Genomic DNA, 72,089 nt, shown 5'->3' on the forward strand with positions numbered 1-72,089 from the left:
CAGCGGTTAGGCCAGCGGATTGATGCAGAGCGGCGGCGGGTGGAGGAGGCACGGCTCTCTATGGTCAGGGCAGAGAACTCCATGCTCAGGGCATTGAGGCGGGCTGAGTGCCTCGAGGCAACTCGCAGGGAGTTGGAACAGGCCATGACTGCATCCCTGCGAGACCTTGAGGACAGGGAAGAGGCCCGTCTCCGGGTCATCGACGTGGAGTTCGATGTTGCACTGGCCCGGAACATCATAGAGTGAGCCGTAGGACTTGCCTGCCGTCATTGTATATAGTTCATTAGTCTTAGGTTTCCTTTGTTTTTCTTTTATTTTGGAGTCAATGGACATTGCTCCACTTCGTGTATATAGTTTTTTCTTCATAGGACTTTTTTGTAGGTTTCCTTTGGTTTGTGGATCATGGACCATTTGGACTTCCATTGTATATAGTTGCAGACTTGTACATACTTTCTTTTTCTATATTCCCATGGATCAATGTTTTTTTTTTTTAATTTGGATTATGTTTTTATTATGGACATTGGCAATGGACCACTTTTTTATTGTACATGATTTTGCTTTTTTTTACTTAATTGGATTTACAATTTATTTTTCCTAAATCGGTCATTGTACATTGATTTTCATTTTACAATTCCTCCAAGTCAGTTCATTATGTATTTAATACATTTTTTCTAACTTCTAAATTGGTGTTGTGTTCTGTCATTGGTTTTGTGCATGTCTCATTGAATATTTCCTCAGTCATGTGTTGCCACTGTGTGGCTTCGTTGTGCATTCCTGCATGGGCATGGTGGTTCATTTAGACTATCTTGGCATGAGTAATTTGGGAGTGGGTTCTGTGGATGGTTGCATGCTTGGACTGGGGGGCAAGGGCGATTAGGGTTGGCTTTAGGGACATGAGTCTGATTTGTTAGGACATGTTGTTTGTTGGGACATGTGTCGGGGCCTGCTGGCATGTGCCTGTCACTGCTTGGAGGGTGAAGGTGCAGGTGGACATGAGTTTGGGCCTGCTGGCAGGTGCCCGTCACTGCTGGGTGCGTGGGGGTGTCGGGGCCTGCTGGCAGGTGGCCATCAATGGTGGGTGGACATGTGTTGGGGCTTACAAGTTCATGGTGCCATGTGGGCTTCCTGTGGGGCATGTCCAGGGTGATGGGCTGCCTACAGGGCATGGCCAGGGGTGTAGGGAAGTCCCCTGTGGTGTGGGCTGCCTGCAGGGCCTGGAGAGGGGTGAGGGGGCACACCCGGGAGGACCCACAATGCCAAATCGCGTGTAATACTCCAAGCACACCAATTGGCAATTGGCAATTGCAGGAGAGTTTAGGAGTGTATTGGACAGCATGATTATAGTGACATTGTTGCTGTTCCTTCATCCCGTCTTGATCCACATTTGTGTTTTTTAGTATGTTTGTTTGTTTTTTGTTATCTCGCTAATCTTCCATTTTTACCCTCTTAATTATTCAAAAACAAAAAGGTATCTCTTGGACATTACCCTCTTCCTTTTGAATTACCCAAAAATTAAAAAAAAAATCCCAAATTGCTTTCTAATACCTTTCCTTTCTTGTTTTAGAACCATTCAATCATGTGATTCATGTGATAATCCCTTCCTTTGTCACCTTGTTTAGTGTTTTGCACATTGGCCCATTAGGCAGCATGTCAATTTATTTAGAGAATGCTAGAGAAAGAAGACAAGGATCTGTACTGCTCATCAACCTTTATGTCAGAGACTGTGTTAGCCAGCACAGAGAGACATAGCCCAAGAAGGAGGGCTAAAAAGAGGATGAGAAGAAATGTGAACCGGTGCACATAGTGGTAGAGGGAAACTATGCTGGTTGAAGAGGGGAGACTGTGGCTGGTGGTTAAGGAGGGAGAGATGGAGCATGAGGAGGATGAGGATGTTGCTACCAATCTGGAGAAATGTGTAGTAGAGGCAAAGTCACTTGGAGGAGTACCTGCAAAACATGGGCAAGGAAATGTATGTTGGAGGTGCCAGGAAGGAGTACAGGTGGGGGGCTGGTACTGCAGGAGGCCAAATTCCACTAGGCTGAAGAGCCAAACGAGATTCGCAGCAGGTGTCTCATGAGCAGGACAATTACTCTATAACTGTCCTGCAGGACAATTTGCCTGCATATACTTGGTTTAACTATTTCTCAAGTCACTATAGTGGCCAGAGGATGACCCTGCATTGGACCTTGATATATCCAAACCATTGCATCGTTTAGCTGATGGTTTGGACCTAGATGAAGTTAAGGAACATATAAGAGGCCTGTCCCCACTTAAGCACTCTGGTCCTGATGGCATCTGTTGATCTTTGAAAATCAAATGCAATTCCTTGTGCCCCTTTGTTGATGAATGTCCTTAGGGCTGTATTGAAACTATGGTAATCCCTCCATCCTGGTTATTCTCTTCAATTGTTCCCATTTTCAAAAAGAGTGACTGTTAAAATCCAGTTTATCACCCCAATTTTTTAGGTGATATTGTTCTCAAATACTTGGGCACTGTGTAGGGCGAAAGTAGAAACTAGAAATCTCATTTCACACTTCACACTCATTTTGCGTTTGACGGTAGGTCACTGGTAGCAACGGCTGCCTACCGACAACCTTGGTTTACTGTTTCCGCCGTCCAATATCCTGGCAATACAGGGATATTGCGTGCAGTGGATTGATTGATTGATTGTTTATAATGTGCTTATACACAGGTGTTTCAAAGCACAACCATGCATGGGAGGGGAAGACATAGGGAAGACAAGACAAACGATCTTACTAGGCATGGTACATTCAGATTATGCAAGCAAACAGAAAGGAAGTGCGTGGGGGGCAGGCAATAGGGACAAGTGTGCCCAGTCCCGTCAGAACATGGGTTAAGTGCAGAGAGATACCACTCTCATGGGTCGTAAGTGAAGTGCAGGAGTGCTGCGGAAAGTGCAAGGCCCAGTGGCAAGTGCAGGAGACTGGCGAGAAGGCTGGGACCTATGAAGCTCTGAGGGTACACCAGGCAGCCAGTCAGCGAAACTGAGCAGAAGTAGAGGAGAGAGAGCAAGGGAGCAGAAAGAGGTGGTTAGCCGGGCAGGGGGAGAGAAAAGGAGGAGGCGAAGAGGAAAGTCTTAAGGAGTTTCCGGAATTTAAGGAATCCAGCTCAAGACAGAAAGAGGCAGGGAGGCTGTTCCAGAGCGAGGCACCTGCAGAGGATAAAGATCTACCCCCAAGTCTCTGCTTGGATAAACGACTAACCACAGAGAATTGGAGGAAGACAAGCAGAGGGCGGGTATTTGGGAAGAGAGTGTATTTGGGAAGAGAGTGTTGCAGGTAAAGTGGGCCCAGGCCCCAGAAAGCCATTTGGACAATGCAGAGGGTCTTGAACTTAATCTTTGCAGCCACTGGGAGCCAGTGAAGGGATTTCAGCGCCGGAGAGATGCGGTCCCTGGGTTTGAGGCCAAGGATAAGTCTTGTGGTTCTGTTCTGGATGATTTGAAGAGGACAGAGGGTATAAGAGGGCAGGTTGAGAAAGAGGCTTTTGCAGTAGTCCACCCTAGAGAGGATGACGCTCTGTTCGGGAATGGGAACACTGAAGCATCAACACTATTAGTAACAGTAACAGTGCTTCAGTGATTTCTCTGCCGGTGGGGACCTGAACGACCAGGTCAGGTAGTTCACAATAGTTCACAGCCCCTTCCAGCAGACTTAGAGTGATGTGGTTTGGAAAACATGCCAGTAACCATTGTTGTTGTAGTGAGGGTGATTGTCTGCATCGTTTCCTAACTGTGCACGATTAAATCCAGAGAAGACATCTTTACCTGGGTTTCATAGACTTCTCCTCAGTTTTTAATAAGAAGGTCGCTTTTATGGACTGCTCTGTTTATCAAGTGCATTGATGAAGATATTCTTAGTATACTGGCATTGAGGCCTATATCAGCTATGGAAACCTCGTTGATACAACTAGGATATTCCTTATGGTCAGGATGTCAAGCAAGGCTGTGTGATTCTACCTCTACTTTGTAATCTTTATTTCAATGGTCTTGGCCAATAGATATCGTGATGTTCTGTTGGGTTCTATCCCGGATACCCTACAATCTTTGCTGCAGGGATACAGAAAGTTAATGAACTAACGGAAAAAGAGAGTAAATATCAGATAATCAAACATAATGGTTTATCAGAAAACAATCCAAAATAATGTAGGTTCCCTATCTCTAACCAATTCCTTGATAGACTGTATTTTTTCACTACTTACAGATGAGATTTCAAAGCTCTAATAATTGGTCAGCTCACATACAAAAGACAGATTTATGCAACAAACAACCTTGATGAAGTATTATTGTTTTGTGAAGAAATATGGTGTCAGGGCTGTGCTTCCAGCTATTGTAGCCTATGAGGCAATATGTTTTATTTGATTATTTATTCTGGTGGAGTTTGGTTGCTAAGCTCAATTTCGTCATTAGATTTGTTTGAGCATCATTTTTTAAGGTCCACTCTGTGTGAGTGCATCAGTCGTTATTGAAACTTCTATATTTAAGAAACACAGATAATTCCATTATCACAGAGGCTATATCTGACCCCAGCATTCTTATGCCTGAGCATATGGCTAAATGAAAGAACCATTGAGAAACGTTTCATATTCTAAATGGCTCTTTGTTGTAAAAAAAATTAGACTGTGCTTCTTAGGTTTTGTAAGTATTTATATTGATCATAGTGCAATCTCCTTTAACTCCAAAGACCACCTTATAGCACAGGCCCCTTATAGGGTCCTCTCCTGGTAAAATGGATGTTGTGCAAATCTTGTCAATACAAACAAAAGTAACCATCAAAAGTTGGTTTGCGTTTTTCTATGTAAAGTATGAATCATCTACATATTTAAAATTGGTGTCAAAGCCTTTAGCTAAAAGGGATATCACCAAATTTAATTTTAATTAACTACCGTTATCTTCCATCATAGCAAAGTGGTACCCAAATCATAATAATTGCCACTGTAACTGTCAAAGTAATCAGACAGTCATGTGATTTTCAGTGATGATAAAAAAAGCAGGTTTATTAGTTTGCTTGCAAGGCAAACAGAAAGCATCCCACCTGTTAACCTCTTCCCTCCTGACTAATTGGGCCCGCACTGCAGACCAGCAGTTTCTATAGGGAATTGACAATATGACTATCAAAGCGTCAAGAAGGTTTGGAATAGGCCTTCTGACATGCTATACCTGCCTCCTGCCTTAAACAAAAGAAGCATTCATGGGGTTAATAGTCCTTCACCGCTGTCAATGGTAGAAAATCACATAGCAAAACTGTCCTTCCAGTTCATCATAGCAGTTACAAAGCACTCCCGGTGCGCCCCTTCAGATGAGAGCCGTAAGCCGGGTAGACGAAAAGGCTTGTAGACAGTAGTTCTGGAGTACACATACAGTCCAGTTCATATAGTACAGTACTTGCCCACCACTAACGGGGAAAGGGTAGTCTCCTAACCAAAGTACCTTAAAAGAGAAGAAATATAAAGCATGCTATACGGACTGGACACAGACTGATATCATAGGGAAAAGAGAGCAGTATAGTCCATAGGAAATATACCTGAAACAAACAGAAAACACATCTACTCAAGCTGCCTCATTGTTCTCGTTTAATTTGTGTAGCCTGGGGACTGCACACCACCACATACCTCAGGCATTGTGGGAGATGTACTTTATTTATTTGTAATACCTAGGCAGGTCCAAGGAAGAGATTTCTTGTCCCCTGCCATAAACAAAAATGGTTCTCAATGTAGGACGCTCTCTTTTAATTACTTCAAGCAAAGGAGTTTGATGGCTGTTGGTCCTGGGAGAATTATTTGGTACCTGCAATGAGGATAAGAAGGAGAATTCCAAATGTATATGGCTTTATTCTGCGCTCAATATTATTTTTCAATTCTGTATTATTCTTTATATTCGTCTTTTGTTTGGTTGCATGTATTTAATGACCAGTTTTACATTTGTTTATGTTATTTGTTTATTTTGCTTAATAAACATGTTAAAATAAAGCATTTTGACTGACATGTGACTTCAATGGGCCTCATTACGACCTTGGCGGTAGCCATGCCGCTATTGGCGGCATGGCTGCCGCCAAAATCGTGTCCGGGTTCCAAGAATGGGGAATTACCGGGCCATTCTGAGTTTGGGGGGCCCGGTAATTCCTCCCTCCAGGAACCCGGGCCCGGACCTTCCCCATTCCCATTCAGACTCCATAGGGCTATGGTACAACCTTTGGTACAACCTTTAATTATTTTGTTGTATTTATTTTAAATAAAACTGATTATTCAGATTACAAGTCGTAGAATGAGGAGCTGGGATTGTCATGAGGTGCAGGGGTGTTAGATCAGGGAACACTTCTTGGAAAGCAAATCCTCAAAACGAAGACATAACCTACAGAGTGAGAGAGGGTCAGGAACCTGACCCTGTCAAGAGGGAATGGGGACCCCTTTCAACCTGGGACAGGAGGCCTACAAGGATGATTGCCAGAGCCATTCCAGGCCCAGAGGCAGGGTGAGGTGGGTGGGAGGGCTCCAGTATCTGCCCCACCCTCTATGTGCCTGGTTACAGTTGGGGTGTACCACTGTCTCTCACTCAATGTTTATAAAAAATAGTCAAATTTGCCCCTCTGTGAGAACGAACATGGCTAAATGACCTGTTCTTTGGGAAGGTACCCACTCGAGAGTCCGCAGTCACACTTTAGCTCACTGTACCTTTCACAGAAGGGAAATATCCATTTCCTTATCAGTCTTTTTTCCACCCACAGGGGCAGTCCAGCACCAAAATGCTATGGCAATTCTCTTCTGAACAAGAGTACCAACAGCAACCCCAGACACATGTTTCACCCTTGTTGGGCCTCATCAGTGAGGTGGAGCTGTGCCTCTCTGAGCACAGTGAGCAAAAGGTCCACGTTGGAATGACCCTGGGAAACCTAGGGTGACTGAGACCTAAGTCCCTTAAACAATCAAAAAATGGTCATAGACGCCCCTCTGCAAGAATGAACATGGCTAAATGACCTGTTCTTTGGGAAGGTACCCACTCAAGAGTCTGCAGCCACACTTTAGCTCACTGTACCTTTCACAGAACAGAAGCCAAATAATCATTTGCATATCAGTCTTTGCCCCGCCCACGAGGGCAGTCCAGCACTGCAATTCTCTTCTGAACCTAAAAAGTACCAACAGCAACCCCAGACACATGTTTCAGCCTTGTTGTGCATCATCATCAGTGAGGTGGAGCTGTGCCTCTCTGAGGAAAGTGAGCAAGGGGTCCACGTCTGGATGACCCTAGGAAAAGGTGAGAAAGGCTAAATGACCGGCCACACTTAACCTAATTTTCTTATCAGTCTTTGTCCCGCCCACAAGGGCCATCCAGCCATTGAAGGGTAGACCATCAGGAACAGTAATGAAAGAATCCATTACCAGGAAGGACGGGTAAGGTGGGATGAGGGGCATGTTCTACTGCTAGAGGGTACAGCTTTGCCTTGGAGCTAGGGCTTGCAATGCAATCCAGTTCAATCCACTTGCAAATATGTGTTTTGCATGTCCATGATTTGTGACCTCCCAGAATGATCTAATTGTGTCTAATACTGATATGGGCATGCACTGACACACTGTAAATGAACAAAGGCAGTGCACTCCAGATCCTGGACATGGTGGTGCACTGCTTCTCACTCTGTTCTCTGCTCCTCTGGTTTTGGCCGTGCATATGATGTGACTGCTAGTGTGGAACCTAACCTACCTTTCCGTATGCCCTGCTCTGGCTCAGAGTGCTCACCCACTTTAGATAGGTGCACTGTGATCCATATCAACACTACATCCCAAACTCGTCAGGGTTTGCAGGTGGTTCTTGTAGTGTCAAGAGTTTCTGTGCTGGCTTGCAGTGGGGATCTGTGGAAATGTGGGAGAGAGCAAAATCCAGAAGATATCCAAAGATTACTGCATGCAAAGTGCTTAAAAGAAAATTGGAGGCAAAGCGGTAGATACAATCCCTTTATACACTGGAAGGGGTGGGAAAAAAAGGAAATGCTAACACATTGCTGTGATGAAGGTGAATCATTGTCATTATTTTAAGGACTCCCTGAGAAGAAGGGAGGTGGTTTCAATTATATGCACCTATTCTGTGATGTGAAACATTAAATGGAACGTTACATCATGTGCTGAGCTGAGACCGAAAATCTGCATTTGAACTTGCCTTTTCTCACTCAAAGTGTGTTCACAGTTACACATTACATTTCTTCAGAATTTTGTATTGTAAAAATAGATAGACAGATAGATAGATAGATAGATAGATAGATAGATAGATAGATAGATAGATAGAGGGCCTCGCTAATTGCGGGACCATTATTAGCTCCAAGGTCCCTTAACGGGTCCCATAAAGAACGTGTGGTCAGACCACACGTCCTTTACGGTTCCCGCTAAGGGACCTTGGAATTGGGCGGTAAGGGATTACCGGCACCGGTCTCGTTAACGGTGCCCGGTATCCCTTACCACCCACCTCGTAATGAGGCCCATACTAAATACCAGAACTGTTCTGCCTGAAATGTGAAAGTAGAATATGCCATTTCATCAAAGTTACACATGTCATAGTGCCACCTGCTATCCATCACTGGGAGCTCATCTCCAGTTCAGAGCTACATGAGCAATGCACTATGGGTATGGAAATCAGATCAAATGCAAGTCTTTCTGCTCCAGAAATGTGTCTTTGTGTTTTAGGGCAGTGATATTTTATATCTAGCGTTTTCAGTCCAAGACAGACAGCATCCAATGATTCAGACACACACTTGAATGTTTCACCCTTATTAAAGAACATCATTGAAGCATAGTCTGACAACCTTGTGGTTGGAGCGTTAGTGGATGTATAGTAAACCCCAGCAAAATGATGGTTGCATAAATCAGATATACTTAATCGAGGGTTTAATAAAAGCCTTCCACCTGAAAGGTAGACGTAGAATGAGCCATTTCAGCTAAGTAGCACATGCCGTCCATCTTGGTCAGTGCTTGTGGGCAGGGCAATGGGTTGCCAAACTTTAAGGGTTTTCACTGAATTTCAAGGGCTTTGTTGTGTTGTACTGTTTTAACCAAACTCGCTCTAAGTAAAGTATTTTTCATTGAGTCTGAAGGGTTTTGTTATGCTATATCTTACTCTACCGGTAGTACTATTTATTTTATTTTCACATCATCACCTATGTTATAATCAATATTAGTACCCGGCGTGCGCTGTACACTGGAAATACTATGTGTGGATTGGCTCTTTTCCGAGCCGTACCACACGGTATTCCTGTGAACGTTAGTGCGTCCCGCGCATGCCGGGTACTCTGTTACCGGCGAGGAGCGTGGCAGCCCCTTAGCCAATGAGGAGGCTTGAAAAAGGGCAATCCCCACTCTGAGCCTCCCCATGGCTGGAGGCTGCCTTCTTCCCGCCGGGGACTCAGGTATGTTTTTTTTTCTTCCACACCCCTCCCCCACAAACTATCCCCTTCCCACCCACTTACCTTCTTTATTCTTCTTTTCTTGGAAGTGAATGCACTGGAAACACTTCTGTTCCCAGCGCGTCCGCTCCTGATGGCCACCATGGAAAGGGAAAACAGACTATGTTTTCCCTTTCCCGGCGGCCATTTTTTTCACTTTTTTTGTTTTGTTTTTTTTCTGTATCAAACCCAGCAGAGTTTTGAAACAGAAAAAAATGCTATTATACCCCGGTCTAATAGGCTGGAGTACTAATGGCTATAAGACCCTCGGCGGCGGGCCAATACCGCCCATGGTAATGCCCCTGGGGCTTCGTTAAGGCATTACCTGGGGTGGTATTGGCCCGCCGCCTCGGGTCTCATTGCCACAGTATAGGTATGTTTCTAAGCTACTCACTGTTAGATTGGATGTATTCCGATTCTGAATTCCAAAGGCTTGGAGAGACAGAGGGACATAAGCATTGGGTGAGTTCATAGGTGAAGGTGGAGAATGACCAAGAGACCAGCAGAATTAGGGAGGATTGACTAAAGAGTGGTTCTTCTGTGTGACCGTGTGGCAAGTGTGGTTAGAAATATTAGTGTAATTAATGACTTTGAGGTGGATGGTTGTGGATGAAAGGTGGGTGTTTCAGTAGTCGAAGGGGAGGAGTAGTAGTAGTAGCAGTGTGGAGGAGCAAATAGTAGTAGTGTGATGGAGGAATTAATAATGAGGAGCTGTGAGTAGAGGTAGTGTTGATGAGTGAGTAGTAATGTGTGGAGGTGGGAATTGTAGTCATGTGGAGGAGGATGTACCAGTCGGGTGCAGGGGGGAGCAGTAGTAAGACAGAGGGAGGAGTAACATGTCAGACCCTGAACTTCTCTGTGGCTCTTGGAAACTGTGAATTCAGTACACCACCAACTCTGAAAGAGTGAAGGGCTCCTGTCACGTATTCTCCCAGGTTACCCACTTTCTCCACTGACATGGGGAATTACTTTGTGTCCCAGAGTCGGGATATCTTGCCAGATGGTTCATATGGCATTCTTGGGAGGCTTTATAGGATAGTACAAAGGTTGGATTAACCAGGGCATGATCTCCTTTCCCCCCAGATTCAGAAAAGTATTAAATAGCCATTACATCATAAACTTAGCGAAAATATTAACCAAAGTCTTGGTAGAACAAAGCTAAGTACCTGAACTAAATGCCTACCTGGAAAATCCTGAACAAAGATAGTAACAGCATTCTTGTCTTCTTTAGTTGTTGCGAGATGCTGAGGTTTCTCGTGGTGAGTTTTGATGCCACAGGTATGACATTGTCATGATGCCTACCTCCGGGCATCTGGACCAAGCACATCAGCCCCGGAAGCAGGCATCCAGACATTTATTAAAACCTCAGCAGCCCCAGCTAGGGGCTATCTGGGTTCAGCCCTGGCGCCTTAGGTGACAGGCTCATAATAGAAATCAGTCCTGGCGCCTAAGGCGCCAGGCTCATAGTCATTACTTACCTCAGGCAGACCATGCTGCAAATGAATCCAAGTCAATGTGAAGCCTGGAGGGGACTATTTTACTACAGGGACTATTTTTTTACTCGGGTGTGGTTCTAGGGACTTCTTACCTGGGACTACTTTTGAGGCTATTTAAACCACGCCCGACCAGCAACACACGCTTTGCGTTATTCTGCATTCTGCAGCGTAACGCTCACTGTGCCTGCAAGCCAGCATCCAGTCTTCTGCCACGCCCGCCTCGAATCCGGAGCTCCTAGAAAAAGGGGAAAGAAGGAGCAAAGGTTAGATCATGGACATTATTTTAATTCCTTACCTGATTCTGGATCTAGCATGACTCTGAGCCTGAAAGGACATTACTTCAGCACGCGTCGCATCGCCAGCTGAAGCGCCGCGCCATACTCACCAGTCTACAGCATATTTCGACTCGGCGCTGCCTCCATCATTTTCTTCGGCGAACTCCAATACCTGGGGGAAAACAAAAGGAATAACAAGGTGAGCCTAGAGAGCCAACAAGTACAATCACTTTTACCAGCAGGCTTACCTGATTTACGACCGGAGGCATTACCGTTCAATACGCCACATCTTCTTATGCCACATCTATAAAGGGAGAGAAAACAACTTAAACTCACGCAACTTTTACCGGACAGTGTTGGTTAATACAGACTCTTACCTGAACGCCATCAGCAGCCTCCAGACAATATTGTTAGCTGCAAATCAACAAGGGAATGCAGGAGTGAACATCAGACATATTGAACTCTTTGAACTTTATAAACCCCGGAGTCAATATTCCTCCGGAACTCTTCCAGTACCCCAAACCAGTGAAGTAACTGGTATCTACGCGCCCCTAGAGGGAAGAATGAGAACAGTGGGGCGGGACCATCACTAAAATCCACGGGGCTAAATCCCTTTCTCCACTTGCAGGAGAATACTTCTACAGGTCAAGTAGAGGAGATTAGGGGGGCCAGTCCAGACTGTCATCTCTGCACTACGCTTCACGTTGGTGGAGACCGCAGCTGTCCAGGTCCGGTCGACGCCCCTGTGGGAACCAGGTGAGTGTAACAGACATCAACACAGCAACAGATGTACACGTATAATGCATTCACCATCATGCACTGGGCTTCAGGGAAGAGGCGGACAGCATGGTCAGGGAGGTTTCTCGAGAGTCGCTTGGTATCGGTGGGTCCCTCTGTCCTGCCAAAGGCAACCCAGCAACAATCTTGAGTCCCTGAAGGTAGCAGGAGGAAGAACCCTGGCATAACATAAAAGGGTGGAGGCAAGGACTAGATTGTGTAAGAGACATCAGAGAACAATAACACTTGGACAGAGAAGGGTCAGTTGGGAAGTCCCGGATGGAGATTAGACAGCCAGCATCTCAAGACACCAGTACTGTGTGAGTGTGTGTCATTGTGTGGCAAGTGTGGTTAGACATATTTGTTTAAGGAGTGACTGTGAAGTGGATGATACTGTGTGAAAGAAGGGTGGTTGAGTAGTTGGAGGGGAGGAGTGGTAGTAGTAGTGTGGAGGACGATATAGTAGAATTATGGTGGAGGGAGTAGTAGTGATTAGGTGTGAGTAGAAGTAATGTGAAGGAGTGAGTAGTAGTGTGGAGGAAGAAATAGTAGTCTGATGGAGGGAGTAGTACTATGGAGATGTGAGTAGAAGTAATGTGGAGGAGTGAGTAGTATTACTATGAAGGAGAGAGTAGTAATAGTGTGGAGGAGTGAATAGTAGTCATTTGGGGAGGAGGTAGCAGTACGGTGGGGGGGCGGCAATAAGACAAAGGGAGGAGTAACATCGAAGGGTGGAGGTGAGGATTAGATTATGTGGGAGACGCCAGAGGTACAGAAGAGAGAGAAAAGCTAGGAAGAGTAGAGACAGGGTGTAGAGGCAGTGAAGGAGATGGGAGAGGAGATGAAAGATGGGATTGATTACTACAGGGTATCTGCTAGGCACATCTCAACTCCCTTTAGAACACTGACGATTGAATAGAGAAGGGACAGTTAGGAAGACCCTGGTGGAAATTAGAAAACCAGCATTTCAGGACACCACTACAATAGGCCATGGCTAGTGGGATCCAAAGAAACCTATTGGTGCAACGTGTAATGTGGCCACGGCAAAAATCAATGGCTAGCGGGCCCCAAAGATACCTATTGGTGCAAAATGTACTGTGGCCAGGGCTGACTTCAGCTGTGGCCACTGGCCACGGTTAAAGGCCATAGCTAGTGGGCCATGAAGAAACTATAGTGTAACAAAATCCTTATAACACTTTAGTTAAGAGAGAGTAAAGGTTGTGGCCAGTGGGCCCTGAGGAAAATTATTGATGCAACATGTACAGTGCTGACGGTCAAAGGCTGTGGCCACTGTCCATGATCAAAGACCATGGATAGTGGGCCCTAAAGCCCTTGAAATTCAGTTGCAAAGCCCATGAACACACACATAACATAACTGAAAAGATTTACAATTACATGCAAAATGACATGGTGGACATTTACGGGGGCTGCATAGTTAAGAAGGTCATTGATTCCCAAATCTGCTGAATTTCAAGTGTTTTCTTGTGTTAAATCTGATCACCACATCTCTCTCTCTTAACTAAAGTTTATTTCACTGATGTATATATATATATATATATATATATATATATATATATATATATATATATATATATATATATATATATATAATTAATTTTGGTGGTGTCTTGTAAACAATATTACTTAGCGTAAGCACAGACTGTCCGCAGTATTGCATAGCTTGGGACTCTCCCATTGTTCTGTCATTTTATTCTGATGCAAACCTTCTGTATATATTGTCTACATCTTTGCATGACTACAAGAACTGGCATACAAAATACTTTAACCTGACATCTGCTTTTATATTTTATTTGTATTCCATCCCTCCAGATTATTCTTGGCGTTTCCCCATGCTCAGTCACGAAGTACGTGCGTTATGATGAATGCCCCTCTCAAACGAGAAACATTGCAAAATGGCGCCCAGTACAATATGCAATAAACATGCCATAGACTAATTAAAAGGGTACTGGCAGCAGGGCAGTTTAGATATGTCTTCATGGAATTCCTTTCTGAATGTGCTAGCGAAAGCACACCCATGACACTCTCACCAAATCATAATGGCGTAAGTTAGAGGCAGGCACAGACAGCTCTTGCAGGAGTGGGCTTTAAAAATTCAAAAGCATAAAAGATATTTTTCTCAAGCAATACACTGGGTGGTCATTTCAGTGAGATGCTGTGGCAGCCCAGTTAATTCCCTGCAAACCGGCGAAAAACAACATCACACAAGACAGTTTACCCCATAAGGCCCACCTATGGAAAAGAAACTTTTTGCAAAAGCAAACATTTAAACATTTTCCAATTCATTTGCCATTTCATGCAGAGGTTTATGAGGATTGTTATAATTTCCATGGAGCCATAGCTGCCGAAAGCTCACCTCCTGCACGTAGTGGTCAAATCTTTAGATCACATTTTTATTTTTAAAGTGGCAGTAACTAAATTAGCTCAGACAACACCGTTCCACCAGATCATGAGCCGGCACAAATACCGCCAACTGTAAAATAACCCGCGCTTTTACAGCCGACGCAATGACAGCCAGCATTATTACAGCCAGTGTTAATACAGCCAGCCACACGAGGCGCAAACATGGTCGCATCTCAAGTCCATGTCCGGTGCTAGTTCTGCCGAAAATGCAGCACAGTGTTAAATGAACACAGGTGCCTGAAATGAAGCCACAGGTGATCCCAATAGATCGGGCTACATAAGGCACACCACTACCCCAAAAAATGTTTCTAACACCATGCTGCCACTAGCCACTGTGCGCTGGGACATGCAGCTGCTCATGATGCACTTGGAAGTAGCAAGGATGGACAACCAGGCCAAGGCACAGGGAGAACAGAGGGTGTAGGCAAGAGGTAGAAGAGGAGTTGGAGGAGAGTACAAAGAAGGCGTGCCGGAATCCCCAGCATCAGGCCCTCACCTTGGAACCCTCAATGACAGCCAGTTGGTCATCCTGTACCGCCTCAACAGGGAGACCATAACAGAGCTGCTCACCATAATGCAGGGCGACATAGGGAGTAGGATCAACATCCGGACAGCTGTGCCCCCACTGCTGAAACTAGTGTCCGTACTACAATTCCTTGGAACTTGCACCTTCCGGCACTCCATGGCATGGCACAGTCCACATTCTGTGCAGAGCTGGTCTAGGTGCTTGAAACCCTCCTGTGGCAAGTGCAATGCCACACCACACTTCCCACCACCCCAACACAGGTCAATGCCATGAAGGCACAGTTCTGTGCCGTTGCCCAAATAGCAAATGTGACTGCTGCCCTGGACTGTACCCATGTTGCGCTGGTGGCACCCCAGGCACACGAAGCAGTGTACTGAAACCACAACCACTACCACTCCCTGAATGAGCAGGTAGCCTGTGATCCCAACCTCATCTTCATACACTGCTGTGCCTGCTACCAAGTCCACTCACGATGCCATGGTCCTATGGAACTGCAACCTGCCAGGATACATGGAGAGGCACAGAGGACAACGGACCTGCATAGTAGAAAAGCTAGCACACATGTGCTGCGGGTCACATGCTCAAAGAGGAGAGGGGTACGAATGACCACACAAAGGATGGAATGACAATCAAATGTGAAATCTGCACTTTACCACCTCCCGCACCATCGTCACAGTACAAACCAGGGAGCATGCACATGCCGGATTTAAGTACATGGAGAAGCAGCAGTACACATACAGTATCAATCAAATACACCAACATGACTACAGGAGCCACAATGCAACATGCACCCAAAAAAGCAAGGCAGACAAATTGGCAAATTGCCACGCAGAACAACATTCCTGCGAGTGCCAGGGCCATGCACCCACATGTAGCCAACCCACAATATCCACCTATTGCCGCCAGACACCCAGGGAGGGTCCATGGGTTACCCAGCATGGCACATGCATGGTGTAAATAGGCAGCCACATGACAGCCACTGTGTGCGCTGCACATGTCACTGACAGAAACCTTACGTAACACATGGGAGGGAACAGGGTGCATGTGAAGCACAAACAATTCATGTCACGAGTGACACTGCATGCAAAGACATGGACTAGACACATACCGTACAATGAAGGCTCATTTGCATGCACAAGTAGTGCATTGGCCTGATCTTGTGTATGTACACCCCCACACTTTACACCGTGACTAATGACAGTTCCTCCACCCATGCAGGTGACTACAGATAGCCACAGCTACCCTGGCTAATGACCCCTGTGCATGATCCACAAACACTGCAAGAGAATGCCTACAACCACGCTCACAGCAGGACCCGTGTGTGAATCGAGCGTACCTTTGGCCTCCTGAAAGTACGTTTCTGCTGCCCCAACAGTATCAGTGGAGCCCTGATGTTTCCTATAGAGAAAGTTGGGTAAATTGTGTTTCTTTGTGCTATGTTGCACAATATCTGCCTGAGGATAAATGTTCTGCTACACCCAGACATGGCCAAGCCACCCCCAGAGGATGAGGAAGCAGTGCAGTGCCTGAGGCAAAGACAAATGTGCGAATTGCCAGAGATGATGTGAGGGATGGGAGAATGGCATGACATATGTACTGTTAGAGAAAGGGGGCGACTCCAAGATGGTGTCCCTTGTAACTCGAACTGGAAGCCATCTTGGGCATGACATGATGCTTTCCATCACGCGCGTCATGGAAACGAAATCGGAAACATAGATAAACAAACAAATGCAGCCCGCTCTGTATAGACAGAAACCAGAACTCTACTGATAGCAAGGTAAGAAGGAACTTAGAATTTAGTACTTTCTCATTGTCACGCGCTCCCACCCCTTAAGCAGCCACATATTTGGTGCTTGGAGTGTCCAAGCGCATAAATACCCGTGTGCAGTAAATGCTGCGAGCACTAGTGTTGACCACACCTGACAGAACTGCTTAAAGCTTTATTCATGTATATTGATAAGAACTGAGGCTCCTAGAGCACGGCTCTACAAAAATGATTTACACTGGATGATAATAAAAGTAAATAAGGAATAACATTGTGAACTCTCGCTGAAATGCACCTAGTGGCTCACTATTGATTTGTGGACACTACAGGTAGCATGGAATGCCTATAATCGAGGCATCCAGCAAGATGCAGATTACTCCTGACCGTAGCTTTGCATGAATAAAATAAATTAGGATCAAAAGAAGTAGGGTAAGCAACAACAACCCATTCTTTTTACACACTTTGGTGAATAGCGACCTGAAACTTTTAGTGATACTAAATTGGGTTATGTATCTCTTCTCACACCCCTACCCCATTCTTTCCTCCTCTGCAGGTGGGGTATTATAAGAAAATCACATACAGTGCTGAGACCTAATGAGAAACAGCAGACAGATGAGTGCTGTAGATAGCCCTGAAGAAAGTGGCTCATTGATACTAGTCCACTGAAACCAGTCGGCTTGACACAACCTTTTGTAGAAAACTAACCACTGAGGTGGAAAAAAGGCCATAATAGATCCTCCTCAGAAGCACAGGAAGCATATAGATAGAACTTCTCACAGACACAACACAGTGAGAACCAATGAGTAGGAACTCTCACTGTTGGATATGTGGGGTTGTTTTTCTTTAAAGATACAAAACCCGTGGGCAAAATTGCGACACTAGGTCCTCTCGTGCTTCGTGTTCACAGAAGCTGCAATACACGAACTGAGAGTACTTTTTAGATTTTATTTTTAAAAACATCTGGCAAACAAATAATCTGAATAAAAGATAAGATATTAATTTGGAAGGCAGATGACATATGCCCTAATTCTTATGACATGTGCCTTTTAGTAAAATACTAACAGACACTGGATACTGTGTAAATGTTAGCGATAGGGCAAGTTCCTCTCTACTATCCACTCGACCTAGATAGGTGGAGCAACCATTGCTATCTAGGGATAGAAATACATAAGGGCTTAGTTGAGTGTGGTTGAAGGGCAAGAGAGACTAGGGCGACATGTGATGGTAAATGTGAAATTGTTGCAACAATTGACCTGAGATTGTGTTTGTGTGATAATAGAGAATTTCCTTTGACACTTTCACATGGCATAAGGCTTGCACCACTTTGTGACACCACCCCTATCAATAAACATGACAATGACAAAATCAGGAATGTCCTCGCATTGATGAACTTTAACTGTTTCTATTGAATTAAGTGCCCCAACTAAAGCCAGTCCCTGCTCCTACCACCAACTCCACACACACTATCCCACCTCCCATCCCCAATTCCCCAGCACAGCCACTCAGGGCAACATATGTCACAATGTTATTTCTATGGCCTCTTCCTCCCATGCCAAACACTGGTGATCTGGGACCCAAGTGGTGATGGGACCGGTGCCTAAGTGTGCTCTGCTGCGACCCCTCAGTGGGTGTCGTGGAACTGGAGGGTAGAGACCCTGGCCCATGGATGTTCTGCAGTGTCATCTTTGTGCTCTGACGGATGGCCTCTGCAAGGGCAGTGACTCCTTCAGTCATCTCTTTGATTCCCTGCCCATACACAGTTAAGGTGGCAGTATTGGCAGCTGCCTTTTCCTGGTTTCTTGCCATGGCTCTCACAATCTTGTGGGTGGCCTTTTCCAGGCAATAAAAAATTGCCTGGAGGTGTTCTAAATGGGTGTGCCCAATGACCTCCATCTCCCGTTGTCGCATTTCCATCTCATCCAACCTCTGTAGGATGGTGTTCCTGGGTGGTGTGTGCTCAATGAGAGTGTGGCTGTGCAGTGGTTGTGGGCTGCAGGTCGGTGAGACAAAGGATGGCATGTCCACATCCAGCTCAGGTTTCTGGGCACGCTGGCAGCGATGAGGGCTCTCAGGGGTTTGTGCCCCTTCTTTGTGCTGTAACACTGGGCTGATGTCCCCCTGTGACTCACAGTGGCCCTTCAAGGAGGTGTGGCTTCTGTGTGGGACACTGCAGGTGTTGGAGCGGGTGCAGTGGGTCTGGAGGTGCTCCGGGTGGCCTTTGGTGTTGCTGTGGAGCCTGCAGTTCTACCTGTGGACATGGGGCCTCATTACGAGATTGGTGGTAGTCATGGCGTTATTTGCGCCATGACTGCCACCAATAACGCGGCCGAGTCCGGTGTGGTGCAATGGTGATTTACCGGTCTAGTCCGACCCTGGCGGGACCGGTAAGTCCCCATTGCACCAACCATTTCCCATTCCCATTTGAGCCCCCATAGGGCTCAAGGGGAATGGGGAAGGCACTATTTACGGGCCTGCTAATCACAGGCCTGTAATTAGCGTCCTGGTCCCCTAACGGGACCCGTAAGGGACATGTGGTCCAACCACACATACCTTGCAGTTCCCGTTAGGGGACCTCGGAATCGGGCGATAGGGGATTACCGGCACCGGTCTCCTTACCGGTGCCCGGTATCCCCTACCGCCCGACTCGTAATTAGGCCCATGGTCCTGCTGGACAGAGGTGTTTCGGAGCAGTCCATGTGCCTAGGTGTAGCTTGTGAGCACCTTTGTGGGGTGGTGGTTGCTATCCTCTGATGCCTCTGGTGATGCGCAAGTGCCTGCAGGAGACATAAGAAATTCTGTCAGGTATAGTTCTACCATGTGTGTTGGCATGCAAGGCACATTTCCTATGGTACTGAGTGGGACCTTAAACATTTGGTCCGATGGGCAGGGTTGGTCAGGGGACATTGCAAGTGTGCACAGCATTAGGGGGATGGTTGCATCAATGTGTGTGTGGCACATGGCTAGGTGGGCTTTTGCATGTGTGTGGGTGGGCAGGGTGTCCATGCTGGGTCAGCTGATCTATAGCATGCATGCCTGTGGCTCTTCAAGCCCCCTCATCTGCACCCCAGGTGGCACACACCTTGTGGGTGTGGTGACTTTGTCTATGGCACTGCCATGGCTCTATGGGGCACTGCTGTGCCGCCAGAAGTGTTGTGTTGTACATTGATTGGATAGCTGCACCCATGTTGGTGTATGTGGGCATGGACTTCCATGTGGCTTGTCTGCCATAGCAACATTGGGCAGGCCAACAGGCCCAGCAACATGTCTGTGTGACTGCTGCACGGTGTTGTGGTTACTCATGCACTGCATTCCCTCTGGCACAGGGTGCACCAGAAGAGGTGTGGTGTTTATGGGACTTTGATTGGTCACTTGCCACCCCTGCACACTCAGGGGTGTCCTTGGTGCCCAAACCCATGACTGCTGTGGAGCGGGCTGATGTGGAACCCCGTCACCTCATCCTGACTTGCCTGCTCAGCTTCTGGATCTGCTGGCTTGTGTTCCTGTCCACTGGGGTGTTTCATGCTGGGCTGACATGTGTGCATGGGCCTGTGCTGGGGGGAGGGGTTGACTCACCTCCTGCCTCCTGGCTGCTGGCACTTTCCTCAACACCTCCAAATCCCTCAATGCCCTCCATGCCAAGGCCCTTTCTCCACTTTTCCCCCAGGCAGCCAGGACACAGTACTGCCTCAAGTTGCCAGAGACTCTTGGCGGTGTTGGTACAGAAGTCCTCGCACCCTGACCCTGAGATTGTTCCAGTGCTTCCTGCAGTCCTCGCTATCGCAGAGAACACTGGACGCCACAGTGACCTTCTGGCTGATGATATGCCAGATGACTGTTCTGCGCTTGGACGGTGTCTTCCTCTCCCTGCTGCCTTACAGTTTGTCATAGTGTACCATGACCTCTTCAGTGAGGGCCATCAATTCTCCCTCCCTGAACTTGGGTTTACAGAGTCGATTTTCTGCCACTTTGCTTTGGGTCCTCTCCTTTGGGTTCTTTGATGACTTACACGTTCGGATGGGTGCAGGAAGTGGAGATATTTAATGGATTGTGTTTTTCCAAATGACTGCTGCAATGCTTCCCGTTCCGGCGATGGCGCAATTTCCGCTGCAGCTAATAGCGACGGTGTCGGTGTCGTTAGCGCTATTAGCGCTGATTTTCCAGCAGAAGCCCTTATTTTGGCACAATTTCCACCGGGTGCTAATAGCTGATAATGTTCTTTTCGAGTGCAGACTGGGGAGAGCAGCATCCAGGGTACTGAGGGCTCAATTTTTCGTTTGTATTCAAACAAAATTCGTTTTGGTTCTGTGGGTGTATTTTTAAATGTATCTAAGCCCTGCTTCATCCCTGCGCACTCGGTGTCTGCTTTCCCTCCCTCCCTGCTCCTCCTCCCTGCTTCCCTGTGCATCAGTCCAACTCCCTTCCCTCTCTATGCCAGCTGATTGGTGCCCTTCCGGCTCACCAACACCAGAAGCCGCTTTGAGACCTTTCTCTGCACTCGAGCCCAGGAGACTCTCTTCAAGTGCAGACACGGGTAAGCAGTATCCAGAGAGTTGAGAGCTCCATTTTTTGTTTCTATTTAAATGAATTTCGATTTGGTTCCTTGGGTGCATTTTGAATTTATTAAAGCCCGGCTACAGTCCCTGCGCACTCAGTGCCTGCTTTTTCCCTCCTTCCCCCCTCATCCATGATTCACTGTGCATCAGCCCGCCTCTCTTCCCTCCCTCTGCCAGGAGATTGGCAGCCTTTCGACCCACCAACACCGGAAGCCATGTTGCGACCTTCCTCCGCACCCGAGCCCCAGGAGACTCTCTTCGAGTGCAGACCAGGGTGAGCAGCATCCACGAACTGAGCGGTCAACTTTTCGTTTGCGTCTAAACAAAATTTGTTTTGGTTCCTTGGGTGTATATTTAAACATATCTAAGGCTCCAGTCCCTGCGCACTCTGCGTCTGCTTTCCCTCCCTCCCTGCTCCTGCTTCCCTGTGCATCAGCCCACCTCCCTTACCTCCCTCTGCCAGCTGATTGGTGCCCAACGACCACACCCTGGAACTTGAAGACCTTATTAATAACACTTGAAGGGCAGCCCCTGCAGCTAAGGACCTCAAGGCAAAGGACACTTGCTGCTACCACCCAGGTAGGTGCAGTGCATTAAGGGGTGGGGAGTTGCAATCATTGCACTCCAATAAAGATATTCACCCCTCTAATTAATAATTTCTCGCTACCACTCCACCCTATAGCACCTCAGTTAATTGTATTGCTTAGCCACCCCTCAAATTTCCTCTGGAACATCACATTTGCACTGATGCTGTGTTTGTATATAGGCCTTTTTTCCCTCTTTTAAGGAAATTCAAATCTGGGTGGTTTTCATTGTGGTAACTGTTGTACTGTGAACTGCATCCCATTAGGCTCTCTCCCACTCTCTAGGACCCCACATCTGATGGGGCTACCGTTGTACTGTTGTGTGTCTCCCATCTAGTCCTCCTGTGTGTTCCCTACAATGTGACCCTACCCCCACACCTTCTGCACTTTCTTTGTTGTGCGGCACTGGGGTGTGTCTGCTGGGGCTCAGGTGCCTCTCCTTCCCTCCTTCACTCCATCTTCCTCCACTTTCCTCCACACACCCTCTATGGCACTTTCCCGCGCTCCCATTTTCTCTAACTGCTACTCCATCTCCTATCGTATCCCTCACACAAAGTCTGGAAGGAAGAAGTTAAAGAGGGAAATCCTGGTCTCCAACCCAGGCCTCCCTATCACTGAAACTTACACCAGTGCTTCCTCCAGACATACTCTGACTGACATCTTCTTTGTCATTCCCTTGCAAGACCTATGGACCCCCTCATATGGTCCCTGGTTCTCTCTCCTATCTCTTCCTCTCCCATTAATGGTGGCACTTGGTGGGAGGTCCTCTTGGCCTCCTTCCACCCCTCCAAGACCATCATTAATATCTATCTGAATTGCACCATCTTGGTCCAGGGCCCTCAGCCCCATCTCCTTTTTGACAGGAGTCTCCTACGTCTTATCAACTTCCTTCCCTCAACTGCTACTCCTACTAGCACCTCACTGACACCTCCCTCTTCCTCTCTGGCTACTATCCCACCTCCTGTTACCACATCTTCCCACTCTTGGGCCACTCTACCACTTCCGCTGGGTGTACCCCATGCCTGTACCCCACGCCAGAAGACTTTCAAATGTGGCAACCTGCTCCACGTCGCTACTCTCAACTATCGTTCTGCTGTCAAACAATCCTCTGACATCTGCCACCTCCTTGAAGAACTTGATCTGGATGTCCTTGCTCTCACCAAGACACGGCTCAAGGCTAGCTGTGGCACGATTTTTGACATCCTCATCGATGATGGCTACAAGACCCTCTTCAAACCCAGAACCAACCGTCCTGGAGGTGGAGTAGTCCTGATCTTTCTGGAGTGGGTCCCTACTTCTGTCATTCCTACGCAGGCCTACTACTCCTTTGAATGCCTGGTCTACAGGCTCTCTATCTCTGCAGGCCTCTCTCTGACTTTGGCCACCATTTACAGACCACCTGGCCAAGTCACCCTCTTCCTCTCAGAGTGGCTGACCTCTCCTCTTCTCCCCTTGCATCTACCTCTCAACTTCTCCTACTTGGAGACCTCAACATCGATTTGGATGATTTTAATCCCTCCTCACTGATGTTCTGCAATCTCTGCAACACACTCTCTCTTTCTATTGTACCCTCAGGCCCAACACACTCTTCTGGGCACCTCGGAGGTTCTCATCTCTACTGACAACCCTCTCACCACTCCTCTCACTTGGACTGACCACTTTCTGCTCTCCTCCCACCTGAATCTCTCTGTCCCCCAGGTGAAGCCGACCCCCAGTGCTGCCACCTACCTTCTCGGTCATCTGGCCCATGAAGCCTGTGTCAGTGGAGCCCTTTGCTGCAACTTTCTCTGCTCCTACTCCTGCGGCTGACTCACACTCTGACACAGCTCTTTCCAGCCTGCATCTTTCTATCACTAAAACTCTGGATGTCATTGCCCCTGTCATGAGAAATCACCTAAAGCCTACCTCCCAGTGCAACTCTTGATATGACTGTGACCTTGCCAAACACAAGTGCAGGGTGGCTGAGAGGAAGTGGAGGGCATCAGGCACATCCTCTGACAAACTAGCCTTCTGCCTGCTCCCAAAGAAATACAGACTCTCTGTCCTGCCCAAGAAGAGAGCCCACATCCAAGCCTGCATCTCGGGGCCTCTAATAACACCACAGAACTTTTCAAAATCTGAAAGGCGCTGGACTATCCTGCTGCAGTCTCCACCGCTCCTGTTCCCTCCCAGGCCCTTTGCACGGCTCTGCCTTCTCACTTCACCACTAAAACTCAGGACATCCTGTGCTCTCTCTCTCTTCCTCTCTTTCTTCTTCCTGTACCTCTCACAGCCCCCTTCTGGTTGCCTTTCCATTTACTCCTCCTTTCTCTTCTTTCTCTCCTGGCGAGGTTTCTAGACAAGTCCCGTCTTGAAAGTGTCGTCCAAGCAGGTGCTCACCTGCTCCTCTACAACCACCAAGGACCACATTGACACCCTCGCTCCAGCCATGGTCGATTTCTGCAATCACTCTTTTGCCAATGGAACTTTCCCCTCCCCTCCCCCTAAAGCACTCCATTGTGCAACCCCTCCTGAAGAAGCCTTCCACCGATCCTTCCTGTCTGACAAACTACTGCCCGATCTCTATCAATCCTTTCCTGGGCAAACTCCTGGAAAAGCTGGCCATCTCCCAGTTTACTATCTACACTAAATCTGCTGGTTGTCTACATGATCATCAGAGCAGCCAGACGCATGGAATCTGCTCTCCTGAACACCCGTGAAGATCTGCTCACTAATCTCAACTCATCTGTCCTCATCCTCCTTGATCTTTCCTCTGCTTTCAACACGGTCAATCATGCCACCCAGATCAATCGACTTTAATTGAACGTGGGCATCACGGATCAGGCACTGGCTTGGTTGACCTCCTTCCTCTTGGACTGTTCCTCCCAGGTCCAACTGGGGTCCTTTCTCTCCACCACCTCTCTCTCCACATGTGGTGTTCCCCAGGGCTCCAACCTCACCCTGGCTTTTCAATGGCTACTTGACCCCTTTGGTCTAACTCATCAGTACCTTCTCCTCTAATGTTCAGTGTTGTGCGGGTGACACACAGCTGTCCTTCAGGCTCAACTCAGCCTCCTTTCCTCTCTTGATGATTCCTGACTCACTGTCTGTCTGTAATTCAGGAGTGGTGCGCCTCCAATGATCTATGCCACAATGCCAGTAAGACTGAGATCCTTCTCATTGGGACCCCTGCTCCCACTTTTCCCTCTTTCATTCTGGCCACCCTCTTTGGGTCCTCTACCTGCACCTTCCTGTGAGGCAAAAAACCTTGGTGTTATCTTCGACTCTCTCCTTCTCGCTTCACATCATGGACCATGCTAAGCCACTACCAGCTGAACCTCCTCAGAGGTATTCTTCCTTTTCTCACCTTTCCCCAGAAGCTCACTGTCTCCAGAACCCTGGTTCTCTCTAGGCTGGACTACTGCAACAGCCTCTTTCTTAAGCTGCCTTCCTCTGTTCTTTTACCTCTGCAACTAATACAGAACAGGACTACAAGACTTGTCCTTGGCCTCAAGGCCAGGGATTGTATCTCTCGAGCACTGAAATCTCTACTGGATCCCGGTGGCTGCAAGGATCAATTTCAAGACCCTCTGCATTGTCCACAAGGCATTCTGGGGCCTGGGCACAGACTACATTCAACTCTCTCTTCCTTAACACCTTCCTTCTTGAGCTCTTCCTACAGCTACCTCCAACTCTCTCAGGGTCAGAAGCTTCTCCAGGCAAAGAGTGGGGGGTAGATCTCTCTCCTCTGCTGGTGCCTCCCTCTGGAACGGCCTTCTTGCCCCTCTCAAACTCAAGCATGACCACCTCAGGTTCTTGAAGCAGATCAAGACCTTCCTTTTTGCTTCTGTTTTCTCTCTATCCCTTGCTGACCTACCTCTCTGCTGCATTGACTGGTTGTCTGGCTACCCTCAGAACCTCAATGGGCACAGGGCTCCTCCATGACAAGTAGCACCTGCACTGCCTCCGGGCCTACCGTGCACTTAGCGATTGTATCTACAACCCTACAGTCCCCTGCCTCCTTGAACTTAACCAAAGCCGGATACCCTGGCTCCACTTACTCAATGCTGCCCTGATTGCACTTCCCCCTTCCATCCCCCTGGCACTTCTCCTCTCCCGCCTGCACTTGCACTATCTTGATGATACAAGGCTTAGTAAGATCATTTGTTTTGTCCTTACTCTGTCTCACTACCTTGTCTTGTCGCGCCTAGAAACACTTATGTACAGGCATGTTATACATGACTATTTTCATATCATACCATAACCGCCCAACATGTGATGAGGCCCTAAGTGTGAGGTCGGGAAAAAATATTCCTCGCTAATTGGGTGTGGATTTCCTCATAGGGCCTATGTTTGACCGCCTCCATGCCCTTCTGAATGTTGTTTTTTCACAATTATCTCCATGTCCTACCTTTTGTTTTGGTTGTGCTCTGACTGCCTTCAACTCTGTATTTCCCTTCTCAATCCTGAAACCTTTCTCCTATAACCCCACTCCTCCTATCTTCAGGTGATTTGCATCCTTTCCTTAAATGCTTATAGGGGGAAATATTCCCGTTGCGTTCTCTATTTTTTACTACAAATGCTGCTTATTATAGTGATTATTATTACTATTTTTATTATTCTAATTATTCTTATTATTATTATTATTATTATCATTATTATTATTATTATTATTATTATTATTATTATTATTATTATTATTATTATTATTATTATTATATTATTATTATTACATTTGTAAAGCATAGTACAAACGTCAGGAAGCAACAAAGTGCTTTACAAGTCATAGGGGGAAGGACATGGTGATGACGGCCGAGATACAAGGAAGCAAGGGGCTAACAAAGGGGGAGGGGGAAGGAGGTCAATTTGGCAGCAAGGGATCAATAAATAACCAGGGGTAGGGAGGGAGAGCGAGGAGCAGATCTTACAGTTTGACATTTTCAAATGCAGAAAACCAAATAACAATACATTTACTATTCTCTTTACCTGAACATAGTCTAATCAAGAAACTAACATAAACATTTCTTTTCTGATTTAGACAATTCAAGTATAAATATAATTATAGATACATTAAAAGATATTTGATCACCACTAACAGTTCTGATCCAAAAGCTCAAGGAAGAAAAAAACAAAACATTAAACACACATTTACGTAAATATGTTATTTTTGGTGAATGGCACATAGGGCAATGCAATAATTAGTGATTAATGGTTCCTACAGAACCATGAAATGTGCATGACAGATGCAAAGAGGATGGGTAAGACCAATTATTTGTACGATAACCTCGAAAGGATTAAACCAGAATTGTAAATATGTTTTCTGAAAATTCTGGCCAGGCAATTTAATGGCATACTGTCAAAGTGCACCCATTTTTCCCATCCCAGCAATACGTGGACTAGTTTGTATATTTGCATTCAACCAGTCAAACTCCCAAAGCATCTGCATAACTATGGCTGGATTATTCATAAGAAGAGCCTCATCTACACCAATCTCTTGAGGAATCAGTTTACATCTGCAAAACATGGTTGTATGCAAATCCTCATATAGTGAATCAGGAACATGTGATGACAACTAATATCATAGAACTTCCTGCAACAGCAGAGTTCAAGCCTGTACATCTCATTACTTCTGGTGGATCTTAGGCCTCTGGTTACGGGTTTCTATGTTAAGTAGCTTGAACACTTCAGGTTGAAAGCCTTGTAGATAATGTAGCAAGATTTAAGAGATTATATATGCTTTTAGCGGGAGCCAGTGCAGTTCGATAGGAGCGAAGTGGTGGCTAAGTGTACGTGCAGTCTGAAGTCCCCATGACTTTTTCCTTCTCATTTTGTATCCATGTGTACTGTTTTCAACTACTCTGCACCTTTATGAAAATTCAACAGGGATGTTGTGGGAGTGTGACAGGCTCCACCCCCCTGCGCCGCAGCTACCATTAAAATCTCGCAGGAGAGCGAAACGTTAGCGAAGTGGTGGCCAAGTGTACATGCAGTCTGCAGTCTGCTGGAGTATTAGCCACAACAAACACTGGTTAACATTATTGCTAGCTTCTTTGTGTGAGCAGCCACAGTGTTACGTGGGTGTGGTAGTTTCAATTCTGCCAAATTTCATCTTTAGCCTGTCTGTTCATTGCCCGTTTAAGAACTGATTAAATACCAAATGGGGTTGACAGGGAGCGGCTATCTTTACGAGATTCATTTGGTTCCATGTGTTCATATCCCCGCAAAAATATCGCCATGCAAAAATATTGCCATATTTCTGCAGCAATATTAAGGCATGGAACCTGCGGGGGACACCCCCGCAACCCCTGCATTATTTTTAAAGGATCGGGGGACACCCCCGCTACCCCTGCTCCCAAGAACCCCAAAAATTATTGTAAAGGTTGCAAAGTAAAAAAAGAAAAAATGTTTGAATCCTTCGCACACACACTTTGGCCTAAAACGGCAAACAACGCCTCAAGCGGTCAACAAAGACTATACAGGCTGTACACAGTACTAGTGCCCTGTGGAGACTGTGGGGCACAGCCCTTTGATCCATGGTGGAGCAGACTTTTAAACAACTGAAACCAGCAGAGACTGTCCATGGCATCTCCCTCACATTGCCCAATAGACGCAAGGGTGGAAATCACTGCTCAAATGGATTCCCCATTGAACACCTTAGAAAACGAGATTATGCCCATTACTGAGGACATGCTGTCCACTACTGAGGCCACGCCGCCCCAGGACACATCATTGGACAAACTTGATGTTCTACACCCCAGAAGGCCGCAGAGGCAGGGCCCTTGAGGGCAGAGGAGGAATGCTCTCTCCAACTGGACTTGGTGGCGGAAAAGGGAACACTTTATGGCTTGGATCACGACAGAGAACCAACTGTTGACGACCCCTGAATCTATACCTTTGGTGTAAAAACAACAGGCAATAATCTCACCGATAGGTGTTCCTCGAGGGATCAGACCACTTGGAAATCAAGGGGGCTAACCCCCATTATTCTCCAAGCAAAACAGCGCTTCTTCTAGAATCTAGCATCACCTTCCACAATATCAGAACCCAGAAATGGAGCACAGAGCGCTGGGATATCAGACAACAAACCAAGCGGCAAACCCCCATTGACAGGAACTTGCACGGGGGTTGAGATAGAAAAACTGCAAGCCGTCAGGAAGGTGGACCCTACCCAAGGTTCGGGTGGATCCCAAACTTTAACAACGTGACTTTAAAAAGGGTGTAGTCCACAGGGCAAAAAAGTTGTCAGAGGTCAGTGTGCAGTACACTACCTCCTCAGTTCAATCCACCTCACCGGGAGCCAGGCTTCAGGGAGCCTCTGTTTGGGGCATAGAGTGCAATGAACCACACCCGGAGGCATTCAAGAGGTCGTCAGAAATAAAAAATGCCTGGAAAGGTGTGTCTGTGAGATGCACAGAAAATCTTGGAAGACTCCGCACGCAAACAGAGAAGCGTGGACTCTGAAGTGGAGGCCAGACATAACCCGAATGGGACAAAACTGACAGATGAAGACATGCACTAGATCTGGCTGCCTCACAAATTGAAGATCAGGCAGCCTTTCAAAAGGACAATAGCTGCCGTCCTCAGTTGGGACTGGATCCAAACTTGATTGCCACTCTGTCTATAAATATGGCCCCCTTCACAAAGCTGTACGAAGGTATAGCGGAACAGCTGAAAGATCAAACAACGGTAATTGCAATGCTGCATTCATTCGTCGAGGGATTTATCTCCGCTTCACAAGGGAACATTGATAAAAACGCTGAGCAAACAACAAACATTTTTTGTAGCATCATTGATCCCTTAATCAGGGACAAGGATCGTCGTAAGTCACTACTCTTAATTCGGCATAAAGCCCCCCCCCTCCCTATGTTGGAGAACTGGGAGTTAGAACGCCAGCCAGGGGTGAGGAAGAGCTGGGAACGAATGACGAAAGTCAATCCACCAAGTAGCCTAACCTATGACCTGAGACAGTGACAGCTACGCACCACAAGGACATGTGTATAGAAGCTAATCGGCACAAATCTTCATTATCCCAGTGTAACCACATAAGGGAAGTCTCAAGCAGTATCCAATTGGAAAGAGTAAAGGATGTGCTCACTCTTAACAGAGCGAATGTGCTCCGCCTTTTCCACAGTCTCTCCACTTTAAGGGGCATTAGATCTACTGACTTGAACTTAATAGAATTCCTGGAAGAATCAAGAAAAGATAAAGTGATCATCCACTTGACATCACCTCACTATCTACAATTACTTCTGAATGAAACAACTAAATTAACAGCAATGGGGTTCTCACTCAAGGGGTTGGGGGCACCGGAGGAGAATAAGAAACGGACACAACAGAGACACAATAACACAGATTCAATAAAGAAATGTCACTTCAATTCCAAGGTGACTAATGACAAGGACCCAGTGGTCATAAAAAAGTTTCCTTTACTAGCCCCTCGGAGGACAACAGGTTTCCACGTCTACGTATTATAGTAGAAAATAAAAAGTTCAATTGGGATCCTTAAGGGTCAACGTATAACCAGCACATGGCTGAAGAGGCAGGTAGATGGGGATGGATAGCAGGGGCCCTGGCGCAGAATTAAAAATGCCACAATCCCTAGCGAGAACAGGAGCTCCCCTTTTTTGTGCTTGGAAGCTGGAACACCACGGAGCATAAAAACCTATTTGGGAACAGAAAACTCATATATGGAGACTTCGAAGTTACTTGCTTTCAGGAGACTTGGCTGATAGAAGCTCTGATCTTGGAGGGCTTCAAAGTTCTCATAAATTCAGCAACAAAAGGTCAGACAGGCTGCCTGTCATGATCTCTGCTTCCAAAAGGTCAGGGTTTTCCCAACTCCCTTGGAAGCAGATTCATAACCCAGGTTCCGAGTGCCAACCAGTCCCAATTGGGACCTTTTGGACCCAGTCCTGGCGCCAGTGGCACCAGGCTCATAAATATGCCCAGTCCCAGCGCTGGAAGCGCGGGGCTCATAATGCTTGGGTGGACTTACCTGCAGCAGACCATGCTGCTTACTTGCCTGCCAGTTGAGCCTCTGATCCTCTTCTGTTTGGAACTACTTTTCCTGTTGGGTGGGGCAGGAGCCACTCCCTAGGTTCAGAACACTGGAACTCTTCTGGAAAGCAGGAACTCTTTTCTTACCTAGGCGTGGCTGTGGAAGGAGACACCTAAGCACTACAGGAGGCTATTTAAACCACACCCGATGGATGAATCTTGCTTTGCGTTATTCTGCATCCTCTGCAGCAGAACGCTCATCGTGTCTTCTGCATCTGATCCTGGGCCTAAGGAAAAAGGCTTACCATCCTGAATCCAGTCTTCAGCAAGACAAGAAAGAACAGGTTAGCATTACGGTCTTCAGTGACAGCTCTTCACTTACCTGGGCCATCGGCTGTCACCAACGCCTCGCGCTGCATTCTGAAAGACAAAGGCTTACCTACTCTTCGTGCGCTCCGGAGGTCTTCACACTGCATTCCGGCATCTGAAAGACAAAAGCTTACCAACTCTTCGCACGCTCCGGAGGCCTTCGGCGCTGCATCCCGCATCTGAAAGACAAAACAAGGTGCGTTTAAAGACATTGGGGAACTTTAATACTCATGTGCCATTACTCCTTTCCACATCTAACCCAGTGGGTATTCCGGCACCCTGCAGCCGCTCCGAACTGGTACCTGCAAAATAAAAAGACAGTTAGAGCGCATCGTGAAGCAGGCAACAAGCGCTTACTTACGTGCTTCCAGGCGCTTCTATTCATCACACGGGCTCCATCTTCAACTCACTTCAGCCCGTCATCCACCATCGCCGGAACCCTGCAAAACAAGAGACATCATTACTAAAGACTTTAAAGACATTAGAATTACTCGAAACTTACCGTTCGTGCAGTAAACGACGGACAGCAGTCCTCTGAAGTCAAGAGGCCTGCTCCCCTTATCCAGTGAAGAAACTGGTTACAGCACCCTGCCCCGAGGCAGATGGAGAGCACGGCGTTCACTTACCTAAGACATCTTACCCTTCGAGTCAAACATACAGTGCACAGAGGTCCAGCCCAAAGAGCCAGCCGTGTGTTACACATCACCTTTGAAGATACGGTATACGCCCAGTCAAGACCGGCGCCTCTACGGGAATCAGGTGAGCGTTACACTGCCCCCTGGAGAGACTGTTAATGGTCTTCAACGACGCAAGTAACCTTGAAGTCCAATTAATGAAGAACATCTCATCATTGATCCAGACATTAGTCGTTCGGGAACAAGCCGATAAGAATCTGGCAGAGCGAATCACTTTGATTTGCAACTTGTACTGGAATACACATTCACGGGACGCAAAGGGCTTTGTACAAAGGCTCACGAGACATATATACGAAAACAGAGTTATCTGGCTCCATTTGAACATCATAGTGTGTGGTGATCTTAATATTCATTGTTTTAACTCGAACAAGATACTGCTAAAAGATCACGAGCCTCACGCTCAAGCACCTGTGCTTAATTGTAGAAATGAACTGCGCCAAAGAAGTATTAAAATCATCAACGGCTCTTCAAAAGGGGGCATCCCACCAAAACCGACCTGGAAAAGGGGAACGGACTCACAGATTCTGGATTACATATTTCTTTCAGACAACATTCAAGGGAATCTTACTAGTCTAGAAGTGATTCATATGGTATCTAGTGATTACAACATCCTGAGGATGTCGCTTCTTGGCAGAACCCAGGTGGTCAACCCCCCCCTGCCAGAGCACATAACAATCAATGCTGGTAGGAACAGAAAAAGAATGTCCCGAGGAAACATTACTTCACTAACAACTACGATCAAGGAAGCTTCTACGCTGGACTCCCTTGACTATCCTAGACACATGGTTATCTACTGTGAAAAGCTAAGCAGGCACCACAGGTATGATTTCGAGCTGCAAAACCAAAAAAGACAGCTAAACACGCTTGCTAACAGGCACAGAATGCAGCAAAACTGTGACCTCAGTGCAGCACCTCAAACGTGGCAAGGTTTTTTTTATAAAAATTGGTTGAAGAATCACAAATTCACCCTAATTCAACAAGATGCGGAACACATATTCAATTTGGGCAACTCCAAAAACTCATTAGAAATGTGGAGAATTTTGAATGCACTGAGTGCCACGCAGCAAGCAATAATGGCCAATCTGATCACACCAAGTGTATGGTTAACACATTTCAACTCACTTTTTCAAAGTCAAGCCAAAATAGAAGTGGCCGGAAGAAACAAGAGGAAGACCCCATTTCTTGTGAAACACAAGAGGAGGACATACTCAAGATAATAAAAATGCAAGCAGCTCTAAAGCAGCAGGGCCAGACGGTCTATCGAGCGCAACTCTGAAGGAAAACCCAAAATTGTGGGCTAACTTGATGTACCACCTTTTTGAAATCTTCAAACACAGCACTTAGATCCCACACTCATGGTGTCATGATCTCTGCTTCCAAAAGGTCAGGGTTTTCCCAACTCCCTTGGAAGCAGATCCATAACCCAGGTTCCGAGTGCCAACCAGTCCCAATTGGGACCTTTTGGACCCAGTCCTGGCGCCAGTGGCACCAGGCTCATAAATATGCCCAGTCCCAGTGCTGGAAGCGCCGGGCTCATAATGCTTGGGTGGACTTACCTGCAGCAGACCATGCTGCTTACTTGCCTGCCAGTTGAGTCTCTGATCCTCTTCTGTTTGGAACTACTTTTCCTGTTGGGTGGGGCAGGAGCCACTCCCTAGATTCAGAACACTGGAACTCTTCTGGAAAGCAGGAACTCTTTTCTTACCTAGGCGTGGCTGTGGAAGGAGACACCTAAGCACTACAGGAGGCTATTTAAACCACACCCGATGGATGAATCTTGCTTTGTGTTATTCTGCATCCTCAGCAGCAGAACGCTCATCGTGTCTTCTGCATCTGATCCTGGGCCTAAGGAAAAAGGCTTACCATTCTGAATCCAGTCTTCAGCAACACCTATAAAGACAAGAAAGAACAGGTTAGCATTACGGTCTTCAGTGACAGCTCTTCACTTACCTGGTCCATCGGCTGTCACCAACGCCTCGCGCTGCATTCCGGCATCTGAAAGACAAAGGCTTACCTACTCTTCGTGCGCTCCGGAGGTCTTCACACTGCATTCCGGCATCTGAAAGACAAAAGCTTACCAACTCTTTGCACGCTCCGGAGGCCTTCGGCGCTGCATCCCGCATCTGAAAGACAAAACAAGGTGCGTTTAAAGACATTGGGGAACTTTAATACTCACGTGCCATTACTCCTTTCCACATCTAACCCAGTGGGTATTCCGGCACCCTGCAGCCGCCCCGAACTTGTACCTGCAAAATAAAAAGACAGTTAGAGCGCATCGTGAAGCAGGCAACAAGCGCTTACTTACGTGCTTCCAGGCGCTTCTATTCATCACACGGGCTCCATCTTCAACTCACTTCAGCCCGCCATCCGCCATCGCCGGAACCCTGCAAAACAAGAGACATCATTACTAAAGACTTTAAAGACATTAGAATTACTCGAAACTTACCGTTCGTGCAGTAAACGACGGACAGCAGTCCTCTGAAGTCAAGAGGCCTGCTCCCCTTATCCAGTGAAGAAACTGGTTACAGCACCCTGCCTCGAGGCAGATGGAGAGCACGGCGTTCACTTACCTAAGACATCTTACCCTTCGAGCCAGACATACAGTGCACAGAGGTCCAGCCCAAAGAGCCAGCCGTGTGTTACACATCACCTTTGAAGATACGGTATACGCCCAGTCAAGACCGGCGCCTCTACGGGAATCAGGTGAGCGTTACAGAACGCAAAGCCTACCACAAAACTCCCGTCCAGGCGCTATGGAAACCTCGGATACCGACCAGCTAGCCCAGTTACTTGGGGAACTAAGGCCAGAAGTGCATGCAGCCCGTCAGGAAACGAACGCTCTAAGAAGGGAACTGATTATTTCCAAGGAGCGAATAGATGATCTCGCTAGACAATTGCTACAGTCACAAGCCGGACAGACCCCGTTACCCGCATCTGGGGGAAATCTTCCTTCTACATCCTCTATGAATCCAGTGCAGATCAACCTACCTGGGAATGTACCTCTGGCTCCGCCCGAACGATTTTCTGGTGACCCAAAGAGGTTTGCAGTATTTATCAATCAATGCTGGTTGCATTTCTTATGCCGGCCAGCAGCCTTTCCAACTGATCAAGCTAAAGTAGCTTTCGTGCTTTCGTACCTTAGTGGCAATGCGGCAGACTGGTCGATCCCTCTAGTAAATCAAGATGATCCGGTCCTCCATGATTTTAAAGCTTTTCAGCTCAGTATGGAAAAACTGTTCGCAAGACATTCACAGGGGCAGGCCTTGGACAATGAGCTTCTTTCGTTGCGACAAGGTAATCAAGACCTTTTGGCTTACATTGCGTCTTTCAACAGACTGATAGTGGAAACTCACTGGCCTGAGGACAAAAGGATTACGCTGTTTTATAGAGGTCTACGCGGAGAGCTCAAAGATGTGTTAGCCCAAGTAGTGAATCCCCCACAAGATTGTTAGGACTATATAGACTTAGTCGTTCAAATAGATCACAGACTGCAGAACAGGAAGGCCGATCGTTCCAAGTTTGATGCTCGAGTATTTTCCAAACCGGCAACTCCTTCCAAAGGAGTAGACTCCGGGGAACCCATGCAAAAAGGGGGTCTGAAAGGTCCTCTAACACAAAAGGAGCGGGAAAGGAGAAAACAGTTGCAATTATGCCTCTATTGCGGAAACTCAGGGCACTTTCTTCGAGACTGTCCGGTGAAACCTGCCAAGAAGGCAGTAGGAGCTGCAGTTACCAAAGTTACAAACTCTGAGCAGGGAAACGACCTCGCCCGACAAGAATAGAGGTCCTCTTGCCGAGCGTGAAAACCAGTTCCGTGACCTCGCATTTCGTGATACCTATGGTCCTCATTAGCCCTGATAATCCGGATCGATTACATGCAATTGAAGCTTACGTCGACAGCAGTGCCATCGGCAATTATGTGGATCATGAAATGGTTTTGAGGATGAATCTAACTCTTTGTCCCAAGGCTGTAAAGGACGTCATTACTACGGTGGATGGTACGGAGATAGCCTCCGGGCCAGTAACGCATACCACTCAAGAAGTGACGCTAGTAAGTCAAGATGGACACCATGAGAAGATCGTGTTCGATGTGATCAAGGCCCCTCAGTTTCAGATTATTCTAGGAATACCTTGGTTAGAGAAACACAATCCTCTGATCGATTGGCGAGCAAGAACGGTCCAGTTTCCAGAATGTGTCTCTACTTGTCACCCTCCACCTGGTGTTGCACTGGCAGCAATTTCTTCAGAGACTCCCCAGTCACCTCCCGAATACCTAGAATACCAAGATGTTTTCCGGAAGGATCAGGCTAACTCTCTACCTCCTCATAGGTCTTATGACTGCCAGATCGACCTGATACCTGGATCTACTCCTCCTTGTAGTAGAATTTATGCCCTCACCGAGCCTGAGAACCTTCAACTTCGACAATACCGGGATCAATACCTGGCAAATGGATTTATTCGTCCTTCCAAGTCCCCTGCTTCTTCAGCTTTGTTCTTCGTTCCAAAAAAGGAAGGAGACCTTAGAACTTGTATAGATTATCGCTCCCTGAACCAGATCACCGTTAAGAATAGATATCCGTTACCTTTGATCCCTGAACTCCTGGACCAAGTCAGAAAAGCATGCATATATACAAAGCTGGATCTTAGAGGAGCTTACCACTTGGTACGAGTAAAGAGGGCGATGAATGGAAGACGGCCTTCCGCACCAAGTATGGGCTATTTGAATATCAGGTCATGCCCTTCGGACTTTGTAATGCCCCGGCCGCCTTTCAATATTTTATGAACGATGTCCTCAGAGAGCTCATAGATGAGTGTGTTGTTGTTTACATTGACGACATCCTCGTTTATTCTTCATCGGAATCTGAACATCGGAAACACGTGAAAATGGTCCTCGAAAGATTGCGTCAACACAAACTTTTCGCTAAGTTGGAAAAATGTGTTTTCAACGTGACTGAAGTTGAATTCTTGGGATTCATATTATCACCTGGCGGAGTGCGTATGGATTCAAAGAAGGTCGATGCAGTTCTCAAATGGCCATCACCATCCTCCGTAAAAGGTGTGCAAAGCATGTTAGGCTTCGCTAACTTTTACCGCAGGTTTATCCCCGAATTCTCTCGAATAGTCCAGCCCATCACTGCCTTGTTAAAGAAAAACAAACGTTTTGAATGGTCTACCGAGGCGGAACAAGCTTTCCAGGATTTGAAGACTAAATTTATCTCTGCACCAATCTTAAAACACCCTCGCCCCGAACTCCCCTACATCGTGGAAACTGATGCTTCAAGCCTTGCCATAGGGGCAGTTCTATCACAAAAGGACCCGGTAACCAATCAGTTGCATCCCGTGGCATTTTGGTCCCGCAAATTCTCGCCTCCTGAAATCAATTACACGATTACTGACAAGGAACTTCTGGCTATCAAGTCTGCCTTTAAGGCTTGGCGGCATTATCTGCTGGGGGCCCGACACACCGTTACTGTGATTACGGATCACCGAAACCTGCAATATTTGAAAACCGCAAAAGCCCAATCCTCTAGACAACTCCGTTGGGCATTATTCTTTGCCGAGTTTGACTTCATAATTACCTATCGACCTGGTACAAAAAACGGTAAAGCTGATGCCCTTTCTCGGATGGGAGTGGAAAAACACTTGATCAACCCTAAACCTGTACCAATCATTCCCGAACAAATAATTCTGGGTGTAATCGCCACAGAATCCATAGAGGAAGTTAAGGATAAAGCCAGGCAACTTGTAACTCCAGCAGACATACAGAATTGGCATCTGCAGGGAAAGGACTTTGCAGTAAAGGACAACTTATTGTATTTCCAAGACAATTATACCTACCCAGCACAGATTTACAGAAAGAAGTAATCTCTTGTTATCACGATTCTTTAATGGAAGGACATCCCGGTATGGCCAAGACCTCAGAAAAGTTCAAGCGCTACTTCTGGTGGCCGTCTTGGAAAAAAGATATCAGAGACTTTATAATGTCCTGTGGAGTATGCGCCCAAAACAAGAGTCAAAAGGAAAGACCAGCAGGCCTCTTACGCCCTATTGACATCCCACCTCGCCCTTGGCATACGCTTTCTATGGACTTCATCACCGATCTACCTCCATGCTCCGGATACAATACGATTCTAGTAATCGTGGACTTATTCTCCAAGATGGCGCATTTCATTCCGCTCAAAGGCTTGCCAACAGCAGCAACTCTGGCCCGAGAATTTCTCGAAAACATCGTCCGACTGCACGGTTTTCCTTCGGTTCTAATTTCGGATCGAGGTAGTCAATTTATTTCTCATTTTTGGCGTAGTTGCTGTCGGTCGGCTCAAATTGATGTGAGACTATCGACCAGTCACCACCCTCAGACCGACGGACAAACCGAGAGGACCAATCAAACTCTGGAACAGTATTTACGCTGCATGCTGCAACAAACTGAAGAAACTTGGAAAGACATCCTTTGGATAGCCGAATATGCCTACAATAACTCTGTCCATTCGGGAACTGGGAAAACCCCGTTTTTTCTTTTGTACGGCAGTCACCCTCGAACCTCGGAGTTGGATCCCCTCCAAGATCTTGAAACACCAGCAGTAGACTACCTGCATTCTACAATCACCCAAGCCTTTAAGGAAGCTGTTTCTCACCTTCAAAGGGCTAAAGAACAATACAAGAAAGGAGCAGATCAACATCGGAAGGAAGCCCCTCAATATCAAGTAGGGGATCAAGTCTGGTTATCCACCAAATATCTACCTCTAAAAGGGCCACGCACATTCAACCAAAGATACCTTGGTCCCTATTCCATCACTACCATAGTAAACCCCGTAGCGGTCAAGTTGGACTGGCCCCCGCACATGAAGATACATCCGGTCTTCCACGTCTCTCTATTAAAACCCGTGCAACCTCAAACCCGACTAACCAAATCTCCAAAACCTATCCTAGTTGATGGAGAACTCGAGTTTGAAGTCAAAAGCATTCTGGACTCCAAGATCTCCAAATCTAAACTATTCTACCTAATTGACTGGAAAGGCTACGGCCCCCAAGAGAGATCCTGGGAACCTGCTGAATATGTCCACGCTCCTCGCCTAATCAAAAGATTTCACCGAACGTTTCCTGACAAGCCAAAACCCCCGGAGAAGCCCGGTTTGGGAGGGGCCTTGAGGGGGGTACTGTCATGATCTCTGCTTCCAAAAGGTCAGGGTTTTCCCAACTCCCTTGGAAGCAGATCCATAACCCAGGTTCCGAGTGCCAACCAGTCCCAATTGGGACCTTTTGGACCCAGTCCTGGCGCCAGTGGCACCAGGCTCATAAATATGCCCAGTCCCAGCGCTGGAAGCGCCGGGCTCATAATGCTTGGGTGGACTTACCTGCAGCAGACCATGCTGCTTACTTGCCTGCCAGTTGAGTCTCTGATCCTCTTCTGTTTGGAACTACTTTTCCTGTTGGGTGGGGCAGGAGCCACTCCCTAGATTCAGAACACTGGAACTCTTCTGGAAAGCAGGAACTCTTTTCTTACCTAGGCGTGGCTGTGGAAGGAGACACCTAAGCACTACAGGAGGCTATTTAAACCACACCCGATGGATGAATCTTGCTTTGCGTTATTCTGCATCCTCAGCAGCAGAACGCTCATCGTGTCTTCTGCATCTGATCCTGGGCCTAAGGAAAAAGGCTTACCATTCTGAATCCAGTCTTCAGCAACACCTATAAAGACAAGAAAGAACAGGTTAGCATTACGGTCTTCAGTGACAGCTCTTCACTTACCTGGTCCATCGGCTGTCACCAAGGCCTCGCGCTGCATTCCGGCATCTGAAAGACAAAGGCTTACCTACTCTTCGTGCGCTCCGGAGGTCTTCACACTGCATTCCGGCATCTGAAAGACAAAAGCTTACCAACTCTTCGCACGCTCCGGAGGCCTTCGGCGCTGCATCCCGCATCTGAAAGACAAAACAAGGTGCGTTTAAAGACATTGGGGAGCTTTAATACTCACGTGCCATTACTCCTTTCCACATCTAACCCAGTGGGTATTCCGGCACCCTGCAGCCGCCCCGAACTTGTACCTGCAAAATAAAAAGACAGTTAATGCGCATCGTGAAGCAGGCAACAAGCGCTTACTTACGTGCTTCCAGGCGCTTCTATTCATCACACAGGCTCCATCTTCAACTCACTTCAGCCCGCCATCCGCCATCGCCGGAACCCTGCAAAACAAGAGACATCATTACTAAAGACTTTAAAGACATTAGAATTACTCGAAACTTACCGTTCGTGCAGTAAACGACGGACAGCAGTCCTCTGAAGTCAAGAGGCCTGCTCCCCTTATCCAGTGAAGAAACTGGTTACAGCACCCTGCCTCGAGGCAGATGGAGAGCACGGCGTTCACTTACCTAAGACATCTTACCCTTCGAGCCAGACATACAGTGCACAGAGGTCCAGCCCAAAGAGCCAGCCGTGTGTTACACATCACCTTTGAAGATACGGTATACGCCCAGTCTAGACCGGCGCCTCTACGGGAATCAGGTGAGCGTTACACATGGTTAACATTGATCATAGTGCCAATCTTCAAGAAGGACGACAGACTGGTACCTGTGAACTACTGACCTATTGCCCTTCTTGATGTGATGGGTAAAATATTTGCAGCATTGGTACTAAAAAAAATGAATGAGTGGAGTCCTGAAATGCATCATTTTGACCGGTGGCAATCTGGATTTGTCAAAGGAACAGGGACATCACTAAACATGTTCTTGATGCATTATTTCAAAATAAGAGCCATGTCAACTAAAGGAAGCCTAATTTACTTAGACTCCAAAGACGTATTACAGGCATTTGACCTGGTAAATCGCTCCATCTTGTGGAAAAAAATGGAAGCTTGGGGCTGTCCACAAAAATGTACGAGAAGCTATAAGGGCCCTTGACACAAACACCAATTTACAAGTCAGATTGAATAACTAGGGGAACCTCACGGACCTTATTATAACAACAATACGCTTGAAGCAAGGCTGTCATTTGGCACCAGCACTTTTCAATTCATATGTGTCAGACATACAAAATGCCTTTGCAGGTGCAAGATATTTTCCACCAAGACTGTCAGGAATTCCAGTGAACAGATTGTTGTACACAGATGATCTAATAATTATGGAGCAAACAGAGATCGGTCTGCAGCGCCAACGGGACGCTTTATCCGCATATGTAAAAACAAATGGGCTGAAAATAAAAGAGTCAAAATCTCAAATCTTGACTACGGGCAGCACAGGTGGAAGAAGACCAAAACATAGAGGGTGGCCAATGGAAGGTGAGAAAATCCTGGAGGTAAGCTCAATGACGTAACTTGGTCTAACAATCATCAAAAGCTCAGTGGACTGCAAAAGAACCTTAAGTTTAAGATGCAAAACACAGACTTTGGCGGTGCAAGCAAAAATGATTAAGCACCGATATTTCAAGTTCTCGATCATCCCAGACCTAAATTTTTATATGATGAAGGTGCAATCCATTTTCAGTTACATGGCTGAAGCCTGCCTTTCTTTGTCTTGGAAAGTGTGGCTCAGCTTGAAAGGCCAATTTTGGAGATATGTTCTTAGTCTCCCAAACTGTATTCCTGTAGCGATAATCAGAAAAGAACTTGGGCTGAACTCAATGTACGTGATATCTATATGTAAATCCTGTTCCTTCTATCGAAAATGCCTCTTGCCTCTGGTTGATGGTGGATCTTCTACACTTAAACAGGCAATAGAAGAAGGAAAGGAAACAATCCTAAATACATGGAGTGACATGTGCCAAAGTCAGTTGATGCAGGTATGAACCACAGAAAAAGTCCTACTTGAGAATCTGGATCAGGTAAAGAGTAAATTGCTTGACAGAGACTGGATAGATACCTTAGATACATCTCACCAGTACAAGATTTATAGTAAAGGACAGTTTGAACCAAGACAAAGAGGCTTGCTGCCCCCTTACTTGGAAAAATTCCCATCAGACAAAAGTCATCAACAGTTTTTAAGACTCTGTCTTAATCTGGTAGCCACAAGAGAAATCTTGGAGCCTAGGAAAAAAGCTACTTCAAGGGATTCCAGCTGCAGTTTCTGTAAGGTCAGAATTTAGACTTTATACCATATTGTAATCAAATGCCCAGAAATAAAACACACGAGGACAAACCTGATAGAATTTTTTTCTCGTAATTACCGAACAGTGAGCGAAAAGGACAAATGGTTGCTCATGCATCCTTTTTAATCCCTGCGCTGTAGCGAAAAACAGACACAACATCTTCGACCTCCTCTCCCCTAACAAACCTGACTTAGTCTTTATCACTGAAACTTGGTTCTCCAACGACTTTACCCTGTTGCTCATGAGGCATCCCCCCCGACTACTCCCTCATCCTGCTCAACAGACTCTCAAGAGCAGTTGGCATGGCAGTCCTCTTCAAATCTCACTTCTCTGGCTCACACGTCGATGCGCAGTCATGCATTCCATCATGAGAATCCCTTCTTGTTAAACTGGCACTACCTCTGTCTTTGACCCACAGCTTCCTAATCATATACAGACCTCCTGTTTATGACAGACATTTCACAACCAACCTCTTGCCACCATTCAAGTAAATCACCCCTCCCTGACCCTCCTTGGAGACTTCAATATCTGGCTGGACATTCCCACCAATCCCATGACCTATTCCCTGTTTGACAGTCTCGATGCGCTCAACCTCTCCCTTCATACAAATGTTCCAACCCACTCTAAAGGACACACCCTAGATGCTGTCTTCAGCTCCCATGATCTGATACATCTAGCTTCCCCCTTACCACTCATCTGGTCCGACTACTTTATCATCACATTCTCCATCCTCTCCCCTTCCCCCTCCCACACCCCACCTTCTTCCCCCCTTCACTGCAAATGCTGGAACAAACTAAAGATTGTTCCTGATCTGGTCGAAGCCCTTCTTCTTAGACCCCCTACAACACCCACCCCTCACAGATCCATACCCATCGACTCCTTCAAGTCATGGCTCGATGATTCACTAATTCCTCTCACTCCCTTGCACCTCTGCTCCTCACGCATTGGACCCTTTCCCAAATGGTTTACTCCCGAACTGAGGAATGCCAAGAAACTAAATAAATCTCTGTAACGCAAACGGCAAACAGAAAAAACTAGTCTCAGCGGATCCACTATCGCCTTGCACCATCGCAACTACACAGCAAAAATCCAGAAAGCCAAAAAAACCTACTACAACAATCCGATTCTCAACTGTAGAAACCACAGCAAAGAGCTCCACAGAATAATATCTGAATTCGTCAAGCCCACTTGCACCTCTTCCCAATCTGCTCCATCAAAATCGCTCTGCAACTCTCTCTCCCTCCACTTCTACACAAACGCTCTCGACAGGACGTCTTCCCTTAAGAACAAACTGTCCCACCTCTCCCCCCAACTACCGACCAATCCAACAACCCCTTCTGCCCCAACCCCCACTATACCCACTTTTGACTCCTTCAAACTGATCCCCAGAGAAGAATTTCTTGACCTTCTATCAGCTAGCAAACCATCTGGTTCCCCCCCTTGACTCCTGCCCCGCCTCAGTCCTCAAAGGCATATTCTCATCCACCTGCGCAGGGGAACATGTAAGTACCATCCTAAACAACTCCCTCAGCTTGGGAATCTTTCCCGATATCTTCAAAATTGCACCTGTCAAACCTCTTCTTAAAAAACCATCCCTTGGCCCCAAAAACTACAGACCAATCTCGAACACCAGATTCCTTGCAAAGCTCATCGACCAAACAGCATACTCCCAACTAAAAGCCTTTGTCCAAAACAACAACCTTCTCGACCACGCCCAATCAGGCTTCAGACCATGACATTGAACTGAAACCACTTTGACCTCAATCTGGGATGACCTTAAAACCACTGCAGACACTGCAATATGCGCTATATTAATTCTCGACCTGTCTGCAGCCTTCGACACAATCAACCACTCATTCCTCCATGAGCGTCTCCACTCCCTTGGAATCCGTGGAACCTCCTTTAAATGGATCACCTCCTTCCTCAACAACAGGAAACAAATAACCCTCCTCTCCCCTTTTGTCTCACCTGCTCGTTCAGTTAACACTGGAGTACCACAAGGCACATATCTATCTGCTCTCCTATTCAACCTCTATATGTCCACCCTTCCTGGAATCATCCGCCTGCAAAATATCTTGTGCAACAACTATGCCGATGATACCCAAATCATCCTTAAAATCCACAACTCAGACTCCAACTCCCAGCCTTACCTCGCAGCCTGCCTCCTAGATATCGACCGTTGGATTACTATAAACCACCTCCTCTTAAACCCCACTAAAACTGAAATTATGGTGTGCGGCAACACTGAGCTTCTACCTCGTCCACTTCCTTGGCCCATCCCTGCTCCCCCTCCGTCTCAGTAAAAAATCTTGGATGCACTATGGACTCAGGCCTAACCATCTCGCAACAGGTTAACAATGTATCTAAATGTTGTCACTACCATCTCAAAATTCTCAGGCGCATTTTTTCCTACCTCTCCTTCCCAAACAGACTTACCGCTTTTATGTCTATTGTAATGTCGAGACTGGACTATGCCAACTCCATATACCGAGTAGTCCCTTCATACCAGTTTAATAAACTCCAAAGAGCCCTAAATGCTGCTGCTAAACTGCTCCTCACCCTGGGTCCTAGAGACCACACCTCTCCAGCTCTCAGAACCCTCCATTGGCTCCCAGTCAGACGAAGGGCCACTTTCAAGATCCTGTGCATCAACCATCGTGCAGTGCACAAGACCGGCCAACTATACCTGCAAGAAAAGTTAAAACCTTACCTCCCACCCTGCCCTGCAACCTAAGATCAAGCTCTTCCCTCCTTTTAGTGATCCCAACCACTAACTCCGTAAGGGTTAGAGGATCCTCTTTCTCGGCATTAGCCCCAACTCTGTGGAACTCACTTCCACCACACATCCGACACACACAAGATTATGTGACTTTCTGCAAATTACTAAAAACATGGCTCTTCCCATAACACCAACAACAACCTTAAAGATGCATCTGAACTCCCGACAACCCAACCAATGACAAAATACACAATGCGACTTGCAACCTTCCTTCAATGAATACTCCCACCGATTGGACTATAGACAGCCTTATATGAACACTGAACACTGAACAACGATCTCTAGATCCTACCCACACAATAGAATGGATAGATGGAATGGACGTAAGGAATAGATAGAATAGATTGATCGGGTGGATGGAAGGAATGGATGGTAGGGATGGATGGATGAAATGAATGGATGGATGGAAAAGATGGAATCGATGGACGCATAAGGAATGAATGAATGGAAAGCATGGCATGGATGCATGTAGAATAAATGGAAAGTATGTATATGGAATAGATCAAATAGAAAGGATGAAATGGATAAAATGGATGGATAGATCGATGGATGGAATGGGCAGAACGCATGGAATGGACGGATGGAATGGACGAACGGAATGGACGGACAGAATGGACAAATGGAATGGACAGGTGAAATGGACAGATGGAATGAACGAGTGGAATGGACAGATGAAATGGACGGATGGAATGGGCGGATGGAATGGGCGGATGGAGTGGATGAATGGAAAGGATGGATTGGCGGAATGGATGGTTGGAATAGATGGAAAGGATGTAATTAATGGAATTGGATAGACGCATGTGGAACAAATGGATGAAATAGATGGCATGGATGCATGTGGAACGAATGGATGAAATAGTTGACATGGATTAATGTAGAACGAGTTGGAAGGCATGTATATGCAATGGATGGATGAAATGGTTGGAATGGATGGAATATATGTGTACTGAATTGATGAATGGAATAGATGGAATGGATGGAGTGAATGGAATGGATTGACGCAAGTGGAACAAATAGATTAAATGGAGCATATGGTTTGAATATAAGGTTTGTATATGCAATGGATGGATCGAATGGATCGAATGGATCGAATGGATGGAATGGATGGAATGGACAGAATGGATGAATAGATGGAATGGAGGAAATGGATAGAATGGATGAAATGGATGGAATGGAGGAAATGGATAGAACGGATGGAATGGATGGGATGGAGGGAATGGAGGGAATGGATGGAATGGATAGAATGGAAAGGAATGGACGCAATGGATACAATACATGAAATGGATGGAATGAATGAAATGGAATGAACACAATGGATGGAATGGATTAAATTGATGGAATGGATGAAATGGATAGAATGGATGAAATGGAAAGTAGGGATGAAATGGGTAATATGAATGAGATAGAATGGATGGATGGAATGGAAAGATTGGATGGATAACATGATTGGAATGGATGGACGCAATAGATGGTATGGATGCACGTGGAATGAACAGAATCTATGTATATGGATTTGATGGATGGGATGTATGTATATTGAAGTAATGGATACAATACATGAAATGGATGGAATGAATGAAATGGAATGGACACAATGGATGGAATGGATGAAATTGATGGAATGGATGAAATGGATAGAATGGATGAAATGGAAAGTAGGGATGAAATGGGTAATATGGGTAATATGAATGAGATAGAATGGATGGATGGAATGGAAAGATTGGATGGATAACATGATTGGAATGGATGGACGCAATAGATGGTATGGATGCACGTGGAATGAACAGAATCTATGTATATGGATTTGATGGATGGGATGTATGTATATTGAAGTAATGGATGGAATAGCATCAGACGGATGGAACAAATAGATTGAATGAAGGACAAAGAAATTGAAGAAATGGATGGATGCTCTGATGAAAGGGATAGATGGAATGAATGGATGAAGAAATTGAAGAACTGGATGGAGGCATTGATTAGATGAATTGATTGAATAGACAGAACGTAATTACCCTGCCCTCTATTTCCTGTGTGTGCCCATCGTACACGTGTCTCAGTGTACCCTGCTTTCTTGCTTCCCATGCGCTTATCGTATTTCCCTATGTCCCCCCCTATCGCTATAAGCCCACCCCTATCACTGTGTGTCTGTGCATCGCAGAGCTCACTGCCATCCTGTTCCCGTAATGTTGCTATGTTTCCCAATGTATTACCCAAGCCTATCATCATCATGTGTGCCCACCATGCCTGTGTATCACTGTGCACTCTGCTTTCTTATCCACATGCTGTTACTATATATCTGTATGCACCCGCCTGTCACTGTAAGCCCAGCCCACTGTCACTGTGTGTCCGTGTGTCAATAAGATGAACCATCATATCATATCACATCACTACGCCTACTCTCTACTATACACCATCATTCAACTAGAACACAGCTATACCCTGACACATTCGTCCTAGCTGTTCACATACAAACACTACCCCATGAACACTGCAATACCTGAATAAAAAGCAGCTATCCAATGACAATCTGGCCTAGTTGCTCACATAAGCGTCCTTCAGGTCTAACGCAGCCAATCCCAGTCTGGATGTCCACCCACCAGACTGCACACATTCCACACCACCTCTCTCTACTGACCTGAACTGCGGTTCCCGAGGGCGTTCAACCTACCAGCGCTTTGAGATCATACCAATGATATATAGAGCACTATATAAATGCCATCTGTGTGATCTGAATGACACCTGGCCTAGTAGGATCGTTGTCTGTCTTCCCTCTGTTCCCTCTCCCTTGCCTTGTTGTGTCGTGAAACACTTGTATATAGGCACGTTATAAATGCCATATCATATCATAAGTAACATAACATAACATAACATACCATGATGCAAGGTATAAGCATTTCACTTATGCTTGCTTTGTTGGAGTTCATGTCAGTCATCTTCAAGAAACTAGAAGACCAAATACTAATTAAGAACTTTTACTGAACTTTTCTACTTTTCTTTTTTTCTATCTGTATGATACACTGTTTTGACAAAGATATGACATAATGTTCTGTTTTTAAAAAAATGTTTTTGCTTTTAAAACAATGGCAAAAAGTTTTGTTTTAAACCATTTGCTAATGAAATAAAATAAAAATAAAATAAGGATAAGGGTAATTTAATTTCCTGATCCCACCACTTAATTGGTTGTTTGCACTTACATCACAGCATATTCCAGATTTATGTGCAGCCTAGCTGCAACGTTGTATTATCTGTAATTGGTCTCCAACAACAGAGCTGGAAAATATATTTCTACATACCTTGTTCTATTACTGTTCAAATCATCTCATCACTTGTGCCTAGATGTTTGCAGCTCATAGCTTGTTATTAAATATTGGAAATCTAGAAGTACCAGATCAAGAACCAGATAAGGGATTTAATAGTTTCTTTCAAAATTATTATTTTTTATCAGAAAGTGTGTTGCAGTTTGGAACAACTTTCACACTATAATTCATCTTACATTTTTTTAAAAATAAGAACATACACCTTTAAAAACAATTCACAAGTATCTGGTTCAATTCTATTACATTTTGTATAGTTAAAACATCTTTTTAATCTTTATCCAGAAATGCAGAAAGCTATAGGTATTGCAAGACGATGCCCATTCATACATCATGTCCAAAATGTTCTATTTTCAGAATAGAGATATTGTGTACACATCTTCCTAAGAACAGAAAGGGGGTATTGTCCATCACTCTACAATATATCACCAAGTGTTTCAAGGTTTTCAGATCTGACACCTTGTTATACCGTCATTGTTTTCTTTCTTGTTTCCACACTAGTGTGCCAAACAAATTAATTCTAAAGAACATGAATATGTGAGCAACCTTCTTTCAGGAAATAGTTTTACATATCGTTGTGGGTGCATTTAACAATGGTATGTTTTCATATATTCCCTTGCCAGTCACAAATGTTGACCTTGTTTTTTAGTTGCTTAATTAGTATTCTAAAGTCCAATGACCAATCCATCTTTAAATGGAAATCATTAAAAATATCTCTAATGTTCACTAGTAAAGATTCTAATTTCTTCAGTGCTACCATTTAATATATTTTGATTGAATATTCTCAATAGGGGATGTTGCAGGGCAGTTAAGATTTTTTCAGGTACAGCAAAGGGTGCCTTATTGGCACTTTGATAACCAGGGAAAAGAGACCCATTCAGATCATTCATATTGTACATGGGCACATTACAACAAAGACAAGTCAGCTCTATGCCAAATGGTTGTCCCAATCAAATGAGTAACCAATCAAAATAAGTGTAAATAGCATTCAACCCTGTAAGCATAAAAAATCCCTTAAAGCAGCATTTATTGGTTTGACTTTAATTGCCACCATAATGTTTATTTTCTTTAAACCTTTAGCATTTACAAACAGTATGCCCAGTTAGACTATTTCCTTGTCCTCCTGCTTGTTTATTTATTTATTTATTTTAAATGTGTATTCTGTCAGGAATTAAAGAAAATATAGGGTACTTCGACATACACTTTAAGGAGTGTGCATTGGCAGGCAGGTTTTGCTGTTGTGTAAAACTCAAGTCGTATGAATGGGAAGAGTGTGTTTTACTACTTGGCCTAAAAGTGTATTTATTTATTTCTGTTTTGCACTGTGCTACATAACAATAAATGAGAGAGGTGTTGTTAGAGTGTAGGGTTAGAGTCCTTTTTTTGGCGCTATTCCACATGCTTATTTTGCCATTTTTGCCAACCCGCTGTTTAGGAAAGTTAGTCAACACCTCGATAGTCCAGTGAGGTAATTGTGTACGTTTTCAGGGAACAAGGTTATATGCAGGCCCTAGGGAATTTAGGTGGTCTTCCAGTTTGAGGCCAAGGTGCAACAAAATATTGCTGTCAGACAGTTGCCTTTCATATCTTGTTTCAGTGAACAGTCATATTTTACCAGTATTTTGCTCCATTTCAGGATATAGTACCCGCAAGTTCCTCAAGGATTTCGGGGTGGCAGCATAATAATCACTATGGATAATACAAGAACCTTCAATTTCAATATGTGCTGGATTGAAAACCAGAGGGAGATTTATGTGCATATCTGATATGATCCTTTTTCTTGAAGCCTGATTGAGGACCATTAGCAGGTTTATGCAGACCAGAATGCATGCTTCTGCATTAGTCCATACAGTTGAGTTGGCACTAGTCATCTGCCCTTATGCACCCTTGCGATGCAAGTCTAATAGAGGTTCTTGATTTGAGTATGTAGAGTTGATGGTGTCTATTTATAATGACAGCTTTCACTTGTTTTGTCCTCAAGATTCTGACCAGGACTTTATTTTCTCAATTGCAGATATATGACATAACCATTCAGATCAGCAATGCAAACAGTATCTTTTAGGTCTCTTCTGGCCCACAGAATCATTTTGGTTTTGCAATTGTTCAGACAGAGATTACATTCAGGAATCCAGTCCTGGAATTTTACTAAGCATGATGTCAAGATTTGTTGATTTTTCACATTTCTTCAATCCTTGCTTGGATATCATTGGCAGAGAGTGGAAATGGCATTGCAGACTTTTCAATGAATGATCTTGTAAATGTTTTGAGACCCAATATATTTCTACCCAATTCGCCCACTGACTGGGAGGATAGCTCAAGCTCAAAATGCCACGGATTTGATACCTCTGTCAGTTGGGCGGACTCAGCCCTTCATTCCTCCAGGTCAATAAACTGAGTCCCACCATTAGGTAATAATAGTGACATTGATTGAGCACTCAGTAGCTTGATGAATCCAGCATGAAGCTCTGAATAAATCACCACATTATTATTAGCATTATTTTAATGTATTTGCATGGAGAATCGCAGTGCATTCAGGAATGGAGTAACCTCTGACAGATGCCGATTGACTATCTGTGATTTAAAATCTTCAAGATACAACACAGAACATCAAAAAGTAAGAAAGTTTGCAAAAAGAACCCCTTTCCCAGGTCACTAGAGGGTAAGAGTAACTACCATATTTTTGTTTTGTGAAAGATGAACTAACCTTGTTAAAATCATACAGTTTACGATGGCACAGTCACATATCTACTCCAGTGGACTCACATTAGACAAGAAGGTCTTATTCACTGTATTTGAAACGTTTATACCGTAATAGAATAAATTGATATATCACTGAGTACAAGGATGACAATACTAGGCCATTCTTTTGCTAGGAGAATTAATCTATGACAAATGCTTTTTCTCAGCCTTATGTGTCCAATTGAAATGCGTTCATTTTAATGTGGACTTCTTTAACATCAACTGATTGGGGCAAATATTAAATTTGTATAGAGAGAACTTCATGGAATGCAGCGGGAAATGCATCCTTTGTAAATGTGTTTGTATCTCCTTTGCATTCCAAATTAACTGCAGAAACACAAGAGTGCATGTGGTTGACAGTACTGCTTTCCAAGGAGACGGACCTCTACATTATTTTCTTTTCATGATTTCATAGAGAGAAAAGACCAAACAATAGTGGTGTTTGTGGAAAGCTCAGCATGCAAAGTGTTTCCGCACGCTGACCAATTCATGCCTGCACATGGTCAATAGGAAAAGCTGCCTAGATTAGAACAACGATTAGAAGCTCATTGGTTCCCTGATGAAGCTGTGCACTGAGGCAGTGCCTAGAGCACACAGGTAGTGGGAAGGATCACCCTGCTTATAGCTCTGCACAGAGAAATCAGGTAAACCCAGAAGTACGTGGTGGCGGAGGTAGGAAATATGCTGCCAATTCCTTTATCTCATTCACACTGCAGAGATTGTGCACCATTAATCCTGCATGAAGCTGAGTTTCCCTCTCTCACCAAACAACCTATTCCTAGCAGGCCAAAACAGCCACTCAGTGTTGCTATCATAGGCAGTGTTGCACAATACAAACATAAGGCATGCCTGAAGGAGGGACAGCCAACTGTGAGTGGCCCCAAAATGCATCACAAGAATTTGAAACCCAATAAACTTCTCAAACAACACAAATACAATCAACTACCCCATCCTTTCAACTTGAGACACAGATTGCAGACAAATACACATTTGTATACCAGATGCCATAGCCACCTCTCTCCATCCCATTGAGGTGACCATGAAGGTAGCCCCCCCAAACAACAACCACAAATAATCAGCAACTACCATGAAGAAAGTTCTCCACTGCCTCCACCACATACTCAACCTCACACAGCACACCAATTACACAATGCACCTGAAGTCATAATTATGTGATCGTCATCACACACATACACACCCACCATCATACCTCAAAAGCACATTCCAGCCCCAGCAAACAACCCTTCCAACCAGTCAAGATATTCCAGGAGGAAACTCACATGGAAGACCTAGCCAACACCAACTGCATATAGGTTAATCTACTTCAGATGAATTAGGAATTTCTCTCACTTCTCAAAGAACTATTGCATACACTATCCGCCATTATGACCCTGTGAAGCAATGCAATCAAAAGCAAAAATCTTACATAACCATCATCAATAGTTTAGAAATAGGCCAAGGACAAACATTATGTAAGGAAAGGAGAACTTAACAAATTATATTGATAAGGACACAATGAGGGAAGTAGAGAGCAAGGAATCCATGCAAGTAAGTCAGGGGCAAACAAGGTAAGGAAAGGGTATGCAATTAGGCAGCATGGTATCAGCAAGAAACCAGGGGAGGACACATGGGGCAACAGATAGTGTTGGGAAGGAAACAATCCTTGCCCCCTCCCTCTTTGTGTCACTTCAGGTGAATAACTAAGGAAGTAGCAAAGGGGGGAGGCTCAGCCACCCACCACATGCTTATTTCATATGCAAACCCATAGCAAACAACACATAGAATATAATCCTAGCATTGTAGTAAGACACCATTTTGAACTAGGCCGAATGCCATTTTTTTCTAGGCCGAAAATCTCTCTCTCTGTAGAAATGCAGTTCTCCCATCCCCAATACCTCGCACAGCCAGCCAATACCATTGCCTCCCCCTGTCAACTCTGCGTGAGCCCTGTTCTCATGGAAGCTTAGCCATGCCTTGTTACAATCCGGCAGTATCATTTCCGAAAGAATGTGCTCTGCAGAGAGCGTGAGACAGTGACAAGTCATAAACCCAAGTGCCCATTCATCACCACTAAACTGCCCATGCCCTCTCAACCCCCACCCAGAAAGGCCAGAGTCCACCAGATCTGACCCCCTAGTCCCTTTCATGCTGATATCCACATAACCGTTGCATGCCCCGAAAACTTCAGAATCCCCACCACAGCCCTAATCCCGTGCAGCAGTATATTCTCCCAAAAGCAACACACGTCCACCTATATCACTAGGACCCAAGAAGGACAAATGCTAGATCAAAACTTTGGGGTGGGCACCTGGGTGCGGGAATTGCGGTATCAAAGGCAATCCAAAGGATAGAGGTTCGAATGCCAATATATTAGCTCATTTGACCTAAGTAGCCCCATTCACGCAAGAATGTATGTGTGCCATTATTTCTGCCTTATCAGTTTCTGTTTAGTTTAGTTAGATAGATATGTTACTCCCTCACCCTGACCTTCACACTGCAGGGATGAGCCCAGCTGACCCACATGTGCCAAGAGTGACAGCAAGACGGTGGCCAATTAGCATCTTGTATCCCACATAGTATCAACTGTTCCATATGCCACTCTCCAACCGGATGCAAGAATGTGTACCGTATGCATGTCATCAGTAATGCTGTGTGTCCTTTTAATGTGCTGTCTGTGTAATGGTTCAGCAGAGCGATTCTTTTTTATTTGGTCGGCTGATAAAATCAACCTTTCAAATATACAATGACATTTTACTAAAACAAAATACATTTACAAAAATGTACACAATTACAAAATTTACAAAAGCACATTTATAAACTTACAAAAGCACATTTGCAAACTTACAAAATTACACCAAGAAAAAATAACTGCTTTCAATTAGCATAATTGTGAATGTGTATTTCAAATTTAAAATTCAGTTAGAACAATGCATACATGCTTTGCTTTACTTTAAAATTAGTTAATTTTGAAAATGTCTTTCATCACTACCTGACATTCTGTGGAAGAGGTTTATTCATTGACCTTCCTCTCTAAACCATGATCTTTGTGTTTACATTTACGTGTGGTAGTAATAGTTCTAAATAATGTACTATCGCTATTCTAACTGTGAATCTTGAGCTTGAGAAGATATTTTGCCATATTTCATCAGAATTTGCAGTTCTGTACAGATTACATAATTTAGTAAAGTGCATTGTCGTTGTGAGACTAATGCTGGACAATTAACAATTATGGGGGTAATTCATGGATTATTTGCGCTGAAAAAAATGGGATTTGTGCGCCATTCTGCCCGCAAATACCTGTTTAACAAATGGGGATTTGGGGGCAGAATGGCACACAAATCCCATTTTTTAAGTGCAAATAATCCAGGAATTACACCCTATATGTTGTAACGACTCTTTTTGGGAGCGATCAGAACAAAAGCGCCAACAATTAATCTCCTGTGGTATCACACCTCTCTTAGTTAGCATGTCTCTTTTGTATCACAAATTTAATCTAAAACGTAAGTACTGCTGTCTGATTTGTGGTGAGGGGAATTTGACCAAATAGTCTGTTGTTTGTTTAATTTTATTATAACCAAACAACAAACTGTTAAAATCTTTAAAAATGGTAAATTTTTCGCGATTGCACAACCAGTCATACTGATGTAACTTTACTTTCGCTCAATTAGGGTTCTTCAAAAGAAGATCTTGAGAAATGTTTGCATCTGCCAAACCATTTAGAACATAGTCAAGCCACTTTTGCAGAAAGTGATATTTAGATGCTATCAAATGATGTGCTACCACACTTAGAATATTATTTACTTCAAGTCCAAGCATACATTTTCTAAATAAACCACACATTTTCCACAATACATGGATCGATAAAGATAGCAATCCTAGTTCATATCGCAATATAGGTAGTGGAGTACAGTTTGGTAATTTCATCACACTCTTCCAAAATCGTGCTTCAAGTAAATCCCATTTCTGCTGTGTATTATAAAGAGTTGTCTCAACCCCATAGGTCAATATTAGGATGACTTTCTGTCGATAAAACATCAAAATATGACTGTATGAAAATTTACCATATTGATATACAAATATCTTAGCTTGTGAAGTTAGTGTAGCTAACTCACGGTCCAAAGTTTGTATATATGATGTATTAGACATTATACCCAAATACTTGTATTCATCTAGTAGTGACAGTTTTGTGTCTTGCAAGCTCCATTTATATTTAATGGGGCGGGCTTTGGAGATATTTTTACAAACCAGAACCTGTGTTTTCTCCAAAGTGACCACCAGATTATTTGTTTGAGCATACACGGATAAACTATTTAGTACATTCTGTAACCCCTTAGGTGTGTGTGATAAAAGGACCAGGTTGTCGGTGTATAGCAACCAGGCTATATGCTGAACGGCTAATTTAGGTGCATCAGATAAAACAGCCATAAATGATTCTCCAATTTCCAAAATAAATACATTGAACAAAATAGAAGCCAATATACAGCCCTGCTTTAGGCCTCATCTGGTGTCAAATGCAGCAGCAGACAATTCCATTGTCAGCCGTACTTTCATAGAGGTGTTTGTGTGCAGATGTTTCACTAATGAGATTAGGGGACATCCATAACAAAATAATTTTGCATATAATAATTGTCGGTCAATAGAGTCAAAGGCCATCTGGAAATCAACAAAGGCCATATAAAGTGGTTGTTTCCGGATGGCACTTTGAGACTTTAGCATGTTCAAGGTGATAATATTTGTCACCGTGCCTAAACCTGATACAAATCCAGATTGAAATAGATCCCTCTGATTCATTTTCAGGGACCAATTGTTTATCTCATTTAGAATGATACGACTAAATATTTTCCTGGGAGCATCCAGGAGAGAGATGGGTCTGTAACTTGCTCGACTGCAACAATCTCCTTTCTTATAGATTAGTAAGGTTATTGATTGTTTCCAAGATTGAGGAATGATTTGGATATAGTTTATGTTCTTCAACATGTTTGATATGATATGATATATGATATGATATGATATATGATAGTTTATATAGCACCTTTACATTCTTACAGGCCATGAACAGTAAGGATGTGAAATTAACTATTGTCCTCGGCCTGACAACATTTCAGATAGTGCAAGAGCTAAGACATAGATAAGGAAGGGAGGGGGACAGTGGGAAGGAAATGGAAACAGACAGGTGACTATCGTACTAGGCCTGACACCATTTCTGGTAGAGCCTCAGAAAAACAAAAGGTGAGGGAGAGGGGTGCAGAAAGGTGAGGGAAGGAACAAAACAAGCGACTATCGTACTAGGCCTAATATTTTAGCCTAAATCTCGGGATGTTGTTTCAGAGCAAAGTTAGATAGCCCATCAGGCCCTGGAGCTCTCGAGCTACTTGCTTTGTTAATATAATAAAATATGTCATCTTTATCAAACTTAAGATAAAATGTATTGATGTCATTAGAATCCAAAGACTGATGTGAGCTTTCAGGTAATGAGTATATCTTACAGTAGTAATCAATCAATTCCTGTTCCTTAATAGCATTGCATTCCACAGCTACTTGATGACCTGCTGTTATTTGGTTTATTACTGACCATATTTGCGATGTATTTTTGGTGAGTAATTTATTCAGCATCTCTTCTCCATCTTTTTAATAGATGGATGATTTCCGAGACCTTAACCAGTTTTTATATCTGGTTATAATCTTTATTAGTTCCGGACCTCTTTGTTCTGCAGATGATTTTTTTGGCTTCTCATTTTTTTTACAGGTTTGTGCTTTTCTTATTTTAATTTCAGAACTAAAAACGTAACTTTGGTGTTTGTTTCTGAGGTTGTCAAATCGAATCTGACTGAAATAATTCCATTAATTTGTAATAGACAATCTCTTTTTTCCACGCCCACTATTGCTTTTATGTAGTTCGGCTGCATAGTGGTCGTTAAATTTCCTCAATGTTGTTTCTGACTTCTGTAATCTATTACGTCTGGTATTAATTGTCAGTGGACCGTGTAATTGATAGCAATTGGGATCTGTCAATGATTCTGCCATTTCCCACTGCATTATAAGCATATTATGATCACTCATATCTGTAACTATAATATGAAAATTACTAACTTGTGACATTAACTTAGAATCAACATAAATATAATCAATGGTGGCTGTATTGTTCCCTCTATGCCATGTTTGATGCGGTGGAAAATCAGCTTCATACGAGCCATTCAGCACATATATACTCTGTGATTTCATCAAATAGAGCCATCGTGCTAAGCGCCCTTGACAACTAGATTGTTTGGATTTAAAACAATGGAGATTCAAATCTCCCGCTACTATTATGTGATGGATGCTCGTATCTATTGAAACTAGGTCTAGCAACTGATATAAATTGTTTATAAAACAATCATCAGAGATTTCATCATGATTCCAATAAAGGTTTATCAAGGTATATGATGTAGTTCCTAGATGTACTTTTATCATTTGTATTTATGAATTAGGAGAAAACCAGTTTTCAGAATGAGACAAATAGCTCTGCTTGACAGCTATTAATAACCCTGACATGGGTCTTTTTATGATTATATAAACTTTGTTATCTTTGCTACTGATCTCCTGGTCTCATTTCCCTGACATGGAGTCTACCTTATTTTTACACATTATTGCGACACGTGCTTTGTGAGTGCCTTCATTTGGTGACCCCGATAGACGTGATATCCTTGAGGCCCCCGTATTTGCGACGAGATCCAGGGCTTCTCAGGCAAGGCTGCCCCACCTACAGCTGATCAGTCCCCAAAAAAAGCATATGCAGAAGAAGGTTCTTGTGGGTTACGGCTTTGCGAATAACCCGCTGCTTGCCTTAGCCACGTGCAGCCCCATGGAGGGGCCCAGAAGTTGTGGATAGACCACAAACGGAGGCTCCGGGAAGAACAAGGGCACGTGATTACATATTGCAAAGAGAAACAAAGCAGGGGTTATTGTGGGGAACATAGAGCAATGTGATTGAGGTGAACACTCAGTGTGTGAATGGATGAATGAATTGGATGACTTGTTGAAGTAAAGCACTTTCACTTTTTTATGGCCATTATTATTTTTGGGTAGAGACATGTGAAGGAAAGATAAAAGAGGAAGTACTGGAGCCTGACCTAGAGAGAGGTTGGAGGGTGGCACCACAGGGCACTGTTTTGGCCAGTGCCAGAAATAAATAAGGAGACATAAAGTAGGAGCCCCATATAATTGGAGGGCTCGGGGACAAGTTGAAGTTGTTGCTTTAGCTTATTATTTTAGTTTATTATTTTCAGTGTTTTTTCATATATATGTATGGAGGAAGGCCCAGGAGGGGTGACTGTGATGTGAATGACAAGGGAGTCAAAGGGAACGGAAGGGTGGCTCTGAAATAAGGGTTGGGGAGGTTGTTTGCTTTATGCATTATGTCCTGGTGATTTGAAAACTGTTTTATGTTTATATGTCCATATATGTATTCATGTATTGTAATTGTGTAATATAGTAACACATACAAGATTTGAGTGGTAGGAGGGGAATACCCACCTAGAAAAATAATGCGCGGAAGGAAAGGCGAGTGGAGGGAAGGGCACCTATCTCCCTACACAAGCTTTGAAGAAAGGGAACAGACCAAAAAGGAACAGGGGCGACAAACAATGGGGGCAGAAACAACATTGTCACATATTTGTAAGCAACTCCCCCTGTACAGTAAGCGTATTGAAAAATACCATGGGCAGTGGGTAACAGAGACGAAAGGGGAGGGATTATTACATGCTTGGCCAGAGGGTGGATCCTTTGATAAAGGAACTCTAGAAAACCTGTCCACATTCCTAAAAGCTAAATACAAGGGGAATATGTGGGATATGATACTGTGGCCTCAGTATGTGACGAAGAGCCATGGAGTGATTTTGATGAATCGGAAGAAGGGGCGGTAGGATGGTTAGTCAGTCATGCCTACTGCAGAAGATGCATAGGAAGAGAGGTTAAGGAACAGATTGTGAAGAATGGCACTAGCTAAAAGGAAAGGATCTGGAACAAAAGGTGGAAAGGTAAAATGAAAACTACAAGTGCCCCTCATCCATAAAGGAGCAGGGTGACCCCATTATGTACCGTGGGCTCAAATGGATAAAAACAATCTCCTCCTAGCCAGCTCACCTCGGTTGCGGGAAAATCGATCTATGCATTCGAGAAGAATACTGAAGTGGTACCCCTTGATATAGGAGACATTAAAAGCCTTTTGGTGTCTGCAGTGGGTGATCAAGCAGGCGCAGTTTGGGTAAAAGGAGGTTTCCCGGGAGTGACATTAAGTAACAATACACAAGATGGAGCTTAATTTAATAATGTATGAGCTCAAGTGTGGGATGCACTGCAGAGAACCTTCCCCGACACCCCCAATTTAAACTCTGTAATGCAATGCACAATGGGGGAGGGAGAAGATGCTGCACAATTCATTCTTTTCATGCATGAGATGTGGCGCGCAGAGACGGGCACCGCGTGGGACCCATCCACTTCCCTATTTTGCTTTATTATGAAAAGGGGACTACCCAAAGAAGTAAAGAATGCCCTAGATAAGATACCAGGAATAGAAGTCAAGGGGTGGCCAGAAATTTAAAGCATAGTGCACCATTGTAGGAGGATCAAAGAAAAAGAAAGTAGATTGTTCAAAGGAGGTTAGCTGAAGAAGCAAAATTTGTGCAACGTTGGTGAAGGTCGCAGCAGTAACAGCCGCACCTCCCACACATCAGCTGGGAGAAGAGGGGTGTGTCACCATAGCCAAACAGGAATGGACAGATAATGGACAAGGGCAGTGGGTAGGAGACCAGCCATATATGGGACCCCAATGGCAAGGAAGGCCTGCAAGAGGACAAGGTGGGTTTAGGGGATCCCGGGAGGAGGCTACGGGGAAGGGGGATATGGAGGGCCATACCCCAGAGGAGGAAACCAAGGGTAGTACTGGACATGCAGGAGGTGGGGTCATTTTTCACAAGAGTTCCACAGCAGGCAGGGTGGAAATTTTCAATACAACCAACCTTACGGACTGCCCCAGGGTTCGTATGAGGGACCCCCACAGCACCCACAACAATCACAAACTCTGCCACCTGGTTATAATGCATTACGTCACCCCACCCACATGATGCCAGCGCAACACAATCACCCCACTCAACAGATCCAACGGAATCAAAATGCCTTCGCCACCACTGTGAATGATGCACCTTATCAGGGAACATGTGTCTTAATGAAAACGTCTTTTTCTACCTGGGGACAGACACCCATCCCGACTAGGACAGCCCAAAGAGAGCACTTGTGTGTCCAGTCCTAACAACTACCTTGCCTCCAGAAGAGGAACCACTGGTGGGAGCAGAGATAGTGAACAAACAGTTCCTCTTCATGTTGGACTCGGGGCGGAAATATCATGCATAAATGAAGGTGATTTTTCGTTTCTGGTAACCATCTTTGAACGCAAGGATTCTCTGGCCTGTAGTAATGGTTCCTTTTACAGAATATTTGGATGTCAAAATAGGAGGTAAAACAGTGCAGGCATCCCTACTTTATTACGAAAGTTCCTCTGTCAATTTGCTAGGTCGTGACTTACTGAGCAAGTTTAATATGACAATATCATTCAATGAAAGAGGGATTGTTTGTTCTACCCCTGGCATGTGCTCCCTCAGAGCCATGCTATTGATATACAAAATGGCAAACGAGTTGAGGGTGAGAGGAATTCCAGTGGACCCTGACATTTTCATATATGGGATCAGGGTCTTGGCTAGAGCAGTACATGAGCTTACGAGAAAAGAATGGAGAGTGCCTTCTGATTTTGTATTACGCCCCCTAGCTGCCCCCAAAATAGCTGCTGGCACAATTTTATCCCTAGATCTTGAGGGAGTGCAAGTGTCTGCTAAGAGTATTGTAGCAATAGGAATGGATAATCATGGAGGTGAATGGCGCACAGTGCATTGACCCAAATATACCATTACCTGAATTGAGTGATGATGAGCTATTCACAGATGACAGCAATTATGGGGAAATTACCTTAGAAATAAGTATCCCTTGTGAAGTGATGGTACAGTACAGAAAAGTACCCACACCCCTCATGGCTGTAGTCAGTGCACCACCTTCCGTTTATGACACAGATATGGAACAAGTGCCTCCTCATTTGTGGACCACAGACCCTCACAATGTAGAACTATTAAAAGAAGTGGCACGTGTGAAAAATACATTAAACCTGGAGTGATATTGCCTAGAGTAAAGCAGTAACCTCTGCCCAGAGAGGCAGTGGGAGGGAATCCGGAAACACTGTATGCCCTCTTAGAACAGGGGATAATCATACCCTCCAATTCCCCATGCAATACAGCCATATATCCGATCAAGAAAGCGGCAGGGGAGCGTGGCGTATGATACAAGATCTCTGCCCCCTCAATGACATCGTCCAAAAGGAGTTCCCTCTTGTTCCAAATCCCGCTTCAATTTTGTGCAGCATCCCATCACAGGCCACACACTTTTTTTAAGTGGATTTGAACAATGCGTTCTTCTCTGTGCCCCTGGATCCCAGCTCCCAGTACCTCACAGCATTGGGAGGGGGTACGAACACTGCCCTTTTCCCAAAGGGTATTGGGAGAACCCCAGCATATTCAATTGCATTCTGCATGAAAATCCTGGCAATATTCAAGTTCCCAGCACCATAATTCAGTATGTCGATGTTAGGGAGAATGCTCATTCAATGGCTCATTTCCCTTACCTAGTGAGTCCCTCAGCAGCTTTGCTGGATTTCTGGAGTAAATATTTTCCACCTGGTATGTCACGATGCCTGCCCCCGGAAAGCCAGACCAGTCCCAGCAACCCCGGAAGCAGGCATCATGCCACTTGAAGCATGCCCAAAAACCCGAGTTAGGGGCTATTTGGCTACAGTCCTGGCACCTATGGCGCCAGGCTCATAAGAATAAAGTCAGTCCTGGCGCCATGGGCGCCAGGCTCATTACAGAAAACTTATCTGATGCAGACCATGCTGCATACCTACCTGATGCAGACCATGCTGCACGAAGCCACAAGCCAAATGAGGCTTAGAGGGACTATTTTACCTCATGGACTCCTTTCCTCTCAGGTGGGGCTGTGGAAGAATACTTACCTGGGACTTCTTCCAAGGCTATTTAAGCCACACCCGGACAGCCACACGTGCTTCGCGTTATTCTGCGTGCTGCAGCGTAACGCTCACCGTGTCTTCAGCAGCTCCAGTCTTCAACCACGCCCGCTTCAGCCCTGGAACACCTGGAACAAGAAAAGGAGAAGGAGAAGAGATCAGAACAAAACCCTTACCTGAATCCTTGATCCAGCACATCGTCGATCTGGAAGAGAGAAGTCTTCACAGGTGCGTTGCCACGCACCTCGCAGCGCCGCGCTGAACTCACCATCTGGGGCTGCATTCCTTTACTCCATCGCGAACCCAGCATCTCCAGGCCATTCTTCAACACCTGGGGGAGACAAGAACAAATGGGTGAGCAAGGGCAATACAAACCACCCCCAAAGACTTACCTGATTACCACAGGGGGGTACTCACTTCATCTCGGGTCGGCGCAGTGAATCCTGCATCACCGCCGCACCCCGGCCCCTAAGGGGAAAAACAAGGACAATACAACCTACCCCCAAAGACTTACCTGATTACCACAGGGGGGTACTCACCTCATCTCGGGTCGGCGCAGTCAATTCTGCATCACCGCCGCACCCCGGCCCCTAAGGGGAAAACAAGGACAATACAACCTAACCCCAAAGACTTACCTGATTTACCACAGGGGGGTACTCACCTCATCTTGGGTCGGCGCAGTCAATTCTGCATCACCGCCGCACCCCGGCCCCTAAGGGGAAAACAAGGACAATACAACCTAACCCCAAAGACTTACCTGATTTACCACAGGAGGGTACTCACCTCATTTCGGGTCGGCGCAGTTAATTCTGCATCATCGCTGTACCCCGGCCCCAAAGAGGAGAACCACAATAGACTTATCAGGATCTTACCAATTGCCACTTGGAACTCTTCTAGTGGTTTAAATCTGCAACCTGCAAGGAATCTGGCAGAGTGAAGATCAGACTTTTGAACTCTTATGAACGATTGGACTTTAGAGTCAATACTGGAACTCGCCAATTCCTCTACGCCAGTGAAGTAACTGGTCGTCTACGCGCCCCTGCGCACGATGCAGGATGGAGAGCTCATCTTTCCAAATCATCAGGTGAGATTAAGAGGGGACTTCAGGAGTGTTCTGTGGGCAGACAAGGGGAGTGGGAAGGCGGATTAATGCTCAGATTACGGGAGGCTAATTCCCCTTCTCCATTGCAAAAAGATATTCGTACAAGTCCAACAAACGAAGCTAAGTGGGTCTGTCCAGTCTGTCATCTCGGCTCTACGTGTTACTCTGGTGGAAGCAACAGCGGGCCAGTCCAGATCGACGCCCCCGTGGGAATCAGGTGAGCGTAACATGGTAAGAGTGTGAGCTTTTCCCCCCACTCTTACCTGTGTTTTTGCCATGTGTACTTTGACTGTTTTTGTGATTGTGGACTCTGGAGTACACCACTTTAGTAGCCCCACTCCTTTTGTGTGTTACACAGCACCTTCAGTGCAGTAACACAGGGTTGTCTCTTAGGCTTCCCACGGACTCCATTTTCTGGGGCTGACTACTGTCCACCAGAAAAGGGTAAAGTTGCCATTAACTTTACATAGTCACTTTTAACAATGGATCCAGTACACCCCACCTTATATGGAGTATTGGAAAGGGTTAATTCTTAGCCCCTTTTATCTGTGCCTCTTGGAGCATTGTTTCACTCCCTTAACATTAAGTCTTGGCTGGTGGCAGCGGTACCTACCCAAATTTTCCTACCGCGGTTATATTATATAACGTGGTAACGTTTTAGGCTATTTTAGTAGCCTCGAACTTTAAACCCGCTTGTCCAAATACTTTTTATTTCGGCTCCGGTTGGGTTTAATTGCCATTTCTTTTTGTTAACATCCTTCTTGGGTATTTCTTTGCGCAGCAAACCAGGTTTGCCTCCTTTGTTCGCTGACCTTTTGGCGGACTTCTGACCAGAAGCCCTCCTTTGGCATCTGGGTGTCTAGGTGGGCTGAATGTGAGGGAGGGGTGTAGTCACCCCCTGCACAGGGTCTCCTTGGAGACCCAAGTCGCACTTTGTGTTGATTGGCTAAGGTGGTTGTCCGGGCTGGACAACCCCCATGCTGAGTGATTGACAGCCAGGCTGTGTGAATGGGGGATTTTGGCATAAAAGGCAGTACTCTTGGGTTAAAAGTCAGAGTCACCACTGGCACTGGCGAAACAGGGGCCCCCGCAGTCCCCACGGTGCGGGGGGGCCCGTGGTGTGGGGGGGCCCACCAGCACATGGCTGGGAGGGGGCCCCAGTAAAAAAAAAAAAAAAAAAAAAAAAAATATTTTTTTCTAAAAAAAAAAAAAATGTCTTTTGAAATTCACTCTGCATTCATAAAGAACATTTCTGTAACAGAAATTATTTCTTTATGAAGGCAGAGTGACTACAAAAAGAAACTTTCTTTTTGAAGTCTGAGGGCCCCCGTACCCCATGACATGGAAGACCCTAGGCTGGAGGCCTCCATGTCATAGGGTGGGGGAGGAGCCCTATGCCTTCAAAAAGAAATTGTTTGTTTTTGAAGCCACTCAGCCATCATAAAGAAATTATTTTGATTATGGTTCGGTCCTTAACTGAAATAATTTCTTAATGAAGTTATAGTGACTTAAAAAAGAAACAATGGGGCTCATTCTGACCATGCCGGTCCGGAAACAACGGTGCTGGTAAGCTTACAGGCACTGTTGTTTCCGGACCGGCATATTACAGGTCTGCCTGGTGGGGCTGCCGTGCCCGACAGGTCTGACCCTGCCAGGCACAGCAGCCACGGTAGGCAGACCTGTCACGGAAGCACCGGCACCGTTAACAATGGTGCAGGTGCTTCTGTGTCCCCATTCCCGTGGAGTCTGGGGTTTAACGAAATTACCAGCACTTGATTTCCCAGCCGCCGGACTTGAAATAGCACGGTGGCACCGGGAAGTCAGGCCATAGTAATTTTTTATGGGTCCGGCGGCAACCCGCCGGTAGCACCGGTACGGTTACCGCTGGACCCGTAATGAGCCCCAATTTCTTTTTTAAGTAATAGGGCCCCCCTCAACTCCATGAGGTGTGCGTGTCTATGAGGTGCACACCATGAGGTGTGCGTGTCTATGGTGAAACGGTGCACACTCAAATGTATAGCTGGCTGCCTGTGTGTGTATGGTGAAAGGGTGCACACTTAAATGTATGGGTGGCTGTGTGGGTGTGCCTGCATGGTGAAAGGGTGTACACTTAAATGTATAGGTTGCTACCTGTGTGAGTGTATGGTGAAAGTGTGCACACTTAAATGTGTGGATGACTGGGTGTGTATAAGGTGAATGGTGTGTGTGCTTGTGTACAGGGGCACAAGAAAACCTTCATTTCGGGGGGGCTAACTCTTCAAATGTTGGGAGAGGCGCTAACTTCACATGCGGTGGGGAGGGGGAAACTTATTTGTGTGGGCGCATCCAAATTATTTACGCATTTTAATGAGACTATTCTAGTGCAGATTCAATGTTACAAGCAGTTAACTCTCTCTTATAAGTCTCCTGTTCCCTCTCTACCCTTCCAATCACTCCCCTGGCATGCAAGTACTAAACCCACATCACGATTTCAATTGCCTAAACAATGTGGCATTTGAATGCAAGTACTAACAGTGAAATGCTTTACGTTGGTAATTGCTGGGTTCTTGTTAACAGCAAAAACCAGGTGCCGTTTAAAATCTGTGTCCTGTTCGGTCTGGCAACTGCTCTAAAGGTTAGCCAAGTTGAGTCAATATAGCCCAAAATGTCAGGGGGGGGGTAGTGCTGAAGCCCAGTTAACTCAATGGTGTTGCGCTACTACTTGTGTTTAATGCCTTGCTTACTCCTAGCCCTATTCTTCCTCGTCCCAGTACTTATATACAAGGCAGTACGTGTGTTTGAGGCACTCTGCCTCATACAAAAGTACTGGGAAGAGGTAGAGGTACATGGAGGTAATGCCTGATTTAGCTACCTGTAATCTTCATCACTCCTAGTCCCACTGTTCCTCATCCCAGTACTTACCTATGAGGCAAGGAGCCTCATACGTAAGCTCTGGGACAAGGAAGAGGGACGCAGAGGTAATTCTGGGCCAAGGAGCTGATTGTGGAGGTTGGGGTAGTGGGTGGGAGGGAGAGTGGATGTGTGGGGGGGGCAGGATTGTGTGATAAATCATAATGGTTGTCCATGTCCAGGCTAAGCAGGCATGATATGTGGTATTAGTGGCTAGAGAGGCATTTTGATGCAGCCAGTCTAGTCATTCCTCAGTTTGGTATGACTTTCTTTTAACTGGACATTTCTGATAAAGTAGTCCTGCTAACTTTAATTACCTGGCTAGATTGGCATTTGGGTGCTGCCAGTCTAGCCATTTCTTACTGCGGCATTGTATATTTTTCTGGGCATCTGTGATAAAATGATATGATGTAATTCAAGTCATTTATAACGCGCCTGTACACAAGTGTACACAAGGGAGGGAGGACAAGACAAACGATCTCACTAGGCCTTGTGTCATTGCGAGAACGAGAAGTGCAAGGGAAAAGGGAGCAGGGAAGTGCAAGTGAGAGGGGAGGGGAAAACAGGGCAGCAATGCTCTCAGTAAGTGCAGCCAGTGCAGAGCAGCTATTGGTTGTGCAAGGAGAACAATGGACTGCAGGGTTACAGTTACAGCCCCTAAGTGCATGGTAGGCCCGGAGGCAGTGCAAGGGTGACCAATCAAGAAAGAGCCTGAACTCAGAGAGACTCTGAGGGTAGCCAAGCAGCCAGTCAGTACAGCAGACAGGTAGGTCAGGTAGGTCAGCAGGGGGGAGAGAGAGCGAAAGCAGCAGAGAACAGGAAATCTTTTAGCTGCTTCCGAAACTTCAGGTTGTCCGCCTCAAGTTTGAGAGGGGCAGGGAGGCCATTCCAGTTGGAGGCACCAGCAGAGGAGAGAGGTCTACCCCCACTCTCTGCCTGGAGAAATGTCTAAGCCTTAGAGAGTTGGAGGTAGCTGAGTGAAGGGTTAGAGAAAGAAGGTATTTTGGAAGAGAGCATTGGATTTAGTGTGGGCACTGGCCCCAGAAAGCCTTGTGGGCAATGCAAAGGTTCTTGAACTTGATCCTTGCAGCCAGTGGAGAGATTTCAGGGCTGGAGAAATACAATCCCAGGGCTTGAGGCCAAGGCTAAGTCTTGCAGTCCTGTTCTGGATTATTTGCAGATGACGGAGACTAGAGGAAGACAGATCGAGAAAGTGGCTGTTGCAGTAGTCCAGCCTAGAGACAGTGAGCTTCTGGTGGAGAGTGAGAAAGGGAAGAGTCCCTTTGAGGAGAAGCAGCTGGTAGTGGGACTTCTTGGTGATGTCCGAGATGTTAGGAGAGAAAGAGAGTGTGGCGTTGAAGATGACACCAAGGTTTTTTGCCTCGCAGGAAGGCAAAGGAAGAGGGCCCAAGGTGGTCTGCTATAGTGAGAGAGGAAACGCAGTGGCAAGGGTCCCAATGAGAAGGATCTCTGTCTTACTGGCATTAAGGCAGAGATCATTGGAGGCGCACCAATCCTGAATCGTGGATAGACAGTCAGGAATGAGCAAGAGAGGAGAGGAGAATGAGGGGAGCCTGAAGGAAAGCTGAGTCATCCGCACAACACTGAAAGTTAGAGGATAAGGTAGAGATCAGGGAGGCCAAAGTGGCCAAGTAGAGGTTGAAAAACCAGCGTGAGAGGATAGAGCCTTGGGGAATGCCACAGGTAGAGAGAGGTGGCGGAGAGAATGGGACAACGATCGACCTGGGAGCGGAGTGGCGGTCCAAGTGGAAGTAGGTCAGTCACTCTAGGGTCTGATCTGTGATGACCAGGTTCTCACAGAGTCGATTGATCAGGATGGCGATGTTGACCCTGTCGAAAGCAGAGGAAAGATGAAGGATGAGAATAGAAGGAATGCTGGAATCAAGGTTAGAGAGCAGCACAGGTGTTAAGGAGAGCAGTTTCCATGCCTCTGGCAGCTCTGAAGCCAGACTGATGGTCATGGAGACAACCAACAGATTCAGTGTGGAGAGTAAGCTGGGAGATAGCAAGCTTTTCCAAGAGTTTGCTCAGGAAAGGTGGAGATTGAGCGATAGTTTTCCGGGCAGGTAGGATCAGCAGACTGCTTCTTGAGGAGTGGGTGCACAAGGGAGTGCTCAAAGGGAGAGGGGAACATTGCAGTGGCGAAAGAGTGATTACAGAAATCGGCCAAGGCTGGAGCGAGGGTGTCAATCTGGGCTTTGATGGTTCTGGAGGAGCAGCGGAGCACCTGTTTGGACGACACTTTCATAGATCGGACTTGTCTAGAAACCTCGTTAGGTGTTGTCAGAGAGAAAGAGGAAAAAGGAGGAGGAGAGAAGAGATGGCCAAAACGGGCCGAGAGAGGAAGAGGACATCGAGGACAGGATGTCCTGAGATTTAGCAGAGAAATGAGAGGCCAGAGCTGTACAGAGGGCATGGGAGGGAACAGAAGAGGTATAGACCACAACAGGATTGACCAGTTCCTTGCAGATTTTAAAGAGTTTGGCCGTGTTGTTCGAGGCCATGGAGACACATGCTTTATTGTGTGCTCTCTTCTTGATGAGTGTTATTGCTTTGACTGGCATTTTGCTGAAAACAGTCTAGGTATGTCTAAATGTGGCCTGGCATTCTGTACTATAATGTTATTACGTGTTTACACTGGTCTACATTGTGCAGTTGGAAGCATTAATGTTCCTGTGCACTGTTGGTGACTTGCATGTATTGGATTGTGTTACCCTACAAAACAATTGCAAACACTCTGGCTTTATAGCCAATTTATCTCAGAAAGTGTGCTGTATATTGCATTAAAACACATATTTATATCTTTTTCCTAGTGCAGTGTGCGGCATACCCCTTCAGCAGCACGTTCATGCGTATTGTGCTAGCGTGACAGTCTAGGCCGGCCCAGAGTGTGGTGCAACCTGTGATTTGTTGCCGAGTTGGGGGGCCCCCTCAGCATGGCTCGCAGGGGGGCCCCCACATTTTGTGTTACGCCACTGACCACTGGAGCTGCACGGAACCGAAGAGAAACAGAGAAGAATACGGCTGCTGCAATCCCGGATCCCGGTGAAGCCCTGCTGCAGTCCTGAGCTATCTACCCTTCAATGACAAGAGAAGATCCAGTCCGGAGTCTTCTTCCCTTGAGCCTGGTGGGATCAACCAGCTCACCCTTTCTTCAGCCAGAGCATCCTCAACTGGGTCGAAATCACTGCTGTGCTGTAGTGGTCCGGATAGCCATCAGAAGAGCCCTCTCCTGATTTAAAGGAGCGCACATTTTATTCTTCATTGTCTTTTTCGCTGAGTCTGGGCTCATCCCTGTGTAGTGCAGACCGCTCCAGACGCCCTCCTTCTTGTCCCCACGACTGAAGCCGCAGGAACCGTGAGTCTGCAGGAACTAACATGAACAACTGCTGTGGCACCAGCTTTTCTCCAACGCAATAAGGTACTGTGTACATTTGGTCGTTCTCTCCGACTGACCGTCCAGAATTGGGGTGAACCCTTTTCCTCCACGAAGATTTATACTTTCTTCCCTCCCTCTTATACCTTTTCCTTCCATATGACAATATCTAAGTACTCTTGGCATCTTGAATCTCGAACCGCAGGCCTATTGACTTTAATCTGTATCTTTGAACAAGTCCTCTGATTCCCTTACCTAGACAAAAGTATTGCCTGTGATTTTATCCCCTTTTCCCTTGTTTGAAATTCTAAAGCACAAAGTGTGTTTTAACTTCGTGAGCATTCCTATCCGCGGGTACGCGTTAGTATCGCAACATTGATCTGTCAAATCCTACTGTACTTACCTTGAATTGTTGGAACAAGTGGAAGTGGTTGTGTGTGGTGTATTTTACGTGTGGTTTTGAATGTATAGAAGTGAACAGATGGTTTTAAATAAATGTACTTATATTTTTTACCTGAAACCTTGAGTCAGTGTTTGATTGAGTCACAGCAATTGTGGTCCTTTGTGTAATCTCTACTACTGCTCATTTACTCTTGAGATACGTCTGGCTGCTCCACTACTGCTACCACTTTAACAGTGTAGTACAGGTGTGTACCAAAGGTGAACTTGTATTACCACTTGTAGTCTTAATTGTGTGTAGTGGTCCCTAAGGGCACTGCACAGGATTCTGCCTAACAGTAGATGATCTCCTAGTTTGCAGTGACAGTGAAGAAAGGTGTAGGAAAGACTCCATTGGCCTCTTCCAACTGCTAGCACACAAAGGGTACAAGGTAGATAAGAAGAAACTACAATACTTTCTGACCCAGGTTCCGTACTTGGGCCTATTGATTTCAAAAGATGGTAAAAAAAATTAACCTGACAGGATGGCACCAGTGCATGCCTTGGCCAGACCCTACACTGTAAAAGACATGCAAAACTTCCTTGGAATATGTAACTACTGCAGGGCATGGATACAGTGGCGTAACACAAAATGTGGGGGCCCCCCTGCGAGCCATGCTGAGGGGGCCCCCCAACTCGGCAACAAATCACAGGTTGCACCACACTCTGGGCCGGCCTAGACTGTCACGCTAGCACAATACGCATGAACGTGCTGCTGAAGGGGTATGCCGCACACTGCACTAGGAAAAAGATATAAATATGTGTTTTAATGCAATATACAGCACACTTTCTGAGATAAATTGGCTATAAAGCCAGAGTGTTTGCAATTGTTTTGTAGGGTAACACAATCCAATACATGCAAGTCACCAACAGTGCACAGGAACATTAATGCTTCCAACTGCACAATGTAGACCAGTGTAAACACGTAATAACATTATAGTACAGAATGCCAGGCCACATTTAGACATACCTAGACTGTTTTCAGCAAAATGCCAGTCAAAGCAATAACACTCATCAAGAAGAGAGCACACAATAAAGCATGTGTCTCCATGGCCTCGAACAACACGGCCAAACTCTTTAAAATCTGCAAGGAACTGGTCAATCCTGTTGTGGTCTATACCTCTTCTGTTCCCTCCCATGCCCTCTGTACAGCTCTGGCCTCTCATTTCTCTGCTAAATCTCAGGACATCCTGTCCTCGATGTCCTCTTCCTCTCTCGGCCCGTTTTGGCCATCTCTTCTCTCCTCCTCCTTTTTCCTCTTTCTCTCTGACAACACCTAACGAGGTTTCTAGACAAGTCCGATCTATGAAAGTGTCGTCCAAACAGGTGCTCCGCTGCTCCTCCAGAACCATCAAAGCCCAGATTGACACCCTCGCTCCAGCCTTGGCCGATTTCTGTAATCACTCTTTCGCCACTGCAATGTTCCCCTCTCCCTTTGAGCACTCCCTTGTGCACCCACTCCTCAAGAAGCAGTCTGCTGATCCTACCTGCCCGGAAAACTATCGCTCAATCTCCACCTTTCCTGAGCAAACTCTTGGAAAAGCTTGCTATCTCCCAGCTTACTCTCCACACTGAATCTGTTGGTTGTCTCCATGACCATCAGTCTGGCTTCAGAGCTGCCAGAGGCATGGAAACTGCTCTCCTTAACACCTGTGCTGCTCTCTAACCTTGATTCCAGCATTCCTTCTATTCTCATCCTTCATCTTTCCTCTGCTTTCGACAGGGTCAACATCGCCATCCTGATCAATCGACTCTGTGAGAACCTGGTCATCACAGATCAGACCCTAGAGTGACTGACCTACTTCCACTTGGACCGCCACTCCGCTCCCAGGTCGATCGTTGTCCCATTCTCTCCGCCACCTCTCTCTACCTGTGGCATTCCCCAAGGCTCTATCCTCTCACGCTGGTTTTTCAACCTCTACTTGGCCACTTTGGCCTCCCTGATCTCTACCTTATCCTCTAACTTTCAGTGTTGTGCGGATGACTCAGCTTTCCTTCAGGCTCCCCTCATTCTCCTCTCCTCTCTTGCTCATTCCTGACTGTCTATCCACGATTCAGGATTGGTGCGCCTCCAATGATCTCTGCCTTAATGCCAGTAAGACAGAGATCCTTCTCATTGGGACCCTTGCCACTGCGTTTCCTCTCTCACTATAGCAGACCACCTTGGGCCCTCTTCCTTTGCCTTCCTGCGAGGCAAAAAACCTTGGTGTCATCTTCAACGCCACACTCTCTTTCTCTCCTAACATCTCGGACATCACCAAGAAGTCCCACTACCAGCTGCTTCTCCTCAAAGGGACTCTTCCCTTTCTCACTCTCCACCAGAAGCTCACTGTCTCTAGGCTGGACTACTGCAACAGCCACTTTCTCGAT

Source organism: Ambystoma mexicanum, chromosome 4p (assembly GCF_040938575.1).
Source record: "Ambystoma mexicanum isolate Mex_15411 chromosome 4p, UKY_AmexF1_1, whole genome shotgun sequence".
Lineage (NCBI taxonomy): Eukaryota > Metazoa > Chordata > Amphibia > Caudata > Ambystomatidae > Ambystoma > Ambystoma mexicanum.